This window comes from Ranitomeya variabilis, chromosome 1 (genome assembly GCF_051348905.1).
Source record: "Ranitomeya variabilis isolate aRanVar5 chromosome 1, aRanVar5.hap1, whole genome shotgun sequence".
NCBI classification, from domain to species: Eukaryota; Metazoa; Chordata; class Amphibia; order Anura; family Dendrobatidae; genus Ranitomeya; species Ranitomeya variabilis.
The window spans coordinates 1102612912-1102685000 of NC_135232.1; the positions used below are offsets into that span (position 1 = coordinate 1102612912).

Sequence of the window (72089 nt, forward strand, 5' to 3'; positions counted from 1 at the left end):
TTTGATGGCTTATACAGGTTCTTCTTACAAAATTAGAATACCATCAAAATGCTTAGTTACTTACTGGTAATGGTGTTTTTCGGAGCCCATGACAGCACCACGAGAGAGGAGATCCGTCCTTCAGGGACAGGAACCTAAAGACATGAAAGGACAGCACCTCTCTCCCGCATCAGTTGGATTACATGAGAGGACCTCCCAGGTTAGTAGCAATATATACACATTATTTCATATACAAAATAACTTTCCACACGTGATTATGCTAAGGCAAAAAGAAGTGCTCACCCACACGTGAAGGGGGGAAAATAAGTGTTCTGTCACGGGCTCCGAAAAACACCGTTACCGGTAAGTAACTAAGCATTTATTCGGTCCCCCATGACAGCACCATGAGAGAATTACTGAAAGGTAAGGAAAATAGGGAGGGACCACAGCCGGAAGCACTTTTGTCCCAAAAGTGAGATCGGAGTAGGCACCCATATCAAGCCTATAACGTTTGAAAAACATGGAGGGAGAAGACCATGTAGCCGCTTTACATATCTCCTCAACCAACACCTCCGATCTCTCTGCCCAGGAAGTTGCCACGGCCCATGTGGAGTGAGCTTTCAACCCCTCTAGAACTGCCTTACCACTTGCTGTATAGGCCAAGGAAATTGCTTCCCTAATCCACCTAGCTAAAGTGCTTTTTGAGACTTTAAGCCCCTTCCTAGCTCCCTGAAAGGAGACAAATAAAGAATTATCCTTCTTCCAAGGGTCAGTTATTGAAATACAGTATATCTAAGTAGGCATCCCCTAAAATCTAGTGAATGGAGCCGCTCTTCCTTTTGATTCCCAGGATTGGCACAGAATGAAGGAAGAACTATCAGCCTGTGAAACGTAGAGGCTACCTTTGGTAGATATGAGGGATCTGGCTTCAAAATGAGCCTATCCTCCCGCAACTCGGTATATGGTGGAATTCTGGACAGGGGGTGAATGTCATTAACCCTACAGGCAGACATTAATGCAACAAGAATGGCCGTTTTAAGGGAAAATTTTTTTATTGGGGCTACCTCAATGGGCTCAAAGGTAGACTGTTAACCCTGTTAAAACTAGGTTCATATCCCAAGGCATGAGCCTCTGTCTAAGGATGGGCCTAGACCTCGCCGATGCCCTAATAAATCTAGCCAACCAATAATTGCCTGCCAGATCACATCGTGGATAATCCTATCTCTAGGCCCTTTTGTAGGAAATCCAAAACTTGGCCTATCCTCCAACCCCCACGCCTGAGACTGATAGAAACTTGGTCCAGGTTCTGGCGTATATCTTTGTTGTGGAAGCTTTCCTACTCTTAAGTAAAGTGGCTACTAGGTTATGAGAAAACCCTTTCCCTATCAATAGCGCCCTCTCAAATACACAAGTCCCAGGAATTCCTGCACTTTCAGGGGCTGCAAACGTGACTTTTTGATATTCCCAAGCCACCCCAACCCCTCTAGTGTGGACATTACCCCTTTCAACTGAAAGCAAGGACAAAAAAAACGAACTGCAAGGTCCAATAAACAAAAATAGGCACCAATAAGTGAGTATAATACAAAATTTATTTAAAGACAAAAAAGAGCGAAGCACAGGATGATAACACGGTGATAACAACACAAAGTGTATATATGCCCGTTACACAAGATGACCAAAACAAAAGACCATACAATGCTGACATTAATGGACACGTAGCCTAGATCAAACACTGGATGCAATCAATTCAAAAAGACTAGATGTACATATTAATCCAAAATGGAGTGAATAAATGTATGTATGTATGTGTATATATATATATATATATATATATATATATATATATATATATATATATATATATATTATATATATATATATATATATATATATATATACACACATATACATATACATATACACACACACACATACATATACACAGTACAGACCAGAAGTTTGGACACATCTCATTTAAAGATTTTTCTGTATTTTCATGACTATGAAAATTGTACATTCACACTGAAGGCATCAAAACTATGAATTAACACATGTGGAATTATATACTTAACAAAAAAGTGAGAAACAACTGAAATTATGTCATATTCTAGGTTCTTCAAAGTAGACACCTTTTGCTTTGATGACTGCTTTGCACACTCTTGGCATTTTCTTGATGAGCTTCAAGAGGTAGTCACCGGGAATGGTCTTCCAACAATCTTGAAGGAGTTCCCAGAGATGCTTAGCACTTGTTGGCCCTTTTGCCTTCACTCTGCGGTCCAGCTCACCCCAAACCATCTAGATTGGGTTCAGGTCTGGTGACTGTGGAGGCCAGGTCATCTGGGGTAGCACCCCATCACTCTCCTTCTTGGTCAAATAGCCCTTACACAGCCTGGAGGTGTGTTTGGGATCATTGTCCTGTTAAAAAATAAATGATGGTCCAACAGGATGGAATAGCATGCCGCTGCAAGATGCTGTGGTAGCCATGCTGGTTCAGTATGCCTTCAATTTTGAATAAATCCCCAACAGTGTCACCAGCAAAGCACCCGCACACCATCACACCTCCTCCTCAATGCTTCACGGTGGGAACCAGGCATGCAGAGTCCATCCGTTCACCTTTTCTGGAACCAAAGATCTCAAATTTGGAGTCATCAGATTTCCACTGGTCTAATGTCCATTCCTTGTGTTCTTTAGCCCAAACAAGTCTCTTCTGCTTGTTGCCTGTCCTTAGCAGTGGTTTCCTAGCAGCTATTTTACCATGAAGGTCTCCTCTTAACAGTTGTTGTAGAGATGTGTCTGCTGCTAAAACTCTGTGTGGCATTGACCTGGTCTCTAATCTGAGGTGCTGTTAACCTGCGATTTCTGAGGCTGGTGACTCGGATAAACTTATCCTCAGAAGCAGAGGTGACTCTTGGTATTCCTTTCCTGGGACTTCCTCATGTGAGCCAGTTTCTTTGTAGTGCTTGATGGTTTTTGCAACTGCACTTGGGGACACTTTCAAAGTTTTCCCAATTTTTCGGACAAACTGACCTTAATTTCTTAAAGTAATGATGGCCACTCATTTTCCTTTACTTAGCTGCTTTTTTCTTGCCATAATACAAATTCTAACAGTCTATTCAGTAGGACTATCAGCTGTGTATCCACCAGACTTCTGCACAACACAACTGATGGTCCCAACCCCATTTATAAGGCAAGAAATCCCACTTATTAAACCTGACAGGGCACACCTGTGAAGTGAAAACCATTCCCGGTGACTACCTCTTGAAGCTCATCAAGAGAATGCCAAGAGTGTGCAAAGCAGTCAAAGCAAAAGGTGGCTACTTTGAAGAACTTAGAATATAAGACATATTTTCAGTTGTTTCACACTTTTTGTTAAGTATATAATTCAACATGTGTTAATTCATAGTTTTGATGCTTTCAGTGTGAATGTACAATTTTCAGTCATGAAAATACAGAAAAATTCTTAAATGAGAAGGTGTGTCCAAACTTTTGGTCTGAAAAAAAAAAATATATATATATATATATATATATATATATATATATATATATATATATATATATATATACATACATACACACACAAAAAAATTATATCTATATCTATCTATATCTATATATACACACACACACACGCTAGTGTGCTTACAGGTTGCCAAAGCATGCACATATGAATAAATACATGATCTCACTGTGGATCTGCAGCTTGCAAGAGATAGAATTAAAGGACACCAGATAGGAATTGTAGAGTGGAATGTATGTCTATTTCAAGATATATGCAGTGAGATGTAAGAATGGCAAATACCACAATTGTTTTAGACAGGTACAGGGGCCTTGCAACTCCCATGTATGCAGTAACACCAGTTGCAAAAATAGCAATGAAGTGCATGTGTCGTAAACTTGGTAGAACCACGAGTCACCAAATTGAATGAGATAGAATGATTGTCTCCATATTTCCAATAGTAGACCTGAGCGCTGTGCGAGTAATGATCCTAAAGGAGTGCAAGACAGAGACCAGATCACAAATGTCTGGTTAAACTAGCTATTGCTGTAAGCAGTGATTACCTGTGCGGTCATGGCAGTACAGGCAGACACGCGCCCCGATGTGCATTTCGGTTGAAGTCCTTCGTCAGGGACGGGTCTGCCGGCCGTGCCCTCCGGCACTCCCACCGCCGGCGATATCCCCTTTCAGGCCCGATGTTACCGACCCGCATGACCCCAACTAGGACACCGCTCGCTACCCCAGACACATCTCCCCACAGCTCCAAGAACCTTCCCCCCCTGGCCATGGCAGCCCACTGCATACCCGGGGTCTCAGAGGCACACCCCAGCCTAGTCACCGAGGTGCCCTGGCTGCGTCAAAAGGGGCGTACCCCAGCCACATCACCAGACCACGCCCCAGCTGTGTCACAAGGGCGCACCGGCCGCCGGAGGCACCACCGCCGTGGGCCAGAACCGCGGCACCAGAGCACACACATCATTGCCAGTCCTGGGCATAATTACCCACACTCTGAATCTGGACATCGCTTGCCTGCTACTGCTCACTAGCGTGCAGGCCCCCTGGACACGCTGTGGCACTTCCAGGGCATGGAACGGCCGAGGCAGGGGACCCCCGCTGCCTGAGCCGACCGGCCAGGCCTGGGAATGACTTCTATCTTCTACACAGGTATGTCTGTAGAGGATCACGTGTCAGGGACAGGAAACCAACTGATGCGGGAGAGGTACCGCTCCTTTATGACTGTAGGTTTCCTGTCCCTGAAGGGTGGATCCCCTCTCTCGTGGTGCTGTCATGGGGACCGAATAAAAGTTAATTTCAATTCTTCAATACAAAAAGTGAAACTTATTATGTAGAGTTATTACACAGTGATCTATTTCAAGTGTTTATTTCTGTTAATGTTGAGGATTATGGCTTACAGCCAATGAAAACTCCAAAAAAGTCATTATCTCAGTAAATTATAACTTTATAACAACAGCTTGAAAAATGATTTTAATATCTTTAATGGTGGCCTACTGAAATGTACAGTATCTTCAGTAAATGCACTCAATACTTGGTCAGGCTCCTTTTGCATTAATTACTGGATCAATGCAGTGTGGCACGGAGGCGATCAGCCTGTGGCGCTGCTGAGGTGTTATGGAAGCCCAGGCTACTTAGATAGCAGCCTTCAGCTCGTCTGCATTGTTGGGTCTGGTGTCTCATCTTCCTCTTGATAATTCCACATAGATTCTCTATGGGGCTAAGGTCAGGCGAGTTTGCTGCCAATCAAGCACAGTGATACTGTTGTTTGTAAACCAGGTATTAGTACTTTTGGCAGTGTGGACAGGTGCCAAGTACTTGTGGAGAATAAAATTTCCATCTCCAAAAAGCATGTCGGCACAGGGAAGCATGAAGCGCTCTAAAATTTCCTGGTAGACTGCTACGCTGACTTTGGTCTTGATAAAACACAGTGGACCTACACCAGCAGATGACATGGCTCCACAAACCAACACTGATTGTGGAAACTTCACACTAGACCTCAAGCAGGTTGGATTGTGGCCTCTCCACTCTTCCTCCAGACTCTGGGACCTTGATTTCCAAATGCAAAATTTACTTTCATCTGAAAACAACACCTTGGACCACTAACAACAGTCCGGTTCTTTTCCTCCTTGGCCCAGGTAAGACGCTTCTGGCTTTGTCTATTGGTCATGTGTGGATTGGCAGAAGGAATGTGACACTTGTAGCCCATGTCCTGGATACATCTGTGTGTGTGGTGCCCCTGGAAGCAATGACCCCAGCAGCAGTCCACTCCTTGTGAATCTTCCCCAAATTTTAGAATGACCTTTTCTTAACAATCCTTTCAAAGCTGTGGTTATCCCGGTTGCTTGTGCACCTTTTTTCTACCACACTTTTTCCTTCCACTCAACTTTCCATTAATATGCAATGAACTTTTGTGTCTTACCCTTTTTGTGGAGTGTGTCAATGACTGCCTTCTGGACATCTGTCAAGTCAGCAGTCTTCCCCATGATTGTGGAGCCTACCGAAACAGACTAAGCTTTTTAAATGCTTAGGAAGCCTTTGCAGGTGTTTTTTTGTCAATTATTCTAATATACTGAGATAATGACTTTTGGGTTTTCCTTGGCTGTAAGCCATAATCATCAAGATTAACAGAAATAAACACTTGAACTAGATCACTTTGTAATAACTCTACATATTGAGTTTCACTTTTTGTACTGAAGAACTAAAATAAATTAACTTTTTGATGATATTCTAATTTTGTGAGAAGCACCTGTACTATAGATTGCAATATATAGTGAAAATCACTGTCTCTTATGAAACTCAGGCTGTGACTCGGTTTCACAGGATCACCAAGAAGGCAGGGACCTTCAGAAGGGGGGGGATGATCACATTATGGGGGGGGGCTAATGGGAACTAGGGTTTGTGAGCACTGACAAATGTGAGATTTAAATGCCACTGGCATTTAAATGGTTAACATTAATCGGAGCTCTGCTTTGGACGCCGCTGCTTTATCATCATTGTCCCCATTGGGGCTCATAATTTAGATTCCCTATCAGTATGTCTTTGGAGTGTGGGAGAAAACCTGAGAACTTAGAGGAAACCCACACAAACATGGGCAGAATATGCAAACTCTAATAATGTAGCCATAAAAATATATATTTCTCATTTAAAAGTGAAAATTTAATTGTCAAAATGTATTTGAAGCATCATGTACATAATATATTCAACTGACTTTTTATTTATTTATTTACAATATAATACATCTCTTTGGTCGCTAAAGTTTAGGCAGAAATGGTCAAAGACTTCTATATAATAAATTTATGAAGTTCACTGAAAAGATTCCCACTCACCAGGTACCAATGTCGGGTTCTACCCAACACTGAAGACCACCAGATACCTATTCACATCTCCTGTTCTGAAGTTCATTTGGCACAAAAAAAAATAAAAAACAAAATCAAACTACTTTTTCCATAGTACAAGAACTAGTGATTACTGAAAATATACAAAAAAAGTTCTTATTTCCTTTGGTGCAACAGTTACAGTAAAGTCCTCCATGCTTTTCGCAGACATTCTCTCATCTACATAGAAAAAAAGAATAAAAAAAAAAAAAATACACTGATTAGGAATAATTAGCATATTAAATAAGCAATAAGTATATTAAAAACATATTCACTGCTTTAATATAATAAATCAGCAAAAGGAACTTCATCTTTCAGTTTCACTGCTGCTTCATAGCTATATTAAACAATTCTGAAAAAAAGCTAGGTTTTTTTTGTAAGAAAGTTCTATAACTTTATAACATACTTGTTTTCAAATGTTCGGTTTGCTGTCAGTGAGTGAGAAAACACTCGCTTACATTCACAAGCTGCAAATCAATACATCCCTAGTCAGCTGGATACAACTGTAACCTGTCTGGAAAATGCTCTGTGAGCTTAACAGCTGGATCGCAGACTCAAGCACTGTAGCAAACTCATATTTGGCTCACAGAGCATGGTCTATACTGTACGCAATTGTAGCCAGTCTAGACAATGCTCTGTGAGCTTAACAGCTGGACCACAGACTGATACATTGTAGCAAACTCATTTAGCTCACAGAGCATGGTCTATACGGTACACAATTGTGTCCACTTCACAGCTGACAGCACCCTCTAATTGTGAAGTATTCTTTTCACTGACAGTAAGCAGATTTTAATAATGCTGAGGAATTGAATAAAGTTAACACTAATTGTTGACGGAAACTACATGGGCTTGGTTTCCAATGTCGGTGGAGGAAAAAAAAAAATGTGATCGATGGTAGAGACTAACAGACGGGATTCATAATTCCATGCCAAGCAGAACGGTCATAGATACTAAGATTTGTGCATTATTTACTTTTCAGTGTTTCAGATTGCAAAACACAGAATAGACACAGTCAAGACCCCGATTCAGGAAACCACAAATTAACTAATGCTTACATTACCTTCTAGCTGGGTTTATCTTTTGGATACACACCCAGGGGAATAATAAAAAGTTCTACATTTGCCCAATATATTCTAGATTTTCATCGCTCATGATTGCCAAGATTCCAGCTCGCAGTCAGTTGATGAAGACAAATCCAGAGGCTGAAACCCATGTAGAGCGTAAACGTCCTGTGACATGGGAGTATTTCCTGCAATTTTATTCAGTGCGGTAAATGAACTTCGTTGACAAGCTGTAACGGTGACATCATCACTACTACAGCGCTCATGGCAGTTACAGCCAATCGATAGACTTAGCGGCTCTGCTGATGTAGATGCCGAGTCCAGTGATTGGCTGCAGCAGTCATGTGCGTTACAGTTTTGAGATCACCGCTGCAGCCTGTCAAGACCAGAACAGCGGTGGAAAAAAAAAAATTCTGGATGTCAGGAGAGTAAGTATTTGTTATTTTCTACAGCTGCAACCCTACGGACCAGGATATTTAATCCCAGACAACCCCATTAACCTTGATTTATATAAACCAAAAAGAATCCCTGTAAAGTGATATAATTCAATCATAGGGAATCAAAATGTTAAAGTGCAGCTACAAGGACCCGATCAGATAACTGGAAGGGAGAGAAAACTCTACACCGGCAGCAGCATACGCAATATAGGTCTGATACATGAAAATTCCGCAACCCAAATCATGGGAGAATGGGGGTCATCTGACCCCCTGTTCACAACTCCGAAGTGGAGAAATTCTACATTTAGTGTATATGAGATGTACCTGTTATGTTTGGGTATATCCGTAATTTCAGGAAACAAAATACTTCTATAGTGATAATTAAATTAAGCAATTACTCATATTTCTTCCTTACTGTGTGGCTGACGGGTTAGAACGTACTGCTCTTTGATCTAAGGAAAGAGGGGGCTTCAAAGGAAGATACTAAAGGGTGGAGGAGCGCACTGTTGTGCAGATAGCATGATCCAAGTGTGCAGTATTGGTATTTACATACATGTAGAAGAATAACAATCTACCAATACTATAAAATGATGTTACCATGCGTTTTTAGGCTCCCCATAGAGGCTTGTAGGGGAAGAAAAAAAGAACCAAAAAAGCACAGTTTAAAGAAGCTACTGAACTGTGTCCCCCTGCTGCAGTTTGTTTTTAAAAAGTAAATTAAGCTTTACTCAACCTCCCCAGGTCCAGTAGTCACCGCCTCTGCTCCCGATGCCGGTTTTTGTCTGAAGCTGCTGTTACATTGACAGTACTGCAGCTAATGGATGAGCTCAGTAGCTCGTGCTGTCAACTCTGGCAGTGCCGCTACTGGCAGCGCTGCAGACAATAACAGACACCTGTAGCAGTGACAGAGCCTCTGCGCCCGACCTGGGGAGAGTGAGTAAAGCACACTTTTTTGGGAACAAGCTACAGTTGGAGGGAAAGGATTTTCAGAGAATAAGAGGAAGTTTTCAACAACAAAAATAAATAAATCAGTGGAAAGCATTTACTTCCTAATCAGTCATAACTATTTATGAACCCACCACTGTCTTTTTGCTGTGTGGACTTCCACTTCCACCGCTTCATGGTGGCCAGGTCCCAGGTTCCAGTAAGAGAGCGTTCCTCCACTAACTTCACGGTTCCCAGAGACTGAAGAAGCAGCTAACATAAAGTTAAGAAAAAAAAAAAAATTTAGTATGCGAAGCCCACGCTAACACGGTCATAAATTATCTTGTTTTTTCTAAATTATAATTTATTTTTTTTTTATAAAAATAGTTAAGAAAAACAAATGGTTTGCTTTTTATTCGATTAATAAGCTTTCATTTATTTCTTCAATATCTTTTTTTTTTTACCATGGAATTCCTATGTATTTTAATGCATTCAAGCCTATGCATCTAACAAGTAATATGTTAAAACCGCTTCCATTAGACCCATGGCTATCAGTTAAAACCAATAGTCCAGATTATGGTTTTGAGGGAGATTCCTGCCCTTCTAGCATCACAATGGTGCCTGGATTTCCCCCCTAAACTTTCTTTTAGAATATATATTAAGAGCCTGTTAACTGGAAATGACCCATGCTGCAGACACCTTTTCTGAAGTCATTGTGGTCTGATAAAGCGATGACTATATGAAAGCACGTGAGAACCCGAGGTCAACCTCAGAGGAAAATATTGTGTCTGAAGAGAACGTCCTCCCAGCGATTCATAAAAGCACTAGTAAATCGAAGAAGCCCTTGCGTTATCTGCCTCTAGCAAACTCTAGACTTTTCATTATTATGCCTGCATCTGGGAAAACAACGTGACAAGCAACTGGCCAGCCACTTGTGCCGCTTCCGGGGTAGTTATGGAGCGTTGTCAGATCCAAATAGGCATATCTGTGCTGATGCACTTGAGGAACAAGTATCACTCTATACGGCTTCGTTCACATGCGTATACATAAGCCAAGTGCAATGCTAATGTTAATCAATGAGTCAGGCCGGATCTGCAAGTTTTTCCTCGGCTGTATTCGGACTGACCCACGTTACCCTCAGTGAGACCGGGCGGCCCTGATGAGCGATAACATTACTGAGGTCACCGCTCTTCACAGTCGCCGGGTCTCGGAGAGCAGCGTGAGCCGGGAGTGGCTGCTGCTAAAGCCTATGGAGACTCAGAACGAGGCTCCACAGGCTTTATAAGACAGATTCGGGGAACGTCGTGGGAAGTGCTGGATTATGCCAGACCTGGGTGAAACTTTCTTTTTTAATAAAAAATTAGTGAACAAAGGACAGTGTCTCGTTTTTATTTCCCACTTTTTGTGTTTTTCAGGTTTCCATTCGTGGACTACGTCAGACCTGCATGGGGTTCAATGAACCAGGGAAAGTGTGGGGGGCTGATTTATAAAAAAAAAGTGTTGTTTTTTTACTTTTTATTACCGAGTTAGTAATGCGGGTGTCTGATAGACTCCTCTCTCGATTACTAACACCAGATTTTGATGTCAACAGTGTTTTTTGGACACTTCACAGCTGACGTGAACCCCAAACGCCATTACCCCTATTGCCATCACATTAGGGCAATCAGGAAGAGAGAAGGGAATGTGCCGAAACTGGCGAATCTAATGTGATGCTCCACTTCTGAGGTGGCTGCAGGATGGTGTTTCTAGGCTGGGAAAGGCCCAATAACCAGAGACCTTCCCAGCTTGATAATATCAGCCAACGGCTGTCACCTTTACCTATACTGGTTATCAAAAATAGAGGAGACCCCAAGCCGTTTTTTTCTCATTTATTAGCTTAAACAAGCCTAAAAAAACTTAACAATAAACTCCACTTGAAAGGCACTAAAGGGTGCAATTTTATAATATGTAGGGGTGTGTGAAATTATATATCTGCAGGATATCCATTTATTCTATCCTATTATATATCGAATATCTTTATATCACATATCTATATCTTTATTTCAACTAGCTTTAAGTTACATAAAGTATTATAATATGTAAAAGATTTTCTTAATAATGCGTTGCATATAGATGCTAGAAGAGGAAAAGAAAATCATACACTCGCATAGCACTCACATGACATACGGAATGACATATGCATGACACTCGTCCAACTTTTCGGGATAAACACTGGAGCGATTTTTAATACGCAGATGTGACCGAACCCTTAGGCCGGGTTCACATTGCGTCAATGGCAATGTGCTGACAGCATCCGTTACACAGCGGCACTAATGCTATGTAACGGACGCATTAGCGCACCCATTGACTGCCACTATGTAGCGCAGGTGGAGCATCTGCGCTATTGGTGACGGACCCAGAAACGCAGCAGCCCGCGTCCGAGGGTCCGTCACAGAATGACGGCACATCGCTAACGCATACCGATTATGACATGGGTTAGCGATGTGCCGTCATTCTGTGACGGACCCTCACACGCGGGCTGCAGCGTTTCCGGGTCCATCACCAATAGCGCAGATGCTCCCCCTGCGCTATCGCGATCGCATAACGCGATCTTTAAAAGGCACTAGCGTTGATGTGAACCCTGCCTTAAGGTGATATTCCCATCACATTTACAGGATATCCTTTACTGTGGAAAGTGTGCAGATCAGGAGCCTGGGAACACTGGGTGACAACCGTAGAGCAAGCAGTGACTCAGGTTTTACAAAACCAAAACAGATATAGGTAAGAAACCACTTAAATAAAGAGGATGACCCAAACAGTAACATTTTCTTGTTATATTTCTCAATTATGGGTGGCAGTGGGGGGCTGACCTTTCCCGGAGCCTGCGCACTGCAGGACTTTGCTCTGCCCTCAACAGGGCAGACAGTACGCCTGTGTCGGAGTTGCGGCAGGAAGACAAGAAGAGGACGTCACCCTATGAAGATAGGACGCGCTGGACTGGACCGTGACGCCCATCGGACCGGACCGCAGCGGGACCGCCCCTGGGTGAGTGTAATCTAATCTCTTTTTCTCATCTTTCAGGATACATCGGGGGCTTATCTACAGCATTACAGAATGCATTACAGAATGCTGTAGATAAGCCCCTGATGCTGGTGGGCTTAGCTTATATACGATTTTGGAGATGACAGACTCCCTTTAAATTTTTCAACATCACTGCTTAGGAAATCAAGCATTCATTACACAGTGCCAATAAATACTAATAGGCTGTCTATGTAATGCAGGACAGTGATTTCTGTAGATGATTATCCTGTCTATTAAAGGGCTATGTCCAACTTCATAGACGGGCGTTGTTGGATAGTGCTTGGAAAGACCAGCACTTTTGTAAGTTACTTCTTATTACAATTTGCAGCCATTCTTGAGATATTAACTTTACTTTTCAGCTCATTGACTAGGAGAAAGGCCACCGCTGCTGTATATCTTGCAAGCGATGCTAGCCAGTTTCAAAGCAGCGTTTACAAGCTCAATGGGAAAAAAGCCTGTAAGCACTGCACATGTTATGTTATCTTGCCGCCGCGGTGGTCGGTCTTCCAAGGCAGCAAATTGTAAAAGGAAAAGTGTTAATATCTCAAGAATACCTGAAAAAAAGTAATAGGCAGTAAAATGGATATAGGAATAGCTCCTTATCAGAGTATATGAAAATGTGTTTTATGGTGTGGATCTTTACTGGTGGTGACTAGCAGTTTACAGCTTATGTGGCTCGCTGGGTTCCATCTGTGTAAATATTATAGATCAGTACGAAGTAATATACCATATTATGGCTTCAATTACCATGCAATCAAAGCAGGATTCCCCAACCTGTGAGCCTGCAGATGATGCAACCCAAAAACCCATAGCATGTTTGAACAGCTTGCATCTCTCAGGGCATGCTGGGAGCTGTAGTTTTGAAACAGCTTGACCATAAAAAGCTGGGAAACAAGATTAAAAGGTAGTTAAACCTATGTAGGTTGATGTTCATGCCACTTGTATGACCTAGAAAAACAAGTTTTAATTCTCCTTATGCTACAATTGCAAGTGTCCTATGGGCGGTCCCTTTCAAGTGAAGTATCCTGGGCTTTCTAATTGAATGCGCATTATCCCCTTCCCTCTGCTTTGATGGTTGCAGTGTCTAACCAGGAGTCCGTTACCACTGGTAGCAAAGGAGAGTTATGAAACATTTAGTGCAGAAGAGACCACCTACAGGACCCTTCACATGAAAGGGACCACCCACAGGACCCTTCACATGAAAGGGACCACCCACAAGACCCTTCACATGAAAGGCACCACCCACAGGACCCTTCACATGAAAGGCACCACCCACAGGACCCTTCACATGAAAGGCACCACCCACAGGACCCTTCACATGAAAGGCACCACCCACAGGACCCTTCACATGAAAGGCACCACCCACAGGACCCTTCACATGAAAGGCACCACCCACAGGACCCTTCACATGAAAGGCACCACCCACAGGACCCTTCACATGAAAGGAACCACCCACAGGACCCTTCACATGAAAGGAACCACCCACAGGACCCTTCACATGAAAGGGACCACCCACAGGACACTTCATATGAAAAGGACCACCCATAGGACACTTCATATGAAAAGGACCACCCACAGGACACTTCATATGAAAAAGGACCACCCATAGGACACTTCATATGAAAAGGACCACCCACAGGACACTTACAATTGCAGTAAGGAGGAAATTAAACTTTAATTTCTCATTCTTGCAAGCAGCATGACCATAAAACTAGGTATGCTGTCACCTAGCTAGTGCCATCAGCAGTTTTGAGGAGCCAAAACTCTTTAAAGCATCACTCTACACAAAATAAAACATTGGGTTTGATTTTATCTAAAAGAGAATGTGTTGCTCTTAGTAACCAATCATAGCGCAGGTTATATTTTACCAGAACGGTTTAAGAAATGAAAGCTGAGCTCAGATTGCTTGTTATGGGCATCAAAGACAGTTTTTGTTTTTTTTAAATCGGCCCCATTGTGTTATGCCTGATGCAGGAACCTCAGGGGGCAAAGCATGACTCAGGAAATTCCTTTTTTTATATATATCTTCTTTGAATGTGTGTCATGCACAGCCCCCGAGGACCTACACCAGGCATAATTGTATTAGCTTGGCGTTAGGAGGTTTAGTTCCAGGAAAAATCTGTATAGCCAAGATATTAAGAGGTTTATGGTTAAGGGGGTTGGTCAACTTTGGGGATATTTTTTTCTTGAATTTATTTATTTTGGGCTAAAAATCATTTTAATCATCATATTAACAAATCAAAACCGTTATGACAGCGGATAAGGCTGAAGTTTATTTATGTAACTTGTGCAAAAGAGGAGAAAAAAAACAAACAAAACAACCAACTGAGGCCGGTTTCAAACATTCAACATTCACGGTCCGAGTATGGACAGAGATCTCAGGCCCGGACACTGGTTCCCGGACACTGGTCCCCTGACCTGATCTCAGCAGCATTCTACCGAATACGCCTATGAGGGCGGTACATTCGGCTCAAGAGATGTGTGTAACGGGCTTTAGTCCCTGTACAAGGGCCCTGTGATTTGGGATGTCTTGGTTGGTAAATGTGATGTAGAGCATTTTTTTTCTTTTTATATAAAGCAGTGTCCAGTGGGTGGTCCCTTTCATATGAAGCATCCTGGGTTTTCTGACTTGCTGTGTTCTAACTCCACCATTTACCCAAAAATACAGCAGGGTAGAGGTCTTAAAAATAAACAAAACAAAACAAAAAAACACTGGTGTAAAATGCACCTGATTAAGCAGCGTGTGTGCACCAAAAATATCAAATCTACATACATTTAATGCATTACTTCCTGGAGTAAATTATAATACATTTGTATATAGCCAAATGCAGCCTCGCCCCCTTCTGCCAAGCCTTAATTTTTTACTTTTTGGGCCACAGAGGTGCACAAAATCTAATTAGTTGCAAATTGTGGCATGTACCGTAATTTGTGACTTTCTTTCATCAGAAAACTTCCAAAGTCACATTAAGGGCTCATTCAGTTGAAGCACAAGAAAAAACAGACTGATTATTCTGAACGTACTTTGTTTAGAGTGTGGTCTGAGTGTCATCAGTTTTTTCTTGTACATGAAGGAAAAAAAAAAAAAAAAAAGTTTCTCCACCTTTTCATTTCTGCCTTTCTGGCAGTCCTGGATTTTTTTCATGAACCCATGGAGTTGCCTTGCCAATTTTGATCCAACCCTCGGATCAAAATCGCACGTCTCCATGGATTTTCCACAGACTGCTTTGGGTGCAAAGAAAAAAAAAAGAAAAAAATTCTATAAATATATATATCTCTCATGTTAATGGCCCCATAGCCTATCTATAAATATAATTGTCTAAGGGGTACTTCCGTCTTTCTGTCGGCAACTTCCGTCATGGAAATCCCGCGTCGCTGATTGGTCTCGCCAGCTGCCTGTCATGGCTGCCGCAACCAATCAGCGACGGGCACAGTCCGATTAGTCCCTCCCTACTCCCCTGCAGTCAGCGCCCAGCGCCCGCATACTCCCCTCCAGTCACCGCAAACACGGGGTTAATGCCAGCGGTAACGGACCGCGTTATGGTGCGGGTAATGCACTCCGTTACTGCTGCTATTAACCCTGTGTGTCCCCAACTTTTTACTATTGATGCTGCTATGCGGCATCAATAGTAAAAAGATGTTATGTTAAAAATAATAACAAAAAAACGGCTATTCTCACCTTCCGTCGTCGGACGATGCGCCTGCCGCCATCTTCCTTTCCCAGAGATGCATTGCGAAATTACCCAGAAGACTTTGCGGTCTCGCGAGACCGCTAAGTCTTCTGGGTAATTTTGCAATGCATACTGGGAACGGAAGATGGCGGCAGCCGCGCACGCATCGCCAGAGCTTCCCTAGATCCCGGTGGGTGAGTATATAACTATTTTTTATTTTAATTATTTTTTTGTAACAGGGATATGGTGCCCACACTGCTAAATACTATGAGGGCTGTGCTATATACTGTGTGGGCTGCGTTATATACTACATGGCTGCTAGATACTGCGTGGGCTGTGCTATATACTATGTGGGCAATGTTATATACTACATGGCTGCTATATACTGCGTGGGCTGTGCTACATACTATGTGGGCAATGTTCTATACTGCGTGGCCTGTGCTATATACTGCGTGGCCTGTGCTATATACTGCGTGGCCTGTGCTATATACTGCGTGGCCTGTGCTATATACTGCGTGGCCTGTGCTATATACTGCGTGGCCTGTGCTATATACTGCGTGGCCTGTGCTATATACTGCGTGGCCTGTGCTATATACTGCGTGGCCTGTGCTATATACTGCGTGGCCTGTGCTATATACTGCGTGGCCTGTGCTATATACTGCGTGGCCTGTGCTATATACTGCGTGGCCTGTGCTATATACTGCGTGGCCTGTGCTATATACTGCGTGGCCTGTGCTATATACTGCGTGGCCTGTGCTATATACTGCGTGGCCTGTGCTATATACTGCGTGGCCTGTGCTATATACTGCGTGGCCTGTGCTATATACTGCGTGGCCTGTGCTATATACTGCGTGGCCTGTGCTATATACTGCGTGGCCTGTGCTATATACTGCGTGGCCTGTGCTATATACTGCGTGGCCTGTGCTATATACTGCGTGGCCTGTGCTATATACTGCGTGGCCTGTGCTATATACTGCGTGGCCTGTGCTATATACTGCGTGGCCTGTGCTATATACTGCGTGGCCTGTGCTATATACTGCGTGGCCTGTGCTATATACTGCGTGGCCTGTGCTATATACTGCGTGGCCTGTGCTATATACTGCGTGGCCTGTGCTATATACTGCGTGGCCTGTGCTATATACTATGTGGCTGCTATATACATACATATTGTAGAATACCCGATGCGTTAGAATAGGGCCACCATCTAGTTACAGATAAACACTAATGGCACTCATAAGCGAAAATTGGAGACTAAGAACTCTGTATCAGAGTCAGTCAACGAAAAAGGAGTGTAAAGTTAGACTGGACAGTCTTTTTTGATGCATGCGGCCACCATAGCACAGTGTTGTACTTTACCAAATAGCGGGTGCACTATACACAGAGCAGGCAATGATACTTGGGTACTACAGGTATAAGGAATGGTAAAGATGAGAGGGTGGTGCGTTTATCCTGTGCTGAATATACTCTTAGGAAGGAGATGCCTTGAATTACCTTGATATTTATTGTAGTGGATTTGGAGAGGACGGGGTCTTCATCATCTTCATACAGGTGCTGCATCCTTAAAAGAACACGGCTAAAATCTGCATCACCCCGTGTATTAGCTTGTGGGAAAAAGTGAAAAGGTGGAAATAGTTAAAAAAAAGAAATGAAAAATTATGAAATTAAGCTGTAGATTTTTTATTGGTATCATTTTTGGGTACCTACGCCTTTTTGATCACCTTATATAACATTTTGTTATGAAAACTCTCCCCAGTAGCGATGAGCGAACCTGCTCGGCTAAGGTGTTCTCTTAGCATGCTCAGGTGCTAACCGGATGTCTTCGGCATACTCGAATATTATATTTCGAGTCCCGACGGCTGCATGTTTCGCGTGTGTTAGACAGCGACAACATATGCAAGGATTCCCGATTTGATGGGCATTCCCTGCATGTATTGCGGCGGCTGTCTAACACCCACGAAAAATGCAGCCGCAGGGTCTTTAACATATATTTTTCGAGCACGCTGAAGTCACTCGGTTAGCACATGAGCATGCTCCGATAACACCTTATCCCAGCACGTACGCTCATCACTACTCCCCAGTAATTATATATTTTTTTTCACATAAAATCCCCATTACATATATTTGCTGCATTATTTTAGATTTACTTTAAGTGGGAAAAGGGGAGTAAATTAAACTTTTATAAGTATATATTCTTTACATGTATTAAGAATTAAATTTAAAAAAAAAAAAAAAACTAAACTAAATTTTACATTTTTTTTTTTTTTAAACTGGCAGAGCACCTCACTCAAACTTTCTTACCACTTAGATGCACAGTTGCTATTGTCTGCAGCAGCTAACGTGTTAAACTGCAGCAAGCGGAGCTAGCTCCAATCGCTGCAGTTTCAGGATCTGCAGTGTAAAGAGTGGGCTCATATACTCCCTGAGCGTTTAAGATGCATATTTTAAGTTATATGGTCACAAAGGGGGTTAATCCTCTGCTGTAGAATTTCAGCAGTGTGAGCTTAAAGGGGTTTTACACTTTCGGAAAAACCCTGTCTCCTTGTCTGCAGTTTAAAAACAAAACCAAACAACTTTGCTTTATTCACTCACCCTGGGCTTAGCGAAGAATCTCGGCTGCTGCTCATGGTGTCTGTCATTGCCTGCAGCGCTGACGACAGCGCTGCAGCCAATCAGTGAGCTCAACGGTTTTGCCCAAGATGACAGCACAAGCCACTACACCAACTGATTGGCTGCAGCACTGTCAACATGACATCAGCGCTGCAGACAATAACAGACAAAGGCCAAGACTCTGGGATTGTGAAAAAAGCTCAGGGTTTTTTTTGTTTGTTTGTTTTTTTTAATTTAAAGACAAACTGCAGCCAAGGTTTGCCAACCGTCCAGAAATTTCTGGACAGTCTATATCCAAGGGGTAACATTTCTCCTTGCAGAGAGTGACATGTCAATACTGGCATGCCAAGGTCAGGAGACTTTTAAGCCTTGCAATGCTCTTCTGGGAAATGAAGTATGCAAATTGTCTCTTCAGAGAGTAAGAGGACTGGAACTCTAGCGCCACCTATTGGAAGTAACAACCCTAAAAGTCAATATCGACCCTTTAACGAGCCTGGTCACATGACTTAGGATAAAAACCAAACCAGAATCTGAATTTGCGGACACAGGCACCTTACCGGGGTAACGTTTCTGTTTGCAGAGAGTGACATGTCAAGCCTGGCATGCCAAGGTGAGAAGACTATTAAGTCTTGCAATGGACGGTCCATAAAAATAAAGTACTTTTTATCCCTGTCCATAAAAAAAAAAAAATGATGTGTGTGATTTTTTTGAAGCTTGAGAGACTTGTACAGATTAATATGACTGCATTTATTACCCACTTTCAGTTCACAGGAAATGCAGCGGAGGTCTTCATATAGGATTTATGGTATGTAGACATATCACTTACAATCTTGTTGATTTATTATGGTCAAAACTCGAAAATCCCTTTCAAGTCATTGGTGGTGAAGACAATATATGGTCATAAATAGGTTAATAAAAGGTGCTAATAATACAGGAGGTCTTCCATTCCGAACCCCCCTTTTAGGTAAATGTGAGAGTCACGGCTCTTGAGGTTTGGACGACTGCATAGGAGGAAATGGATGGTGTAAACTTTAATAAGAATGGTCCCCTACCTTTATGTAGGGTGCACATGTGCTCCGTGTGGTTTGAAGAATATTTCCATCCAGGAATACTTAGGATCTGAAGGTGAATATTAGGGGGCAAAGTAACTGGAACATCAGCCTCCATGCGATTTTCAGTTTCTCTGTGCCCTGACCATCAATAATGATTAGAGGAAAGTAAGTTATGACTTTATAATAATATATATATAAAAAAATCTAGATAAATGAGTTAGATTTACATATTGGCACAACATAAACACATTTTTTCACCAGTGTCGTCAGGACCTCCAAGTCTAAATTTAAGAATCCTGATAGTCTTTGCTTCTCAGACCTTGTAGATTTTGTATGTCTACTTCCCATCGTGATTAGACAGCTTTTCAGAAAAATGATTGGGTGACACAAAAGATGAAAAAAAAAATAAAATAAATAAAATTACCTTTTGATGGACTTAACATCACCAATGGTTTATGCTCCAAACACAACCCCAGTCTCTGGTACAAAGAATTGGTGACCTCTTTGGATCCCACCATGAGCCAGATGGTGGGCCTGACTGTAGATGTATCATCCAGTGTAAGGTTGTAGTTCAGATCCCATTCCATGTTGTTCCACAGTCTTCTATGCAACATAATCTAAACACAAAGAAAAGATAAAACTGCTCATCTTCTCCAGTGTGTCCAGTTTGTGTTCTTATTTTTTCCCACTGCTCCCCTTAGTATTCCATTTTTTGTTTGCTGTTTTTTTTGTGTTTTTTTTTTATAGCCAAAGACGCTACTCTTTACACAATGCAAATTTTTGTGGTTTTTACAAGTAAGAGGTGCTTAAAAGGTTAACTGTGCAGAGTGGCCCAATGATACGTACACAGTAAATACAGCTACTCCCACTTGGAAGATGCCCCAAAATTAGAACCCATATCTCTGAAACCTTAATGTCGAATTTACAAAATTAAAACAAAAAAAAGCAGTATTCAGAGAAGCAGGAGGAATAAAATAAGAGCAAAACCTGACTACTTCCTGACTACTTTCCTACATCTCATAGATCTTCCATACCTGACCTATCTATCGCAATTAACGACATCACGCTTTCCCCCATACCGGAAGTCCGCTGCCTCAGAGTAACCCTCGACTCTGCCCTGTCCTTCAAACCGCACATCCAAGCTCTTTCCATCTCCTGTTGCCTCCAGCTCAAAAATATCTCCAGAATCCGTCCTTTTCTCAACCATCACTCTACTAAAATGCTTGTGCATGCCCTCATCATCTCCCGCCTTGACTACTGCAACATCCTTTTCTGTGGCCTCCCTGCTAACACCCTTGCATCTCTCCAGTCCATCAACTCTGCTGCCCGACTAATCCATCTCTCTCCTCGCTACTCCTCTGCTTCCTCCCTCTGTAAATCTCTTCACTGGCTCCCATTCCCTCAGCGTATCCAGTTCAAATGACTAATACTGACCTACAAAGCCATCCATAACCTGTCTCCTCCATATATCTCTGAACAAATATCCCAATATCTTCCCTCAAGTAATCTCCAGTACTCCCAAGACTTCCTTCTCTCCTCCACACTTACTTGCTCCTCACCCAACCGTCTAAGACTTCTCCAGAATATCCCCCATCCTCTGGAATTCTTTGCCCCAACACATCCAACTATCAACCACATTCGGATCCTTCAGACGGAACCTGAAAACCCACCTCTTCAGGAAAGCCTACAGCCTGCACTGACCCCGCTGCCCCTCCTCACCACTACCGAAGCTACCGCCTCACTAACACCGGAGCTGCTGCAACCCCCAACCTACTGTCTCCTTCCCCATAATCCTGTAGAATGTAAGCCCGCAAGGGCAGGGTCCTCGACCCTCTGTATCAGTCTGTAATTGTTAGTTTGCTTACTGTAAGCGATAACTGTAATTTGTATGTAACCCCTTCTCATGTACAGCACCATGAAATCAATGGTGCTATATAAATAGATAATAATAATAATACTTTTGACCTGGTGACAGGTCCTCTAAGCTTTTTTTTTTTAATCATACCTCCACTTGACCTTTATTTTGACTGGAGACTCCATGTGACCGTTCAGCTAGGAGGACGAGTCTGGTCTTCTCATCTTCAATATATGCTGTACGGACCATTGGGTAATAGTTCTAAAAAATAAATAAAAAAAACTTTAAATAGGTTGTGATGTACCTGAAATAACTTTGTCGATCCATCCTGCATTTCAGCATAGTCAGTGAAGAGACATTGATAAGGAACGTTGCTACATCGAGTGCTGGTTGTGTCCTCCATCGTACCCTTGCCACTGTATTACTATCGTATATCTTGAACTCTCTTGCTTGCATCTGGAAGGCATTGTCATCAGTATAAATCCTCTTATTGGTCTGGAGATTGGTCTGTATTCGGATTATGGCTTCACGATTGCGTTCCAAGGGGCCAACTCTGTATTGCTGCTCTATGGGCCGGCACGCCAGTGTATTGTCATAGCCATCGGGGACATGGTAGAGTCTGGAGAATATGGCATAGGTGTAATTCTGCTGGTTCACATCTCTGTAGGGGGAATATTAAAACACTAGTTATATGCACGATCTGTTCAGTAACGATCATGGGCCTAGTGTTAAAGCGTTGCGGCTGCCAAGTTGCCCGTGGAGGTAGGAGGCCCATCCTATTTAATGTAGGGTAAAGACCTCCATACAAATTAGCCCTAAATCAGCTAAACCCGCCGATATCTGTTCTGCCGACATTCTAATATGGGGGATTCCCAACTCTCCCAAAAAGATGATGTCGGGGGAGATGAGGATATGGCACGTCTGACTCCGAACTGCCGATACTTTTATTGTCTAAGATCAGCCAAGGACGTCTGACAGTGGAAACCACAGAAGATACATTAGCACTTGGCAAAGCCTACGCTCCTCTGCATGGGAGAGTCAGGCGTGATAACTGGTGATCAAACCATCGCTTGGCAACTACGTGAAGAATCTGCATTGTTATCAAGAGTGGGAAACTGATCCATGGGTCATAGAAAGAGAGCGGTGGGAAGAGAAACACAGTCGTTCTGTCAAGGATGACAAAACCTGGCCATAAAAATCTATGTGCTTCCTTAGAATTACCCTTGGCATAAGATTTCTGAAAATGAATGATAACCCCAACCAGCTTTGGAAAAAAAAAATAATTGAAGTTTGCATTTAATGCTATTAAGTTTGGCGAACAAATAAAAATGCTTTTTTTTTTTTTTTTTTTTTTTTTATATATACAAATCCTGTTTAATACATAGATGAAAAATAATGGTGCCTCCATCTACCCATCTGTCAAGAGCGTTTACCTGTAAAAATACTGGCGCACTTCTGTCACTAGTTTCCCTGTCACAATCTCCAGTCCCACGGACTTTGATGCAGGAACCGCATTTCCATTAGAGTAAAACATGTAGTTATCAGATATTGGCCCAGCACCAGTATCCCCATTCGCATGGTATTCCAAAAATTCCTGGGTGATCTGAACGGTGTCATTTCTCTCCCTGCAATTAATAATAATACATATTAATTAATTAATACAGAGTGATTCAAAAGTTAGGAGCAACCTGATCATCTGCAAGACACATAAACCCTATGATAATATATATATATATATATATATATATATATATATATATATATATATATATATATATATATATATATATATATATAATGTATCTTATTTTTTTTTCAAGATGGCAGTGGGACATCACCATAAATAGGAGATCGATCAAAAATTAGGTGTCTAAGACTCCATTCACAAAGCTTTATAAGAGATGTCTGGCCTTAGGCTACAAGTCTGCAGTCATCCTATGTGACTGCAGACCTGTGAATCCACACAGCACATGCTGCGAGCAATCAGGATTCCCCGATGCGATTTGAATACATGAATGTGCGTGGCCTCTCTCAATAAAACTGAACGGAACAAAACCAGAAAAGTCTAGTTAAAATGTGGCCGGAAGTATACATTAGCGGAAGTCACACGATTGTCCAGTATAGAAGAACCATTGATGGACTTAAAGTCTTCCTTCAATCTTAATAACTATGTAACTATGTAATTTTCATAAAGCCTACTAGGAAATTGTCAATTAATACAGAGAGTCATCTGTTCAGGGAGTAATCGGTTCAGGATCCTCATCTACTGCCCAGCATCACAAACACCAACCACCAATTTCTACAAGTACTATGTAATTCTTCCCTTCGCCTGTAGTGGCGCTGCAGGGAAAACTAAACACATTTTTAGGTTGGAGCTGGTAGACTTGCTTGAAAGCCATTTGACCAATCAAGAGTCAGTCTTTTTACATTTTTCACAACCTCCTTAAAATTAGGAATATATATAAAACATCTCACCTATCTGTTATGCTCACAAGTAAGTTAGTGTCCAGGTCTATCCATAGAGTGTAGCAGTCGTTGGACACCGGCATTATCCTCTTTTTGGAGTTTTTAGGTTTACCCGATAACTTTCTAGAAAATTTCCCCTGTCGTACCACATTCATGGTTTCCTTCCTGGGCTCAGTATTCTCCATCTTTATAGAATACTGCCTGTAGCCAAGACCCGGCAGGACAACAAGTATATACAAGTCAAAGGCATGTCCGGGATCACTGGAGTTCTGTATCTAGAATTAAAAGAAGAAGCCAAATGGAAGGAATGTAAAAAAAAAATGAGCAGCGATAAAGGAGAAAAGTATTTCAGGATCATTTCCACCATGCATTAGCTACAGACACAAACATTAGAAATGGCCGTCATTTGTGATATAATAGAGAACGTAAGTAGTTCTTACAGATCAGGATGCAAACTATGTCCTATGAGGAACGGTTAAAGGATCTATAAAACTGCAGAAATTTGCATCACCTAATGATGATAGTGAACAAGCCACAACCCCAACAGGTTAATTAAAGGAAACCTGTCACCACTTTTCTGTCCTACCAGCTAAAAATATCATTTTATTCAGTGTCAGCTATGCATTCCCTAAATACTTATGTAACCCCTGACTCCCCATGTATCACCCATAAAAACCTTTTATTTTTCTCCCGCGATATATGCTAATAGGGTCCGTCCAGTTCGATGGGCATGGCTTCGGTTCACTCACTCCACCCCTCTACTAGGCTGCTGCACGCAGTCCTTGACCTGGATGACGCAGATGGTTGAGATAAGAATAAGGGAACTAGCATGTGAATAGTTAACATAGGAGGAGCCACTGTGGGATAAGTTAGAGAACTTCCTGTTTTTAGCTCAGTGTAGCCTGGGAGCTGAACAACCAGGGGTGAACCTACCCACACTGCTGCCTGAGGCGAACTTCAAAACAGCGCCCCCCCAAACACATATTCAGTACAGCCCCCCTATAGGGCTCCCATCTCATATACAGTCACCCCATACATTACATGAGTGATACCTATTGTACATTCTACAATAGGTCATAAATCAGACAGTATAGTCCTCCATACAGTATTCTGGGCACCACAGTGCTCCATACAGAGTAATGAGCCCCATATATTGCTCCATACAGTATTGTGGGCACCGCACAGCGCCCCATACAGAATAACATGCCCCATATATTGCTCTATACAGTATAATGAGCCCCATACAGTATGAGCCCCACATGATGCTCCATACAATATAATGGCCACACAGTGCCCCATACTGTATAATGGCCACACAGTGCCCCATACTGTATAATGACCACACAGTGCCCCATACTGTATAATTATCACACATAATGCTCCATACTGTATAATGGCCACATGATGCTCCATACTGTATAATGGTCACACATGATGCGCCATACAGTATAATTGGCACACATGATGCTCCATACAGTATAATGGGCACACATGATGCTCCATACAGTATAATGGGCACACATGATGCTCCATACAGTATAATGGGCACACATGATGCGCCATACTGTATAATGGTTCCACATGATGCTCCATACTGTATAATGGCCACACATAGTTACTCCTACACACACGGCTGCGCTCCCCTACACCTTGCACTCATGGCTCCACTCCTTACTCACGCAGCTCCGCTCCATACACCTCGCACACACCCAGCTCTGCTCCATACACCTCATACACACCCGGCTCCGCTCCGTACACCTCATACACATTTAAAAAGGAACACGACAAAAGTCAGCATAATACAGATATCCCCAGAAAAAAACGAATACAATAAAGAAAAATATGGCTATGCTAATAAACGTGAGGACTAAATGAACGAACTAGTCGCTAATTATATTAACAAAGAGGAGTGGGTCAGAGACCCAAAATTCACAAATACCAATATATAAAAATAGTCTTTATTAGAAAACATTTATTAAAATGAAAACAGGTAGGGGCATGGCGCCGCATGGCGCACAAAACACACCGCACAGTCATGTATAGTTACCAAGGGCGCACGGAACCGAGAAACCAAACATCCATAATCAAACTACAATTCAGCAGAGAACCATATATTCCCCGTAATGGGTAAGTTAGCATGTAATGTATAGTATAACATGCTACAAAATGGATGCACTATCTCAATGTAAATACCATAATATATAAGGAGTGCTCATTACCTCTAAATAGGATGCAAGACTTCCAGGGTCCGTGCACCCACCCCGAAGCGCGTTTCGGTAACACACCTTCCTCAGGGGGCACCGTAGCATTTTATACTATACATTACATGTTCACTTACCCATTACGGGGAATATATGGTTCTCTGCTGAATTGTAGTTTGATTATGGATGTTTGGTTTCTCGGTTCCGTGCGCCCTTGGTAACTATACATGACTGTGCGGTGTGTTTTGTGCGCCATGCGGCGCCATGCCCCTACCTGTTTTCATTTTAATAAATGTTTTCTAATAAAGACTATTTTTATATATTGGTATTTGTGAATTTTGGGTCGTTTTTGGGTCTCTGACCCACTCCTCTTTACACATGCAGCTCTGCTCCGTACACTGAATACACACCTGGCTCCGCTCCATATACCTCATACACATGCAGCTCAGCTCCGTACACCTCATACACATGCAGCTCTGCTCCGTATACTGAATACACACCTGGCTCCGCTCCATACACCTCATACACATGCAGCTCTGCTCCGTACACCTCATACACACCCGGCTCCGCTCCGTACACCTCATACACATGCAGCTCTGCTCCGTACACTTCATACACACCTGGCTCTGCTCCGTCCACCTCATACGCACCCGGCTCTGCTCCATACACCTCATACACACACGGCTCTGCTCCGTACACCTCATACACACCCGGCTCTGCTCCATACACCTCATACACATGCAGCTCTGCTCCGTACACCTCATACACACATGGCTCCGCTCCATACACCTAGCACACACACACTTACCATGGCAACCAGCACAGCAGAGTCCTGCAATCCATGGAGGTCCCGATCATGTGACCTGACTCCTCCCCTCCTGTGACCTCATCACAGGTCCTGTTTGCACAGAGCAGCCAAGGTGCAGGGATGACCGGCTGGTGGGTTGTGAGCAGGGGCGCGCTAGTGACTGACTGCAAGTGTCAGTGATTATGGAGAGTCGGCACCAGGTGTTCTGACCGCCGCTCTGCCACCCCTGTCTTTCAGTGACGACTGCCGCCTGAAGCAAAGGGCTCAACTTGCCCCATGATAGCGGCACCCTTGTGAACAACTAAGGAGGGCCAGAGTGCCCGGACCGTCCAGACGGGCTTAATGCCCAGGACAACACAGTGGCCACGTAACGCTGCCAAGGGAGAAGCCCAGATATACAGGACCAGCAGCAGTGACAGCGTTTAGTGAGAATTGGAGCTGCAGGAAAAGTCCACAGCAGCAGGCTACAGCAGTGTAGGAACAGAGGCTGAAGGAAAGCGGTCCGGGAAGAGTGCTGGGAGCACATTGTCCAATCTTTCACTTTAGGCCTTTTTGTGATCATTTCATCTTCAACTTGACTAGGGGTGTCAAAACTTTTACATGCCACTGTAAATAATGAAGACTAGGGCCTCTTAGTGGCACAAGCTACATACCTAGGTAACCGGAGACTATGGGACTGCAGAGTGGCCGATAATGTAGACAACATTGTACACTGTAGAATTAAAAATTCCTCCATTCTTGAGAACAAACAGGATTTTTAATAAATAGTAAATTGCAAAGTTGCTTGTTTCTGCAAGCACTTAGGCCGGTTTCACATTAGCGTTTGGAGGAGCTGCGGAGGGCTGCGAACTTCCTCCGTGAAGCCCCGCTGTTATGGTCTGGTGATTAAGGAGCGACATGCGACTAGCTCTGGGCAGGTGGTAACTATACCGACCGCAGTTCCTGATCTTAACACAGACACAAGCAGTAGCCGTGGGATGTTCCTGTCACTCCCTGGACACCTCGTCACAGCCGGAGATCTAGCTACCCCTAAAGGTAGAAGCAGGAAAGCTATCTTGCCTCAGAGAAAATCCCCAAAGGATAGGACAGCCCCCCACAAATATTGACTGTGAGAGGAGAAGGAAATGACATACGTAGTATGAAACAAGATTTAGCAAAGGAGGCCACTACTAGCTAGAAATAATTAGTACAGGACAGAACACTGTGCGGTCAGTAATAAAAACTAGAAAAAGTCCACCGCAGAGAAATGCAAAAATCTCCACACCTGACTAAAGGTGTGGAGGGCAAACTCTGCTGCCCAGAGCTTCCAGCTTAGGCTACGTTCACATTTGCGGCCAGCGCCGCAGCGTCGGGCGCCGCATGCGTCATGCGCCCCTATATTTAACATGGGGGCGCATGGACATGCGGCGCACTTGCGTTTTGCGCCGCATGCGTCGCTGCGGCGCCCGCGTCGGGGCGCAGAGGACGCAGCAAGTTGCATTTTTGCTGCGTCCAAATTCAATGAAAAAAACGACGCATGCGGCGCAAAACGCAGCGTTGTGCATGCGTTTTGCTGCGTTTTTGTTTGCGTTGTGCGCTGCGGCGCCGACGCTGCGGCGCACAACGCAAATGTGAACGTAGCCTTAGCTGACTAGATACATACTGATAAGCTGGACAAATGAGCAAAACATAGAAAGTGCTAAACAACAAAGTCCACAACAAATGAACTGCAAAAAGACAAGCAAGGACTTAGCTTTGCTGAAATGGTCAGAGTGACAGGGAAATCCTCAGAGAGCCATGACTCCAAGCTCAACAATTGACAACTGGCATTGAATTAGGGAAAAGGCCAGACTAATATAGCAGAGCCAGAAAGACGATCAGTGAAAACAGCTGCTGATGCTAAATCCAAGAAGCAGCGATACCACTCAAAACCACAGGAGGGAGCCCAAGAGCAGAACTCACAAAAAAGCTACTTATAACCACCGGAGGGAGCCCAAGAGCGGAATTCACAACACCCCGCCCTCGGCCGCACCTCCGCCGCTAGCTCTGCCTAGTTCTGCATGCGGCCTGCGTACCTATCTTTAACATTAGGTACGCAGGTCGTGCTGCTGTATGCGGATGCTTCTGCATGCGTCGTTTTGACGATGCGGCGACCAGCGTAGGACGCAGCTTGTAGCAATTTCTTTTTTTCTCCGCATCGTCAAAACGAACCATGCGGAAGCATCCGTATACAGAGGCACGACCTGCGTACCTAATGTTAAAGATAGGTACGCAGGTCACATGCATGCTGCATGCAGAAGTAGGTGGAGCTAGCGGCGGAGGTGCGGCCGAGGGCGGGGCTTCACGGAGGAAGTCCGCAGCTCCTCCAAACGCTAGTGTGAAACTAGCCTTAGTAATTTTAAACCACATTAGAACTTTAGACAACCTTTAAATCCAACTTTTTAAACATTTAATCTATTATAATTTGATGCATTTAATAAGTTATGCAGTTTTTATTCTGAAATCCGCTAATAGACCCCATTTAAAAGACATTGAAAACAAGTTTTGAACACGTACCAAATACAGATATGACTTTTTTTTTTAGACACTGCATGTATGAACATAACTAAAAGAGCAATAGTGACTACTATGGCCATCAATAGATTTATTACACCCCTGCCCCCACAAAGGAAAAACTACAATTATTTCAGAATGAACATTTCTACTGAAACACCAGCAGATCTGTAGGCAGGGAGCTGTGGACTGTCAGCCCTAAATGCAGAAGTGTGGCAGTCACAAAAGGAAGTGGATTCATGTGGTAGGAAGGTGGAGGTCATCCCTGACATGATCGGGCCAGTGTACCATCTGTGACGAATCCAGAATAACCCATACTAATAATGGCGTTAACAGAGATTCATAAAGACATGGGGATTCCAGCATAAACGTGGTTATTCAGGATTTAGATACTAATGTCACCATCAAATCAGTAGAGGCCCAACAACCAGCAGTCCCACCGCTCAGTTATTTGCAGAGTCAGGACACCATAGCTCCGTATACTGGATGTTCTCGGGTAATGCAGGTTACCTCTCATTACAATGAATGTGGAGGCGTGAGCTGTGGTGTCCCTGCTCCATACACTGGGTAATTCTGGCAGTCACAGGATTTGCAAACAGCTGATCGGTGAAGGTCTGATACTTTGCATCTCAAGGGTAGATCATTAATATTTAAGTACTGGACAAGCCTTAAAAAGGAAACTTTGATCATAAATGCAGTTTCGATGTACAGTCTGGAACCCCTAAAAACAGCAGTCTGGATGTGTAGTCTGGAGCCCCCAATACACACATGGTCAAAACTGCTGGTACCCCTCGTTTAATGACAGAAAAACCCACAATGGTCACAGAAATAACTTGAATCTGACAAAAGTAATAATACAGTGCCTTGCAAAAGTATTCGGCTCCCTGGAACTTTTCAACCTTTTCCCACATATCATGCTTCAAACATATAGATACAAAATGTAAATTTTTGTTGAAGAATCAACAAGTGGAACACAATTGTGAAGTTGAACGAAATTTATTGGTTATTTTAAATTTTTGTGGAAATTCAAAAACTGAAAAGTGGGGCATGCAATATTATTCGACCCCTTTACTTTCAGTGCAGCAAACTTCCTCCAGAAGTTCATTGTGGATCTCTGAATGATCCAATGTTGTCCTAAATGCCTAATGATGATAATTATAATCCACCTGTGTGTAATCAAGTCTCCGTATAAATGCACCTGTTCTGTGATAGTCTCACGGTTCTGTTTGCAGCACAGAGAGCATCATGAAGACCAAGGAACACAACAGGCAGGTCCGTGATACTGTTGATTTCCAAAACTTTAAACATCCCAAGGAGCACTGTGCAAGCGATCATATTGAAATGGAAGGAGAATCATACCACTGCAAATCTACCAAGACCCGGCCGTCCCTCTAAACTTTCATCTCAAACAAGGAGAAGACTGATCAGAGATGCAGCCAAGAGGCCCATGATCACTCTGGATGATCTGCAGAGATCTACAGCTGAGGTGGGACAGTCTGTCCATAGGACAACAATCAGTCGTACACTGCACAAATCTGGCCTTTATGGAAGAGAGGCTAGAAGAAAACCATTTCTCAAAGATATCCATAAAAAGTGTAATTTAAAGTTTGCAACAAGCCACCTGGGAGACACACCAAACATGTGGAAGAAGGTGCTCTGGTCAGATGAAACCAAAATCGAACTTTTTGGCAACAATGCCAAGCGATATGTTTGGCATAAAGGCAACACAGCTCATCACCCTGACCACACCATCCCCCCTGTCAAACATGGTGGTGGCAGCATCATGGTTTGGGCCTGCTTTTCTTCAGCAGTTACAGCGAAGATGGTTAATACTGATTGGAAGATAGATGGAGCCAAATACAGGACCATTCTTGAAGAAAACTTGGAGTCTGCAAAAGACTTGAAACTGGGACAATGATTCCAAACAAAGCAAAATCTAATTTTCAGTTTTTGAATTTCCACAAAAATTTAAAATAACCAATAAAATTTCCTTCAACTTCACAATTGTGTTCCACTTGTTGTTGATTCTTTACCAAAAAATTACATTTGGTATCTTTGTGCTTGAAGCATGATATGTGGGAAAAGGTTTAAAGGTACCTACATACTCACCTTCGCGTCCCCCTGTGCTTTCACTTTACGGCCGGCGCTCAGTCAGTGCAGGAAGCGGACGGCGGGGGACGCGCAGGTGAGTATGTACTGTTTGTTATTTTACATTTTACAATGGTAACCAGGGTAAACATCGGGTTACTAAGCGCAGCCCTGCATGCGCGGTCGGAAAAAGCGGACCGTCATGAGCAAAAAACGTTACATGTAACGTTTTTTTCTCCCGACGGTCCGCTACCGACGTTTGGCAATGCGTCGCAAATGCGTCGCTAATGTTAGTCTATGACGAAAAAACGTATCCAGCAAGAACTTTTGCTGGATGCGTATTTTCGGCAAAACGACGCATTTGCGACGTATTGCAGTTAACGCTAGTGTGAAAGTAGCCTTAGGCCCCATACACACGTTCAGGAATTGATGCAGAAAATTCCTGTGAAAGTCCTGACATTTCTGCCGGATTTCCGCATGAAAACCGCATGCGTTTTTTAGCGCGTTTTTGACGCGGTTTTTCCCAAACATTTCCCAATGCATTAGACAGTGGGAAAACCGCGAAAAACCGCAAAATTAATGAGCATGTCCGGTTTTTTACCGCAATGCGTTTTTCATGCGGAAAAACGCACATCATGTGCACAGAAATTGCGGATTTCATTAAAAATGATAGGATGCTTAATGTATGCAGATTATTTGCGGTTTTATAGCGTTTTTATAGCGCAAAAACGCTAAAAAACCGCAAATAATCTGCACTGTGTGAACATAGCCTTACAATTTTAAAATTGTGCATGTGCTGGGGTGTAACCAGTTAGCCATCTACTACTATATTTTATGATAGAATACTCCACATGCACACGGGTTCTCCTTTTGTGATTGCCATCAACAACTTCCTCCAACCATCCCTGCAGTAGCAGCCTGGAGCGCCCCCTATAGGAGCAGCCTGGAGGTGTAGTTCCCAGTATAGGAGCAGCCTGGAGGTGTAGTTCCCAGTATAGGCGCAGCCTGGAGGTGTGTAGTTCCCAGTATGGGAGCAGCCTGGAGGTGTGTAGTTCCCAGTATGGGAGCAGCCTGGAGCTGTGTAGTTCCCAGTATAGGAGCAGCCTGGAAGTGTGTAGTTCCCAGTATGGGAGCAGCCTGGAGGTGTGTAGTTCCCAGTATGGGAGCAGCCTGGAGCTGTGTAGTTCCCAGTATAGGAGCAGCCTGGAAGTGTGTAGTTCCCAGTATAGGAGCAGCCTGGAGGTGTGTAGTTCCCAGTATAGGAGCAGCCTGGAGGTGTGTAGTTCCCAGTATAGGAGCAGCCTGGAGGTGTGTAGTTCCCAGTATAGGAGCAGCCTGGAGGTGTGTAGTTCCCAGTATAGGAGCAGCCTGGAGGTGTGTAGTTCCCAGTATAGGAGCAGCCTGGAGGTGTGTAGTTCCCAGTATAATAGCAGCCTGGAGCGCCCCCTATAGGAGCAGTCTGGAGGTGTAGTTCCCAGTATAGGAGCAGCCTGGAGCACCCCCTATAGGACCAGCCTGGAGGCGTAGTTCCCAGTATAGGAGCAGCCTGGAGCGCCCCCTATAGGAGCAGCCTGGAGGCGTAGTTCCCAGTATAGAAGCAGCCTGGAGGTGGAGTTCCCAGTATAGGAGCAGCCTGGAGGTGTGTAGTTCCCAGTATAATAGCAGCCTGGAGCGCCCCCCTATAGGAGCAGTCTGGAGGTGTAGTTCCCAGTATAGGAGCAGCCTGGAGCACCCCCTATAGGACCAGCCTGGAGGCGTAGTTCCCAGTATAGGAGCAGCCTGGAGCGCCCCCTATAGGAGCAGCCTGGAGGCGTAGTTCCCAGTATAGAAGCAGCCTGGAGGCGTAGTTCCCAGTATAGGAGCAGCCTGGAGCGCCCCCTATAGGAGCAGCCTGGAGGTGTAGTTACCAGTATAGGAGCAGCCTGGAGCGCCCTCTATAGGAGCAGCCTGGAGGCGTAGTTCCCAGTATAGGAGCAGCCTGGAGCGCAACCTATAGGAGCAGCCTGGAGGTGTAGTTCCCAGTATAGGAGCAGCTTGGAGGTGTAGTTCCCAGTATGGGAGCAGCTTGGAGCGCCCCCTATAGGAGCAGCCTGGAGGCGTAGTTCCCAGTATAGGAGCAGCCTAGAACGCCCCCTATAGGAGCAGCCTGCAGGTGTAGTTCCCAGTATAGGAGCAGCCTGGAGGTGTAGTTCCCAGTATAGGAGCAGCTTGGAGCGCCCCCTATAGGAGCAGCCTGGAGGCGTAGTTCCCAGTATAGGAGCAGCCTGGAGCGCCCCCTATAGGAGCAGCCTGGAGGCGTAGTTCCCAGTACAGGAGCAGCCTGGAAAGCCCCCTATAGGAGCAGCTTGCAGGTGTAGTTCCCAGTATAGGAGCAGCCTCGAGGTGTAGTTCCCAGTATAGGAGCAGCCTGGAGCGCCCCTATAGGAGCAGCCTGCAGGTGTAGTTCCCAGCATTAGAGCAGCCTGGAGCGCCCCCTATAGGAGCAGCCTGGAGGCGTAGATCCCAGTATAGGAGCAGCCTGGAGCGCCCCCTATAGGAGCAGCCTGGAGCGCCCCCTATAGGAGCAGCCTGGAGGCGTAGTTCCCAGTATAGGAGCAGCTTGGAGCGCCCCCTATAGGAGCAGCCTGGAGGCGTAGTTCCCAGTATAGGAGCAGCCTGGAGCGCAACCTATAGGAGCAGCCTGGAGGCGTAGTTCCCAGTATAGGAGAAGCCTGGAGCGCAACCTATAGGAGCAGCCTGGAGGCGTAGTTCCCAGTATAGGAGCAGCTTGGAGCGCCCCCTATAGGAGCAGCCTGGAGGCGTAGTTCCCAGTATAGGAGCAGCTTGGAGCGCCCCCTATAGGAGCAGCCTGGAGGTGTAGTTCCCAGTATAGGAGCAGCCTAGAGCGCCCCCTATAGGAGCAGCCTGGAGGCGTAGTTCCCAGTATAGGAGAAGCCTGGAGCGCATCCTATAGGAGCAGCCTGGAGGCGTAGTTCCCAGTATAGGAGCAGCTTGGAGCGCCCCCTATAGGAGCAGCCTGGAGGTGTAGTTCCCAGTATAGGAGCAGCCTAGAGCGCCCCCTATAGGAGCAGCCTGGAGGCGTAGTTCCCAGTATAGGAGCAGCTTGGAGCGCCCCCTATAGGAGCAGCCTGGAGGCGTAGTTCCCAGTATAGGAGCAGCCTGCAGGTGTAGTTCCCAGTATAAGAGCAGTCCGGCTGTTACATATCTAATTACTCTGTATATGAAGGATCCGTACCTGTGCTGGCACAATTTGGCCAAGCTCATCATACACTTCAGAGACCGAGGTATTGAGTGCCATGCTAATATACGTGGTGACATTCCATGCCACTGGGTTATACACAGTAATATATATGAGACCTGTAGGACACAAAAGAACATATTTTATAAATTCTATTTTTTTCTGCATTTTTTACATTTTTTCCTAAAAGGCAACGGAGTGAATATTGTATGTCTTCATCATTCTCCAGATACTTTGCATCAGATAGTACCAGACAAGCAGTATATACACACTATATACGGATTCTGCCTACATGACATGAGCATGAAGACTTCCATCACTGTAGGACAAGGCCTTGTCCTCTCGCTACAACTCATCTGTCATGTAGCAGCATTGCTAAAATAAATTTGTATACAAAGAGAATTAAAATACCTTTTGAAGTTTCAGTTTTCTCATAACCGAATTGGTCTGTAATGATGGCTTTCATCAATTTTCGGACACCAGTTACTCCTTGATGTAAATGAGCCATATACATGTCTCCGACCTTTGGAGACTCTGTACCGCTGATACCATCATGATGTTGGACCTTTAAAAGCAGAGCGGAAATATTATAATCAACTTATAAATATACATATCACTGACGAAACAAGGTCAAAATAAAAATAAAAGGGGCACTCTCCACTAGGCATTAAAAAGGTCTAGATTGCAGTTCCACACGGGGAACGTTGAGACAAACTTGGCTAACAGAAGTTTTGCGTGAAGATCAAGCTTCCTCGGAGCCACGACAGCTTACATCACTGCCAACTTATAAAATAAAATATTACAGCTTATGACACGACCTCCTTATATAATATAAAGGGAGGTAGCGATGTGAGTTGTGATGGGCGAACCCATGGATGTTCGGCTTACGCTGGACTTAGAAAAAAAAAAAAATTTGTTTCGGGTTCCAAAACGGTACCCAAAGTCAAACCCAAACCTCGACACCATTCATATGAATGGGAGGCCCGAACATCCATGGTTTTTTACATCAGCACTGCAGACAATAAAAGGCATTGAGGGCCGTGTCAGAGATTCAGTTTCGGACCCCAGTGAATCAAGCACAGTTTGTTATTTTACAATAAACTTTGCCTGAAGACAGACAGTTTCTGAAACTGGAAACTCCCTTTAAAGAGTATGTGCACACACTTATAAACCCAAATATCAGTTTTACCTCGGACACGGCCCATCGGAGAGCTTGCAGTTGCTCCAGCGCCCACATTTTGCACACTGGTCCAGATGGATGTTTCATCAGATACTGAGTAAATGCAGACTCCCCCGCATAGAGCAGCGAGCTGGCCCTGCGCGCGATGCCTTTAAGGACATTTCGGGATGCAAAAAATCCTGTCCAAGCTTCAAATATATCTAGAAGTTGAAACAATCATGTTGTCATATTACGATATCTACATTTAATATGCACTGAGCTAAAAACTGTAAGTGATATCAGCGAGACTTCTACCAACATCTACAGCGAGGGGAGAACAAGGTCGCACCATACACCGCAGATGGTTAGGCAATCTCGCCGAAAAAAAAAAAAAAGGGTCACCTGACAGTCATCTAATCACGACCTAATAAGTAAAGCTAAAACTTTTCCAACATACCTGAAGAATAAGGAAGGAAATCCTGGCTGCCTCGTACCTCCCAGGACATATTCCGATTGTATAGACTTGTGAAGTATTCGCTAAGCGTACAATACTGCACGCTCATTTCAAACTCTCGGTCACTATTTATATAATCCAGCAGTAAATCCATGTTGTTAAACTGGACAGAAGAGTTGAAGAACTGCTTGTCGCACCCCTGCAACAGCAATCAAGAAAATAAGAAAATAAAAAAAGACAAAGACCATAGTTTGGGGGTATAAATGTAACCGCAGATCAGCAAATTACTAGTGTTCTACGCTGCAGACAATAAACTTGTTTCTAGAAGTCTTGTCACATGCCCAGCTGGCGATATATATCCGAATTTAAAGCACTGGTGCGATGGAAGAAAATCTTATTGCTATTATTATATGGTCACTCTGATTTCAATAAACTTAAAGGGGATATCCGGGACTTTGTGAAAAAGAAATAAAATGTGCATAAGCACTTACAGGCAGGTAGTTGCTACTTCCCTGCCTGTTTTGTCAGCGCCGCTCTTCCCAAGCACAAAGGGAGTCACAGACCGCTCTTGCCGGCGATTCAGCTGCCTCTATAGACGTCATGTCGACAGAGCGGCGGCTTCTTTTCCACACTGCTCTGTCAACAGGTCATGACTTGTGATGTCATTATGATTGACAGTCTGCTCCCCAGTTAGGCAGCGGGAATTGGGCTGTCAATCAGAATGTCGTCAGACATCCTGCCCTGTCAACGGAAAGGAATTCGCTGCTCTGTCGATGTGACACCAGCAGAAGCAGCTGAATTGCCGGCATGAGCGGTCTTTGACACCCTATGTGCCGGCGAAGAACAATGCCGGACAAAACAGGAAGGGAGTTGCTAAATGTTTATTATTATTAATTTATTTATATGTCACCATTGAATCCATGGTGCTGTACATGAGAAAGGGTTACATACACATTACAGATATCACTTACAGTAAAACAAACTAACAATGACAGACTGATACAGAGGGGCGAGGACATGCTACAGGATTATAGGGAAGGAGACAAAAGGTTGAGGGTTGCAGGAGCACCGATGTTGGTGAGGCGGTAGCTTCAGTAGTGATGAGGAGGCAGCGGGGTCAGTGCAGGCTGTAGGCTTTCCTGAAGAGATGGGTTTTCAGGTTCCGTCTGAAGGATCCGAATGTGGCTGATAGTCGGACATGTTGGGGCAAAGAATTCCAGAGGATGGGGGATATTCGGGAGAAGTCTTGGAGGCGGTTGGATGAAGAGCGAATTAGCATGGAGGAGAGAAGGTGGTCTTGGAAGGACCAGAGATTACGTGAGGGAAGATATTGGGAGATTAGTTCAGAGATATATGGAGGAGACAGGTTATGGATGGCTTTGTAGGTCAGTATTAGTAATTTGAACTGGATACGCTGAGGGAATGGGAGCCAGTGAAGAGATTTACAGAGGGAGGAAGCGGAGGAGTAGCGAGGAGAGAGATGGATTAGTCGGGCAGCAGAGTTAATGATGGACTGGAGAGGTGCAAGGGTGTTAGCAGGGAGGCCACAGAAAAGGATGTTGCAGTAGTCAAGGCGGGAGGTGATGAGGGCATGCACAAGCATTTTAGAAGAGTGACTGTTGAGGAAAGGACGGATTCTGGAGATATTTTTGAGCTGGAGGCGACAGGAGGTGGACAGAGCTTGAATGTGCGGTTTGAAGGACAGGGCAGAGACAAAGGTTACTCCGAGGCAGCAGACTTCCGGTACGGGGGAAAGCATGATGTTGTTAATTGCGATAGATAGGTCAGGTAAGGAAGATCTTTGGGATGGAAGAAAGATGATGAGTTCAGATTTGTCCACATTGAATTTGAGGAAGCGAGAGGAGAAGGAGGATATGGCTGATAGACACTCCGGGATTCTGGACAGCAGAGTGGTGATGTCTGGGCCACAAAGGTAGATCTGAGTGTCATCAGCATAAAGGTGGTACTTGAAACCATGAGACTTTATGAGTTGTCCCAGGCCAAGTGTATAGATTGAGAACAGTAGGGGTCCTAGAACAGAGCCTTGGGGGACTCGAACAGAGAGAGGGTGGGTGAGGAGGTAGTGTGGGAGTGGGAGACGCGGAATGTGCGGTTGGAAAGGTACGAGGAGATCCATGATAGGTCAAGGTCTTTGATGCCAAAGGAGGAGAGGATCTGTGGTAGGAGGTAAAACTGTATCGAAAGCAGAGGACAGGTCTAGAAGGAGGAGTACAGAGTATTGTCCGTTAGCTTTGGCTGTAAGTAGGTCATTAGTGATTTTGGTCAGGGCTATCTCAGTTGAGTGATGGGGGCGGAAACCAGATTGTAGATTGTCAAAGAGCAAGCTGGATGAGAGGTGGGAGGAAAGTTCAGCGTGGACGTGCTGCTCCAGGAGTTTGGAAGCAAATGAGAGCAGTGATATTGGGCGATAGCTGGACATAGCTGTTGGATCAAGGGTTGGCTTTTTAAGGATAGGCGTGATTTTGGCATGTTTGAAGGCAGAAGGGAAGGTGCCAGAAGTTAGTGATAGGTTGAAGAGTTGGGTTAGGGATGGGATAAGTGTTTAGGCACAAAGTCCCGGATAACCCCTTTAAAGGGAACCTGACAGCTGATACATGCTGCCCGATCCACAGGCAGCATGTATCAGACACTGACTGTATTATCTTAGCCATGTACACACTGCGGCAATTCCGAGAAAAACACACACATTAAAAGTTGCCGCTTCTCCCGACCATCTTGATTGAGAGGTCTCTCCCTGTGTGTTTGTATAGGGTGAGATCTGTCAGTCACTGGCCGTGGGTGGGGAGAAGAAACCAGGGTTCTACCTTTCCAAGTCTCCCGTATGGCTCGGTCCCTGGCGGCTTTTAAAAAATGTTTTATTGAAAACGCCACAGTTTTTCAATGTCAAACACAGCAAGCTGAAATCATACGGTCAGTGTCTGAAACATGCTGCCTGTGGATCAGCTGTCAGGTTCTCTTTAATACTCGCTTGATGAGCAATGCAGTGACAAACAAGGACTTTAATTTACCCAAATGACGTTTTCAGCCCCCCAAAAAATCACTATAAAACGAACTGTCGTCCACTAGGTGTTTTCCTGCTGTCCATTGCCTATTGTCACATGTAATCCATCTCCAACAGCAGAGACACTGAGACGGATTACAATGAGTGGAGGTGGGACTTTCTTTGTGCTCCTGCTCTCCTGTCTGCAAACTGCATATTGGCATAACAGAGAGGGGAGATTTTAGTATAGGGCAGGCAAGTCACTGGATAATTCCAGGAGCAAAACATGCTGGCAGAAAGGAAAAGGAAGTTCTGGCACCTGTAGTGCTGGCAGAATGCTAATGAAGAGTAACTGCTCACTTACATAGAGTAGATGACAAGTTAATGAGCATGATGATTGCGATAATTCCTGGACGTATTCGGCATGTATGTACATGAAAAGATATGTAGGGGGTGAAGGCCGCAAGACCACGCTTCTCGATATGTGTTTTATATCAAAACACATTCAGCTTTATCCTTTACTTGTCCTTCATCCATTCTGGATTGCTGCATTCTCTCAATAGGCGAGGGGATACAGATCAGGCATTGATGTTGTACCCTATGGATTGTCTATACAGTTCTACGGTCAGAATGCCCCTTAATGTTTGCTGATCTACTCATATTTTACCTTTGCAGCTTCCTTTATTGCACGGGAGTCTTAGAACTCTATCAATACAGTACATTTGCCATAACATCTAATATGAAGCATAAAACACTATGAAGGAAATGAAGAGGACAGAAGTTGCATTTACCCATGGCCACAAGACATCATTGCTTCTGAACCAGGCAGCTCGGGTCTTTATGTTCTTCATCATGGCTTCTGCGTACTGCTGAATGTTCTCACTTGTAACTGGCAGACTCATGTTGGGATAAATCCCATCCGTTGGTGGATCAGGAAACAGCGCAACGCCATTCCAGTAAAATCCGGATCTAGTGGAGAGAGGAACCATAGGTAACAACGTGAGGATTCACCTCCCATAGACTTGACCATAGGTAGTCCTCCATATGTCACCTCTTCCACTGGGACAACATGGGGGTGGGCTGAGGAGTTGGGGCATCTCCACTATTACTGATGGGAAACCCCTCTCCATAACATCCTTTGTATGTTGAGATATTGCTTCTGCCAATTCATGCACAGATTACAAGCTCCTATTGATTAATCTACTGTCCCAACCTGAACAGAGAAGTTATTTACTTTGTAAAAATGAGGTCACGTGATTTTTAACTTAAATAATTTGTCTGAATGCAAAACACCAAGGTTACTTACCGGTAGCCGTTTTTTCCAGAACCCATGACGGCACACCTGAGAGAGAGGGGATCCGCCCTGTCAGGACAGGAAACCCTGCTGAAAATAAAAGAGCGGTACCTCTCTGTCGCTTCAGCTGGTTTTCAGAGCATGAGAGGCCCCCTGGATAGTACAAAACACCCAAAACTATAGTGCACACCGAGGGGATGATAAAGGGGGGGGGGGGTTGGGGAATATACAGGTGCCGTCATGGGTTCCGGGAAAACCGGCTACCGGTAACTAACCTTGGTGTTTTCCCTTCCCCCATGACGGCACACCTGAGAGACTTTTGTAGAATGAAACCTTAGGGAGGGACCACCCCAGCCGGTAGTGTTTGAAAAAAGTTGAGGGTGAGGACCAGGTAGCGGCCATGCAAATTTGGTCAATCGATACCTCAGCCTTTTCTGCCCAGGAGGTAGCCACGGCTCTGGTGGAGTGAGCGTTGATGCCATCAGGAACCGGAGTGCCACTCGCAGAGTAGGATAGACTAATGGCCTCCCTGATCCATCTAGCAATGATACTTTTAGCTACCCCGCACCCTTTTTTACTATCCTGAAATGCTACAAATAGGGTTTGGTCTTTCCTCCACTGACTAGTCATGGTCATGTATTGTAACATAGATCTTCTTACATCTAACATATGGAACTTTTGTTCCCCAGGATTTTTAGGATTATTACAAAACGATGGTAAAGTAATCTCCTGACTCCTACGGAATTTTGGGACCACCTTGGGGAGATACGCCGGGTCTGGTCTTAGAATTTTCCTGAGTATAAGGAGGGCATATCGACAGGTCCTGTAAATCACCTACCCTACGGGCCGATGTTAAGGCTACCAGTAGAACTGTTTTCAGGGTGAGTAATTTAGGTGACAACTCCTGCAAAGGCTCAAAAGGGTCTTTGGTTAAGGCTTCTAAGACTAAATTTAGATCCCAGGGAGGGATTTTTGGGATAATAACCGGCCTATACCTGCCACAGGATTTTATGAATCGTGAAACCCACCTATTTGCTGCTAGGTTGCAGTTCTATAGGGCCCCAAAGGCTGAAACTTGAACCTTAAGGGTGCTAGTTGCAAACCTGAGTTGCAACCCTGCCTGCAGGAACTCTAGGATGGGTCCCACTGGAGCTACATCCCCCACCGGTTCACCCAGGAAGTCAAGAATTATTTCCATGTCCTACCGTAGATTCTAGATATTATAGGCTTTCTGCTTTTCAGTAGGGTGGAGACTAAAGGTACCGTCACACTAAACGATTTACCAACGATCAAGACCAGCGATACGACCTGGCCGTGATCGTTGGCAAGTCGTTGTGTGGTCGCTGGGGAGCTGTCACACAGACAGCTCTCCAGCGACCAACGATGCCGAAGTCCCCGGGTAACCAGGGTAAACATCGGGTTACTAAGCGCAGGGCCGTGCTTAGTAACCCGATGTTTACCCTGGTTACAATTGTAAATGTAAAAAAAACAAACAGTACATACTCACATTCCGGTGTCTGTCACACGTCCCTCGCCGTCTGCTTCCCGCACTGACTGAGTGCCGGCCGTAAAGCACAGCACAGCGGTGACGTCACCGCTGTGCTCTGCTTTTACTTTACGGCCGGCACTCACAGTCAGTGCGGGAAGCGGACGGCAGGGAACGTGTGACAGACATCAGAAGGTGAGTATGTACTGTTTGTTTTTTTACTTTTACAATGGTAACCAGGGTAAATATCGGGTTACTAAGCTTGGCCCTGCGCTTAGTAACCCGATATTTACCCTGGTTACCATTGTAAAACATCGCTGGCATCGTTGCTTTTGCTGTCAAACACAACGATACACGACGATCTGACGACCAAATAAAGTTCTAAACTTTCAGCAATGACCAGCGATATCACAGCAGGATCCTGATCGCTGCTGCGTGTTAAACACAACGATATCGCTATCCAGGACGCTGCAACGACACGGATCGCTATCGTTATCGCTGCAAAGTCGCTTAGTGTGAAGGTACCTTAACCCTGGTGAGAATCCCTGGTGACTCAGTAGCCCTCTCAAATTCCAGGCTGCCAGATGGATGCCCTTCACCTGAGAGTGGTCACTGGTCCTTGGGTTAACAGGTCCGGAACTTCTGGCAGAATCCATGGGTCTGTTAATGATATCTGCCTTAGAAGGGAGAACCATGACCTTCTTGGCCAGAATGGAGCTATTAGTATTATTTTTGCTCGGTCTTCTCTGATCTTCTGGACTACTGTTGGAATCATCACTATCGGGGGGAATGCGTTGGCCAGAGAGAACCTCCATGGTATTAGCAGGGCATCTACTGCAAAAGGATTTTCTCTTTGGTTTAAGGAGCAGAATTTGACATTTTTTTTGTGTGAGGTGGCAAATAAGTCTATTTCTGGTGTACCCCAGGCTTGTATTATTTGTTGGAACACCTGGGGGTTTAAGGACCATTTCCCCTGTCTCAGACCTCTGCGACTCAGGAAGTCTGCCTGTGTGTTTTCTACACCCCTTATGTGTAGTGCTGTGAGGGATGACAGGTGTTGTTCTGCCAACTGGAAAAGTACATTTGACACCTCCATGAGGCCCCGGGACTCATCCCCCTTAGAAATTGATATAAGCTACCAGTGCTTGATTGTCCATCATGATTAGAGTATGGCGGCCCTGGAGCTAGGGAAGAAAATGTTTCAAGGCCTTTTCCACTGCCCATAGTTCTTTTTCGTTTGAGCCATGATTCCTTTCTTGCAAGGACCAGGTTCCTTGTACTGAATGAGACCTCAGATGAGACTCCCCAACCTATACCGCTTGCGTCAGTCGTGATGATGTCTTCGACTGGTTTCTGTCACTGGACCCCCATTATGAGATGTTCCTTCACAGTCCACCAAATTAGGCAATCTTACGCCCCGAGAAAGACATAGATTTCCTTCCAAATGCCCTCTTAACAGTTTCTGAGCTGACAGAACTTCGCACTGCAGTTGTCTCAGGTGAAATTGTGCCCATCCTATAGCCGGAATGCATGACGTTAATGAGCCTAGTAGGGACATTGCTTTTCTTAGGGTCATTGCTGGCTGATGAATTGGTGTACTGGTCAGGTTCATTATTTTGGCCACTTTGTTCTCCGGAAGGAGGCATAGCTGACGCTCGGGGTCCAGTATTAATCCTAGGAAGGACTGCACTTTTACTGGTACTAATCTTGATTTGGGGGTATTTATTATCCATCCCAGCTCTATTAGAGTTGATGTTACAACTGTTACTTGATGGGAGCAATGGGTCTCTGTCCTCCCTACCACAAGGAAGAAGTCGTCCAGGTATGGGACAATCACATCCTGGAATCGGAGGTATGACATTACCTCTACCATCACCTTGGTGAACACCCTGGAAGCTATAGACAGGCCGAATGGAAGGGCTGAATATGGGCAGCACGGTGGCTTAGTGGTTAGCACTGCAGCCTTGCAGCGCTGGAGTCCTGGGTTCAAATCCCACCAACCATCTGCAAAGAGTTTGTATGTGTTTGCGTGGGTTTGCTGCAGGCACTCCGGTTTCCTCCCACATTCCAAAGACATAGTGATAGGGAATTTAGATTGTGAGCCCCATTGGGGACAGCGATGATAATGTCTGTAAAGCGCTGCGGAATATGTTAGCGCTATATAAAAGATTATTATTATTATTTTACTTGGTTTTGTATGTATGATAGTCCTGATGTATTGGGATATGATAATATGCATCTTTTAAGTCTATTACTGTCATGAAGCAGTGTGGGAACAGAAGTTTTGTGGTCGGGTTAATAGACTCCATCTTGAAGGAGTAGTTCTCTACTGATTGATTGAGATTTCTTAGATTGACTATGGTTCTCCAGGAGCCATCTGGTTTTTGTATCAAAAAGAGGGGGGAGTAAAACCCCTTTCCTTCCTCCCGAGCCGGGACTTCCTGCAACACATTTTTGTGAACAAGTCCGAAGACTTTTGTCTCCAGAGCAGATTGCTCCTGCTGGGACTTCTTCCAGGGAGTTATTGCAAAATTCTGCCTGGGTGGACAGATGAATTTTATCTTTAGACCGTCTTTGATAATATTTAAAACCCAGGCACTGGGGGAGATGTTTATCCAGGCCGGAAAGAAGAGGGAGAGCCTTTCTCCAACCTCTGGTGTAATGTCATTGGGGGGATTTTTTTGCTGATGTAGAGGGTCCTTTGAACATATAGCCTGATCCCTTTTATCTTTAGAGTCCCAATTTCTCCTATCTCCTGGGGGACGACCTCTGTTAAATTTTCATCTCCGAAAGAAAGGTTTTTGGGATCTCTAGAGAAACTTGGAAAGGCTTTCTTTTTATCTGCTGCATGTTCCAAGATCTCTTCTAGCTTTTTGCCAAAGAGGAATTGACCGTCGCATGGGATGGAGCACAGTTTATGTTTAGACGGCAAATCCCCCGGACAACCTTTAAGCCATAGGGCTCTCCTTGCCACATTGGACAAGCCCGCTGCTCTAGCTGTTAATCTTGCAGAATCCGCAGAGGAATCTGCCTAAAAAGCTGCTGCTCCTTGCACTAAGGATATGTTCGCAAGGATATCATTTCTAGGAACTTTATCCCTTAGCTGATCTTCTATCTGCTGTAGCCAGACCATGAGAGCACGAGCCGTACATGTCCCAACTATTGCTGGTTTCAGGCCCCTAGCTGAAGCTTCCCAGATGTGTCTCAAAAAAAACTATCTGCTTTTTTGTCAAGCGGGTCTTTTAGGACACCTGAATCTTCTAATGGAGGGGACGATTTTTTCAAAGATTTGGCCACTGCACCGTCAATTTTAGGGATTTTTTTCCCAGGATTCGGAGTCTTTTTCCTCAAAAGGATATCTCCTTTTTGATGAAGAAGGCAAGGTACCCATTTTCTCGGGTTTTCTCCATTCTTTTTCGATCAATGCTTTGATTTTTGCATTGACCGGAAACGTACGTTTCCTTTTTGTTTCTAACCCGCCAAACATGACATCCTCAAGTGACCTAGGTGTCTTCTCCTCTTTAAGACCCATTGCAGACCTGACTGCTTTAACTAGTTTTTCTACATCCTCAGTTGGAAAACATGGTCGACCCCCTGTATCACTGAGGAGGAATCTGAGGACTGGATAGAGGTGGAGGAGTTAGAGGGAGACCGGGATGATTTATGACCCTCCTGTCTCTGAGAGGCATCCGAATCCGTAGACACCTTGCGGCTTTTCCTCCTTGTTTTTTTAAGGGCCAGTTTTAAGGAGTCTTTTATCTCTGCCTGTATTATGGCTTTAAGGGCTAGTGGCAAAATTAGGGGTCTCTTCCTGTATGGTTTTATGAATGCAGTTAGCGCAGAGATCCTTCTGCCACTGAACTGCAAGCGGAACTTTACAAAGGACACATTCTCGGTTCTTTGTTTTGCTGCTAGATTTCCTCGACCCCTAGTGATCAAACAGAAAAAATGGACCCTGTTACCATAAGGGTGACATTCATGTAGATCACTCACCACCGCCGACAGTCAAGGGTACCGGTTTCGGAGACTGGACAGATGCACGTGTAGCGTCCCTTCTGGACGCCGAAGAGTCTTGCCGAACAGGACGACTGCTGCTCCTACCACTTGAGCGGCTGCTTATCCTGGTATGCTGGTGGCTCGGCAAGGCACCTGGCGAGAGCTCCTAATGATGCTGCTGCGACGGCGGCTGCTACTGCTCCTGTTGCCCCACTTCCATGATGAAGTTTTTGGGAATGAGTGCGTCTTCTGTGGTCATCCCCCTTTTATGGGGGATCCACTGCACTTCCCACCTCCTCTGGTGCCCACTGGTGGTCCGTCCCCTCCTCTGCCGCGTCACTGGAGTCTTTATCCACCGGCCGGTGTTTTCTTCATGGGCGCCGCCATCTTGGATCCGGCACCCGCCCCCGACGTCACGCAGGCACGCCCATTCCCAGTGTGCCTTGCGCGTGACATCAGACGAGCGACCCGGAAGCGGCCACATGGACGCCAGCAGAGAGAAGGGTGGCGTGGCAGCCACGGAAGGAGCCCGGACATCCGACCGTGCTGCAAAGCCGCCCGCTCGGACGCAAAGCCCCGGAGGACCCGCGGACGGCGCTTCCAGTACCCGAGGACCGACGCACAGGCGCTGCCTGTTCTTCCACACCGAGACGGGTAATGCGTAAGTAGAAAAAAAGTAGAAAAATCTTCCACTGTTTTCAGCATGAGGGTCTTTGTCAGGACAGGAAACCCAACCGAAGCGACAGAGAGGTACCGCCCTTTTATTTTCAGTAGGGTTTCCTGTCCTGAATGGGCGGATCCCCTCTCTCTCAGGTGTGCCGTCATGGGGGAAGGGAAAATATTGTTGCAGTTTTTTTAGGCACGGAAAGATTAAAGTAATAAAAGAAACCATACTCGCTTTCCAGTGACCCTGTGGATCAGACTTCAGCCACGCCGGCGGTCTGCCCTGTTTGGAAGTCATAGTACCACTGCAGTCTGTGATCGTCTGCAACAGTCAGTTGACTAAGAGAGTGAATCAGAATCAGTCATCTGAGCGTTGTACTCTGTAATTGGTTGCGACTTCAAGAGTCGGCACAGACCTCCTGAATGGCCTGCGCTGGATCCACGGGGAGTGATGGAAGGAGAGTATGCCTCCACTTACTATTTTTAATCAACCCATGCCTAATAAAAACTAATTTTATGGTGGGCATCCTGCGGAGACGTGTCAGATAGGGCTCTTGTACTGGGAGCTCCATTGATCTCTAGAATGACACTACACCAGGCACAATGCTCACCTCAGCCTAAAGCATCTCTCGATTCCACTGGTTAGATGATAAAAGTTAAATGGGTGAATATCAGACCACTGCCATTCCCCCCAGGCACTGGGCCACAGTCACCTCAGCTACAAGACACCGTTTAGGCGAAGGGCAATGGATCGGAGGTTGAGCATTGGCACTGCCACTCAGCTATGTTTACCCATGCCACAGAGTCTGAATAGAGTGGCAGAGGGTACACTGGATGCTTGCAGCATGGCAGGTTCTGCGGAGGGACCGAGGTGGCCATTGGTCTTACAGATCTCCAGTGTGCTGGGTATCAGGGGGCACAGATTCCCCCCCCCCCCCCCCCCATTTCTTTCTACTACTGTACCTGTTGGTAAATGGCAGGTAAGAAGGGGTACAGTATCTAAACTGGTCCATGACATGTGTAAAGATCTCCTGCTTCTCAGATAAGGAGCGAGACCCTCTCCAAACAAACTGCAGATTCTACAAAGAGAAAAGAAAGAGATATCCTCAGAGTAAACCATACTGCGTACATCCGGAAACTCACGGCTTGTGGTGAGGACTCATTCCTGGCAATTACAACAAACAACTAATGAATCTCTTGTTTTCTTTAGGAGAAACAATACTAGTTCAAAAGGAAAATCTGGCCCATCGCCCGGGAACCCCAGCAGAGACTCGCATAGGGGGACGTAATGCTACATCCGAAAGATGGAGGATAAAAGGGTAGAATCCTCTCCAGCCACCGCATACACTTACACACATGTAAAATATATAATGTGCAACATAGCCATATTATAGTATGTCATTTATACCAGACTACACATTATGTGCATAATATTACAGTATATAATTTATACCTGACACATAATGTACAAAGTAACAGTATTACCCTATATCATTTATAACAGCTGCAGCTGAAAAGATCAATAAATGATGGATGATATTAAAATACACAAGAATACTAGAGACTAGGTATGTATCCTACATTTAAAAAATATTGTGCCGTTTCAGCTGAGAAGTTACAGAGTCAGGGTGTATTCACACTGCTTTATATTCAATGCGCTTCATGACTATACCCAGGATGTATATAAATATATTGTTTGATTCATGTAATCAAGGGGTATATTTAAACTTACAAAAGGTAAAGCATATTGCTACAGTATTCCATTGCTTTATGATGGTGGGAGTCTGAATTCTGGGAAGCCCACCCACTCTAAAAATGAAAAGGTTGAAATCTGATGTAGAGTTGTAAGTCTTTATAAGTTTTCCTTACACAGCTGTGCACCTGCCAAGGAGCTACAGACAGCATTATTCGCTTGAATGGGGAAGAGAAAATGAAGAGGGATGCACTGCTACCCCATTGCTGCACCCTCTCAATGAGTTTACAAAAACATATTCTGGGATTTCTATTTTCGCAGTTCATTTCTATTTGAGATGGCTTTCATAGAAATATTGACGTAATACCATATAATATACCAATATTATACCAATACACTCATACCTTGGAATCCTGCATGGCAGATTTACTGTCATAATCAATGCGGGAAATAAGATGGGCATTAAATCCAGACATGGCAAATATGGTAGGTGAGACGGCAGATGCTCCAAAGGGATCCACATGCCAAGAAAACTGAGGTCTTACTCCAAATGTTTCATACAAAAAGCCGTGGCCCTCTGCATAGAGACAGACGTATAGTATTATACAGTGTGTATTAGTATCTAATCATCTCTACAATACCTGGATGTTGGAATTGTGGACACTTATTAGGCAACTTGTATTTTTGATTATTAATCTTATTAAACAACTCCAGTGCTGTAGGTGAATCCAAAAGTCTAAAAAACCCTGAAGCCTCAATATTTAAGTAAATAAAAAGCCGGATTACTCACCGGTAGTGCTCTTTTAGTGAGTCCACGACAGCACCCCACTGGAGAGAGGGATCCGCCCCGCAGGAACAGGAAACCTACAGAGAAATAAAAGGGGCGGTCCGCCTCTCCTCCTCAGTTTAATTTCAGAGTACCCGGAGGACCGCCAGTATTAGGCAAATACTATTTATTTCATCTTTCAAACTTATTTGCTTATAATTAAAATAATTTTTACTCAATAGTATGTATTATATTAATCTAGGGAGGGATGTAAGAGGGTGCTGTCGTGGACTCACTAAAAGAGCATTACCGGTGAGTAATCCGGCTTTTTACTCTTCGCCACGACAGCACCCCACTAGAGATCTTTCAGAGACCATCACCTAGGGAGGGGACCACTGTGCTGAGGACAGTCCTGCCAAAGTCTAGGTCAGAAGTTGACGATAGGTCTAGCCTATAGTGGTTATAGAATGTAGAAGGATTTGACCAAGTTGCCGCCTTACATATAGTTTCAATTGGGACGTCTCCCCTCTCTGCCCAGGAGGATGCCATCACTCTGGTGGAGTGTGCTGTTATGCCTTCCGGAGGGTTTTCTTTCCTCGCGGAATAAGCCAGTCTGATAGACTCTCTGATCCACCGGGATAAGGTGCTTTTTGTTACTCCATGACCCTTCTTGTGACCCTGGAAGGAAATAAACAGAGCCCTACTCTGTCGCCAGCTGCTGGTCCTTTCAATATATTTTAACACTACTCTTTTAACGTCAAGAGTGTGATATTTCTGTTCTTCAGGAGAGGAGGGATTACTGAAGAAAGTGGGCAAGATTATTTCTTGTGACCTATGGAATTTTTTTGCTACTTTGGGAAGGTAGGACGGGTCTGGTTTAAGAATTAAACTTATCCTGAAAGGTTAACAAAAAAGGTGGATCTATAGAGAGTGCTTGGATGTCACTGATTCTCCTAGCTGAAGTCAGTGCTACCAAGAGGGCCGTTTTTAGTGATAGACATTTAATGGGTATTCAGTCTATTGGCTCGAAAGGAGAGGCAGTTAGAGCTTGTAAAACTAAATTTAAATCCCAGGGTGGAATCCTAGGTATGTTAACTGGATTTATTCTCTCGCAGGCTGTAATAAATCTGGATACCCATCTATCCCCCGCAATGTTATGGCCATAGAGGGCTCCTAATGCTGAAACATGAACTTTTAAGGTGTTTACAGTTAACCCTAGTTCTCTCCCTTTTTGAAGAAATTCCAGGATAGATTGTATCGGAATTTCTGATATGTTGGTAGATGTATGGAATTGTAAAAATTTCTTCCATACTCTCGTATAAATTTTCGTGGTGGAGGGTTTTCTACTTTGGAGAAGTGTATCAATCAAACCCCCCGAGAATCCTCTCGATCTTAGCATCTGCCTCTCAAATTCCAGGCCGTCAGGTGGAGATTGTCCACCTGAGGGTGGAAAAACGGACCCTGGAAGAGAAGGTTGGGTGTTGAGGGGAGGACCCAATGATCTGAGACCGACATGGTCTGTAGCCATGAGAACCATGGTCTCTTGGGCCAGAATGGAGCTATCAGAATAATTCTCGCTCCTTCTTCTCTGATTTTGCGTATGACTTGAGTTAGCAATATGATCGGAGGAAACGCGTACGCCAGACTGAACTGCCAAGGGGCTTGGAGAGCGTCCAGAATGTCCGGATGATCCGCTGGAGATAAGGAGGCAAATCTCCGGACTTTTCTGTTTCTTCTTGTGGCGAAGAGATCTATCTGAGGACGGCCCCAAAGAGATATTATGTCCAGAAAAATTTGCTGGTTTAGGCACCACTCTCCTTGTCTCAAGATGTGTCGACTCAAAAAGTCCGCCTGCTGATTGTTTGCTCCTCTTATGTGCAGTGCAGTAAGGGATGTTAGGTGACTTTCTGCTAGATTTAAGATTTCTGTAGCAGAAGACATCAGAGTCTCTGATCGCGTGCCTCCTTGCTTGTTTAGATACGCCACCGTGGTTGTGTTGTCGGACAGGACTCTGACATCTTTCCCCCGAAGCTGTGGGAGGAAATGATATAAGGCGTATTTTACAGCATTTAGTTCTTTAACATTAGAGGAGCTGCAGCTTTCCTCCATGTTCCATGACCCTTGGCAATAATCATTCCCCATATGAGCGCCCCATCCATGAGGACTGGCGTCAGTGGTTATGGTATGAGATGGCGTTATTACCCATGGAACCCCACTCAAATGGTTTGAGTCTAGCCACCACTCTAAGGAAGATAACCTTATCTCAGGAGGTTTTATTTTTGCATTTAGGTGACCAAATAACCGTCTATCCTCTTGTAAAATTTGATGTTGTAGTGTTCAAGTATGGTGTTGAGCCCACCTTACTGCAGGTATACAAGAGATAAGAGACCCTAATAACGACATGGCTTGTCTTAGGGATATCCGTGGATTATTTATTGCGGCTAGGACTTTGTGTCTGATCAGTAGAATCTTTACCTGTGGCAGGAGACACTTTTGAGATATGGAGTCTAAATGGAACCCCAAGAACGCCTGACGGGAAAGCGGAGTGAGTCTGGATTTGTCGGTATTGATTATCCAGCCCAGGTCCTGTAGAGAGGAAATTGCGTGAGCTAAACGATCAGTGCATTGAGTAACTAAATTTCCTATTACCAAAAAGTCATCCAGATAGGGCACAATCAAGGTTTCCTTCTGGCGAAGGTAGGCCATCACCTCTAGCATAATCTTGGTGAAGATCCTCGGCGCTGTTGGGAGGCCGAAAGGGCAGGGCCGCATATTGGAAATGACGAACCTCGTTGTTGATTTTTACTGCCACCCTGAGGAATTTTTGGCACCTGTCATGAATAGGGAGATGATAGTAAGCATCTTTTAGATCAATGCCCCCCATCATACAGTTTGGGAAGAGGAGCTTTATGGTGGACCTAATGGATTCCATTTTAAAATGTATAGTTTTCAATAAATGAATTGAGTTTTTTAAGGTTTATGATTGTCCTGAAAGAACCGTCGGGCTTAGAAATTAGGAATAGGGGGGAGTAGAATCCCCTACCCTCCTGTCCCACCGGCACTTGGACTAGGACCTGTTTTGATACTAGGGTTTGAATTTCAAGCTCTAGCGCCTGTTGCTGTATAGGCGAGCTGAGGGATGTTATAATATAAGACTCGTGGGGAACACGAGAGAATTTTAGTTTAATTCCATCTCGGATGATATTTAAAACCCACGAGCTAGATGTTATTTTTTCCCATTGAGTGGTGAAAAACTTCAGTCTGCCCCCAACTGGTATATCCTCAGTATTTGTTGTCTTTTGGGGGGTTGGGTCTTCTAAACATGGTACCTCTCTGCTTGTCGTCCTTAGCGGTCCATGTTGTAGACCTATCCGTTTGCCTTCTTTTGCCAAACGGTCTCCTTTTAAAGGCTCTCCTATAAAAGGGAATAGAAGAGTCAGGAAAAGCTTTTTTCCTGTCTTTTGCTTTTTTTAGTATGTCGTCTAGAGCTTTGCCAAAGAGGAACTCACCCTCACATGGGATGGCGCATATCTTAGATTTTGATTGCGCATCGCCTTTCCAGCTTTTCATCCATAATGCACGCCTTGCGTTGTTTACAAGACCTGCAGATCTTGCCGCTAACCGAAGGGAGTCCGCGGATGCGTCTGCCATAAAGGCTGCTGCGCCTCGTATCAAGGGGATAGCTGCCCGTAATTTTTCTCTTGAGATCTTATTCTCAATTTGTTGGTCCAATTGATCGATCCATATGAGCATCGATCTGGCTGTGCAAGTGCTTGCTACTGCCGGCTTAAATATTCCTGTAGTCGCCTCCCAGGATCTTTTTAGGGAGGACTCGGCTTTGCGATCCAGAGGGTCAGAGAGCAGTCCCGCATCTTCTACAGGTAAGGTTGACTGCTTCGAGGTAGAGGCTACAGCTGCGTCAACCTTAGGGACTTTTGTCCATGTAAGAAGCTCCTCGTCACTAAACGGATATTTTCGTTTTGACGCTGAGGGTAGAAAGCTTCTCTGATCCTGCGCTTTTCCCACTCCCTTTTTATTAATGCTTTTACCGCCGGTATGACCGGAAAACATCTCCTTTTTCTTTCTGCCAAACCCGCAAACATTGTGTCTTGCGTGGTTTGTGCACCTTTTGCCTCTTCACACCCCATAGTGTCTCGTATCGATTTCACTAAATTGTCCACACTTTCCACCGGGAAACAAGAACGTCCCTCAATTTCAGACGATGAAGACGATGATGACGATAGGGAGGCGTCTGAACATACAGCCTGGTCACTATCTGAATCCGACGAGGGTGTCGGTATTCTGGGTTTGGTTTTATGAGGTTTCTCTTGGGACATAGCCCTTAATTCCTCCCTGATAATGGTACGCAAGTCCGTAACGGACATTGCCGCTCCCTGTGTGGTTTCAGTTATGCAGTCCTTGCAGAGTTTTTTGGGGTATGAGTCAGGTAGGGGCTGGCTACATAAGGCGCATTTCCTATGTTTTGTTTTTTGTCGCTTTTTAACCTGACCCGAGGTGTGCTGACGAGAGAAGGAGGAAGAGAGAGAGAGGGGAAATAGCATTAGCTTAATAGGTAGAGTCACTCACACTCACCCAGTGAAGCTGATAATACCGGATCAGAAGCCCGAGATTCTGTCCTGGATCTATCCACCGAGCCGCTCTTATGACCGGTGTCTGAAGATCCTTTGCTGGGACGCTCCTTGGCGGGGGGTACTTGGTCCGTTTCAGGGTCCATGGCACCTGGGGATGACATCTTGCATCGCCAAATAATGGTGCTCGTTCGATTTATATAGGGCGTTTGAGCGTCTTTTTTTTTACCGGCATTGCGCATGCGCGAAGGCCGCGCATCCCCCCCGCCGCTGGCCGCAGCTTGGATGCTCCGGAAAGTTTAGTCTATACATCCGGGTGAATCATTGGTGGTGGTCGGCGCATGCGCAGTCCGGGATTTTTGCCCTGGACTTACTTCCGGAACGCCGTCCTCACCTGATCAGCGAGGACTCCGGCGCTTGCTTCAGCCACCCATTTCGGAAATGATGCCCGGCGGCCTCACCCGGACCAGGTCATCATCCGGGCTTCTGTCAGATGAGGAGGGAGCCGTCAAACGGATCTCCCCCGACGCTGCCTCTGGACTGCAGCCCCTGCCGTTCCTAAAGATACCGCACAGGCGGCGTGCATGCCCAGATATTTTTCTCTTCATAGCAATCCTGTCGTTCCCGCAGGAACAGGAAACCTAAACTGAGGAGGAGAGGCGGACCGCCCCTTTTATTTCTCTGTAGGTTTCCTGTTCCTGCGGGGCGGATCCCTCTCTCCAGTGGGGTGCTGTCGTGGCGAAGAGTAAAAGTTACTTTTCGGCTTTCTTAGGAGAATATCTCTATGCGCAGAATTATAAGGTTGTGCATTGTAACAAAGGAAATGTGAATTAGGCCACTGAATTAGGAGCAGATACCTGTTAGTTGTAAGATCTGATCATCTACTGCAGTAACGGCTTCATCGTGCATGACTTGTCCACCGATAACGAACTCTAATCGTCCCTCCTGTACCAACTGATGCACCTGTGACCACCAGAACAAATATGAGGATGGGCTGCAGAATGGCAATAGTTGTACTGATTTGAGCACATTCTTTTTTTGGTGTTTTGGGGCATTATCCAGCCATACCCACTAGATGATAGTGTAGGTTGACTGGAATTGACACCAAGCACCTCATTTCAAGGATGAGGACCTGTAGGGTGTCAGACATTGTCATATCATAGACTTGTATTGTCACTTTTCATCTGTGCCACAGAAAAAAAAAAAAAAAAACAGACACGTCTCCGTGATTTTAGCACAAACACACGGTCCATGAAAAAACCTACTGTACATGTAAATAGCAACATAGGACATTTACGCCATGATAACCTATCTGTGAAAAGCACAAAACGAACATGAATGTGCAACATATTCATCTAAATAAGACCTTAGTCAGAGCAGTGAGGATGGATTTGTTTTTTACTCAGATCTCCATGATGTGTAGAGAGGAGGAAAGTATCTACAGTTTCACGGAGGGCACAGAAAACAGACTACAGACAAGGAGGAAACCACACAAAGAAAATAAGTGCAGGATGGAAATTCTGCTGTTATAAGAAAGCAAGTGAAGAAAGCAGCACCCGGTTTACACACAGATCCCACATCCAGTCTACATTATTGAGATGGTAAAATCAGAAACTTGGATCAGTCTGCAAACTGCACATCAGGGGGTGTGAAAATTAACAAAAGGAAGATTACAGATGGAAACATGGGAGCTTCATGAAAGATTTGCTATGGAAGGTATGTAAATCCATTTCCATCTATTTTCCCCAGGTACGAGTTTGGAAAAAGGAGAGAAAAAAAAAAAAAAACAACCATAGGTGAGTGCAGTAGACACAGTCTTTGGTGCTAGTTTTATCCCTTGGATTACCTGCTGCTTTTGCACTTCTCCTGCCACCATATCCCACCATAAGCGGAAAAATTCCTGCTCGACCACAATGAACTTGCGATACTTGGCCTTCATCAGTTCTTCCACTACTGTTGTGTAGACATTGGCGGCATAGGCATGCATGCTCTCCTGAGAATACAACGTTCTGTATTTTATTAAAACAAGAATATATGAAATACAAGAAAACCTGAACAGACAAAGGTTCATAAGTTAACTCAGTGGTAGACATCTGCTATAGGGGAGTATGTAATGGGTTAAAAAAAAAAAAAAAGTTTGTCTGCTACTGAGCAACCCCTTCTTAATAGCTTTCCTGTTAAAGGGGTTGTCTGGTGAAAACAAGGTGTCACATACGTGCGTGATAGGTGATAGATGAAGGGGGTCCATCTCCTAAGGACTATAGCTATTCGGATAAGGAGTTATCCATAGCTATTTGCTCATCTCTAATGGTGAGGAATCCATCACGCCTCAACAGGGAAAAGAGTACCGAGCTGAAAACAACATTTCCAACATTCAGATCCCTAACAATCAGTAAGTTACGACCCAACCCAGAAGATCACTTATCACCAGGCAACCCCTCTTAAGAAAACAAAAACATACAGTGCCCAGCATAAATGAGTACACCCTCTTTGAACAGTAAGATTTATAGTATATTTATATCCCGGACTGGTGTCGTGGAATTATACACTAGTGAAGCCTGCACCCAGATATCAATGTCACGTGGCCGCCAGGGGGACAGTGCCAATATATGAGGACCGGCACTAATCCCTCAGGGTAAATACCTATTTTTTTGTATTATCGGATTAAACGCTCATTCTCTGAAAAAAATAAAAATAAAAAAACAATCCATTTTTATAGGATAAGGCATAATAATGTGCTGATCACTGAGGGGTCAAACCGCTGAGAACCCAAGATCATCACCATTCTAAATAGCATTTCTGTGGATTCAGTAAGCCAAACTTCTGGCTCCTCAATTTCCCTGACTCCCCAGCACTGATCACTACTGAGCATGTACATACAGTGCAGCACAGATTCATCTCCACATCACTGATCACTACTGAGCATGTACATACAGTGCAGCACAGATTCATCTCCACAGCACTGATCACTACTGAGCATGTACATACAGTGCAGCACAGATTCATCTCCACAGCACTGATCACTACTGAGCATGTACATACAGTGCAGCACAGATTCATCTCCACAGCACTGATCACTACTGAGCATGTACATAAAGTGCAGCACAGACTCATCTCCACAGCACTGATCACTACTGAGCATGCATACAGTGCAGCACAGATTCATCTCCACAGCACTGATCACTACTGAGCATGTACATACAGTGCAGCACAGATTCATCTCCACAGCACTGATCACTACTGAGCATGTACATACAGTGCAGCACAGATTCATCTCCACAGCACTGATCACTACTGAGCATGTACATACAGTGCAGCACAGATTCATCTCCACAGCACTGATCACTACTGAGCATGTACATACAGTGCAGCACAGATTCATCTCCACAGCACTGATCACTAATGAGCATGTACATAAAGTGCAGCACAGACTCATCTTCACAGCACTGATCACTACTGAGCCTGTACATACAGTGCAGCACAGATTCATCTCCACAGCACTGGTCACTACTGAGCCTGTACATACAGTGCAGCACAGATTCATCTCCACAGCACTGGTCACTACTGAGCCTGTACATACAGTGCAGCACAGATTCATCTCCACAGCACTGGTCATTACTGAGCATGTACATACAGTGCAGCACAGATTCATCTCCACAGCACTGGTCACTACTGAGCATGTACATACAGTGCAGCACAGATTCATTTTCACAGCACTGGTCATTACTGAGCATGTACATACAGTGCAGCACAGATTCATCTCCACAGCACTGGTCACCACTGAGCATACTGAGCATGTACATAAAGTGCAGCACAGATTCATCTCCACAGCACTGGTCATTACTGAGCATGTACATACTGTGCAGCACAGATTCATCACCACAGCACTCGTCACTACTGACCATGTACATAAAGTGCAGCACAGATTCATCTCCACAGCACTCGTCACTACTGAGCATGTACATACAGTGCAGCACAGATTCATCTCCACAGCACTGGTCATTACTGAGCATGTACATACAGTGCAGCACAGATTCATCTCCACAGCACTGGTCACCACTGAGCCTGTACATACAGTGCAGCACAGATTCATCTCCACAGCACTGGTCATTACTGAGCATGTACATACAGTGCAGCACAGATTCATCTCCACAGCACTGGTCACCACTGAGCATACTGAGCATGTACATAAAGTGCAGCACAGATTCATCTCCACAGCACTGGTCACCACTGAGCATGTACATACAGTGCAGCACAGATTCATCTCCACAGCACTGGTCACTACTGAGCCTGTACATACAGTGCAGCACAGATTCATTTTCACAGCACTGGTCATTACTGAGCAAGTACATACAGTGCAGCACAGATTCATCTCCACAGCACTGGTCACTACTGAGCACGTGCATACAGTGCAGCACAGATTCATCTCCACAGCACTGGTCACTACTGAGCACGTACATACAGTGCAGCACAGATTCATCTCCACAGTAGTGGTCACCACTGAGCATGTACATAAAATGCAGCACAGATTCATCTCCACTAAAAGCGGAGATCCTTAGATCAGGAACAGAACAGACATTTATAGGGCATTTCAGAACTTTCCCCAATTATGAAAACATTTACAGCACATCCTGCATTGTACTACTGTACCCAATTTACTATATATTAGCAGTCAGAGACTGTCCAATTCCAGCAAAATGGACACTGACTGAGACTCCACAACCCTGCTAAATAGCAAGAATATGTGCACACTCAACCTCCACTCCATTCATTGCCAATGGGATAGCTGGAAATAGCCAAGTATAGAGCTCAGATTTCTCCAGCAGTCCCATTGACAATGAGTGGAGTGGAGGTTGAAGTAAATTTTATTTGCAGAAACTACACCAAATAGCTAATTTAAGTTGCGTGCGTCCTTAGTGCAGTTAGAGTGTTTATTTGTTTGCGTGCCTTTTTATTGCATATTTTCTCTTGTGGATTTTATCTCTTTCTAGTAAATCATGTTTTAAGTAATCCAACTTTTGTTTCGGAAACTTCCCTTTTGCTGACTTATCCGGCTTTGATAAAACTTTACTGCCAGCGTCCTGCATGGATTACATGCGTTTTAGTATATTTCCACTGCGCAAATAGAATCATAACATCGGTGCGTTTTTCTCATTTGCAGATTTTACGCATCTCATTCAAGTCTATGAGGAAAATTCGCCAATAAAACTCATTTTATTACAAAATAAAAATTGACGTGTTGCAAATTTCAAAAACGCATTGCAGCATAAAAAAAAAAAAAAATTAGAAAACAGCACAGTGAGCATGAGATGAATACAAATCCTATCTACTTTGCTGGATCTGTAATTTACTGTGGTTTTGGGTCACAGAAAAACACAGCGGAAAAAGTGCATCAAATAATCATTACGGAAACTTAGCCTAAGGGCTGCAGACAGGCGGCCGTATTTCTCGTGCGAGGATCGGACTGCACTGCACGGACTGGCCCGTCACCTCTCCTAATCTAAGCACGACATATTTCTATGCAGATGTCACACAGGTCAGGAGGGTCGATGGTCTGTCTGAGCATTGCGATGCGGACCTTGCATGAGGAATACGGCCATCTGTCTGCCTCAAAAAAGGGGTTGTTCAGGACTGTTACAATAATGACCTATCCTATAGGTCACACCAGAGTATACGCTCTCATGCAAGAGAATAAGGTCGATCATGCGAATGACACTTTGATCAGTCCATTCTGTGAAAACTGAACTGCACTCAGATGCCATCCGAATGCAGTCTGACGTTTCCAACAGACTCATTGACTTGCATGGTTGAGTGCCATCCAAATATTGAATCAAACTCTGGCGTGAAGCGACCTTTTGCTTGGACCTGCTGTGTCCGAGGAAAGAAAAAAATTAAAGTCGGATGTACACGACCACATATTAACTAACACTGGTCCCAATGCAATCCAATGTTCTGTGGAAAATACGGATTCGTGCATGAGCCCTTATGATAGGTCATCAATACCTGATCAATGGGGGTGCGCGCCCAGAGCCGCACAGCACAGCGCCGTCATCTCTACGGTGGCTGCACCGCCCGCGATCAGAACACTGTGCTCTGCAGCTCCGCACTTAGGGCTGCAGCAACAGTTTATCGACAGGGCTACCCCCCACCAATAAGATGACCTATCTCAAAGATTAATGTCCTGGACAACCCCTTTAATCTTGTACAACTCCCAGCAGGCATTGCTGCTACATATACTGCAGGGAATGGGAGACTGGAACAACAGCATGTAAAGTGTGGAGAAAGTGAAAGCAGCATCTCCATGGGTCATGTGATCTAAGCTGTGTCAGCTGACTCCCCCATTAATAACACTATAGAAATATCACTATAGAAATAGCCACAGACTGTGGTGGCGGTACCTGCACTGTGTACACCCAGCCGACGTCCATGTGACTGTGGGGGATGACAAACACCTGAATTTGTTTTGCAGAGGTGACATCTCCACTCAGGGAGAGGACCAGGAGCAGCAGCGGCAGCATCCTACCGACAGAACCCGGATACTGCGCGGCAACACTGTATCACACAGGTGTAAATAGATTCTACGGCAAGCCGGAGGAGGCAAAGTAGCTCAAACGCGTTTCCCTCGAAGTTAGGAGCTTTTCTGTATGAGGCTGGACATAGGGATCACAGAGCTCACCAAGAAGAGTCCTGACCAAACCTGGGAATGGGCAGGATGGTCATATATCAGGTGCAGAACAAGTGTGGAATGGGGGACAGAGAATAAGTAAAGCACTTCACTGCAAAATAGTCCTAGGAAAGGTATAATTCATATACATGTTAGGCAGCCATAAAAAAAATGGGTTATGCCAAGTTCTCATGATGAGGTTTTGGCGTTGGGTTTTTTCTCTCTGCAGCGTCTTACACTTCCAGCAAAGCGCATGGGATTTACAGAATTCTCATATCTACTTTATTTTTTTTTATTTTTTTTTAACAAAGCAGAAACAGTCAATTTCTAAATAAGTATTTAATTTGCTGATTTTTCCCATAGGCTTGAATGAGATAAGGAGAATACGATACAAAATCTGCTGCAGAAACGCACTAAAAACGCGCTGTATCAATAAAAGCAAAGTAACAGAAAGTTTCCAATATAAAGCAGTTTTATTTAAAACGTGACATACCAAGTGCGTGCCGAGAGTGATTTCAGAATTCGGATCACGCGCACCCATTCAAGTCTATGGGTGGTGTGAAGCATCGGACTGCACTCAGATGCACAGACTGAGTGCAGTCCGATTTAGGCTTTGTTCACACAAGGCATTTTTGCAGTGTTTTTTTCTGCAGCAAAACTGATCTCTTGGCGGTAAAGAAGCTGTGGCAAAAATGCACTGTTTTTGATGGTTTTTTTTTGCTGCGGTCTTTTTGCGTCTTTTTTTTCTATGTTTTTGTCATGCTGTATTTGTCTCTTGTGCATGCTGATAAAATTTAGTGGAAAAAAATCTAATTGTATTTAATCAGGTTTTGGCACAAAAAAAATGCTGTAAAACCTGATACGTGCATTGTTTGGTGAGGATTTTTAGCGTTTGTTTCACCACGCATTACTTCCAATAGGTGAAAAACGCTGAAAAAACACTGAAAAAAGTGACGTGCCCCATTGTGCAAAAAATCATGCAAAGCACAAGATACTGAGGACTAAAAAAACCAAGCTGTGTGCATGAGAGTTCTGAAATCTCTTACCGAGTTTGCTGGTACTGTAAAACGTAGCTGAAAATTTTCATTAAAAAAAGCTGCAAAAACGCCCTGTGTGAACATTGGCTTATGCGCACGAAGACAAGGGAGAAGATGGAGAAATTAAGTTCTCCTTCTTCGCACTTGTGATACAATTCCTTCATGCGAGAGCATCGGATCTCAGTACACTGACGCTCGGATCAGAGTTTGTCATCTCCATAATTGATCCGATTTTCTGCCAATCATCGATCGTGTGAGCGAGCCCTTAATGTTATCACCACATGTCCAGTCAGGAGATAATAATGACCGTTCTCCTGGATAAGCCGTCAATGTGAGATCAGTGGGGGTCTGACACTCTGCACCCCCACCAATCACTCATTAGATTTTATGGCAGCAGACAGAGGTGAACCCCAGAAAGGCTCCTAGTCCAGCACTCAGCAGCCAGAACATATTCAGAGAGTTTACCCCCTGTAAGTGCCATAACAAAAAAATATCTGATCACTGGGGGTGCTGAGCGTCAGACCCCCACAAATTTCATATTTTTGATTTTTCTTGTATAGGGGTCATCAATATTTCCTGACTGGCCAACCCCTTGTACTTGGGTTCTGTTCACACGGACTGTCAGGCAGGGCTAGATGACCACCATTAATGGTAATCATTAGCGATCGGCGGCTGTTCATTAGCCTGTGTATACCGTGTGACTATGAGTGATCTGTTATAAATGCACTGTGAGGATTCTCCGGTGACGGCGGTGATACCGACCACAAGTGTTCGATATATGCAGACTCCCGCCACAATCTGGCTAAACATGTCAATGCAAGAGAATTTGGCACAGTCTTTCTCTTCTAGTTGGAATGTGGCAGAAAGTATGCAAATCGTATAGTTGTGGTCACATGACCGCTCGGTTTCACCGCCGGCACTGGAGAATCCTCACAGTGCACACCGTGCACGATATGAGGATTCTCAAGTCTACAAACATAGAGTAACTGCAGACTGTCGTGATAAACCTGGACAACCCCTTTAAGAATGCTTGTTGGTGATTACATTGCACTTCCCGTGCAGCTTTATTCCTTCAGGTCCCCACCCCTATCGCATACAGATGCTGTTTACAGCGTCAACAATATATCGGGGCTAACGTGATCTTTGTTGGGGCTGATATGATTTCTGGACAATCAGTCCCTATAGAAATCAGATCTTCTTAACCAAATAAGCTCCTGGTGCAAAACTGGCTGGCGGTGCAGCTCCGGCCATCGCTGGCACGGAGAACAGATGATTGGCTTGGGTGTCGGGTGTCGCACCCCCATCGATCAGACATTGATTACCTATCCTAAAGCTATAGTCATGTACATATCATGATGACCCCACAAATAGTCCTGCACATGACATGATGACCCCACATATAGTCCTGCACATGACATAATGACCCCACATATAGTCCTGCACATGACATGATGACCGCACATATAGTCCTGCACATGACCATGATGACCCCACATATAGTCCTGCACATGACATAATGACCCCACATATAGTCCTGCACATGACATGATGACCGCACATATAGTCCTGCACATGACATGATGACCCCACATATAGTCCTGCACATGACATAATGACCCCACATATAGTCCTGCACATGACATGATGACCGCACATATAGTCCTGCACATGACCATGATGACCCCACATATAGTCCTGCACATGACATAATGACCCCACATATAGTCCTGCACATGACATGATGACCGCACATATAGTCCTGCACATGACCATGATGACCCCACATATAGTCCTGCACATGACATAATGACCCCACATATAGTCCTGCACATGACATGATGACCGCACATATAGTCCTGCACATGACATGATGACCCCACATATAGTCCTGCACATGACATAATGACCCCACATATAGTCCTGCACATGACATGATGACCGCACATATAGTCCTGCACATGACCATGATGACCCCACATATAGTCCTGCACATGATATGATGACCCCACATATAGTCCTGCACATGACATGATGACCCCACAAATAGTCCTGCACATGACATGATGACCCCACATATAGTCCTGCACATGACATGATGACCCCACATATAGTCCTGCACATGACATGATGACCCCACATATAGTCCTGCACATGACATAATGGCCCCACGTATAGTCCTGCACATGACATGATGACCCTACATATAGTCCTGCACATGACATAATGGCCCCACGTATAGTCCTGCACATGACATGATGACCCCACATATAGTCCTGCACATGACCATGATGACCCCACATATAGTCCTGCACATGACATGATGGCCCCACGTATAGTCCTGCACATGACATGATGGCCCCACGTATAGTCCTGCACATGACATGATGGCCCCACGTATAGTCCTGCACATGACATGATGACCCCACGTATAGTCCTGCACATGACATGATGGCCCCACGTATAGTCCTGCACATGACATGATGGCCCCACGTATAGTCCTGCACATGACATGATGACCCCACGTATAGTCCTGCACATGACATGATGGCCCCACGTATAGTCCTGCACATGGCATGATGACCCCACATATAGTCCTGCACATGACATGATGGCCCCACGTATAGTCCTGCACATGACATGATGACCCCACGTATAGTCCTGCACATGACATGATGACTCCACGTATAGTCCTGCACATGACATGATGACTCCACGTATAGTCCTGCACATGACATGATGACCCCACGTATAGTCCTGCACGTGACATGATGACCCCACGTATAGTCCTGCACATGACATGATGGCCCCACGTATAGTCATGGCTGAAAGTTTTGAACCCTTAAAAATTCTTCCAGTAAATGAAGTATTTCTCGCAGAAAATAATTACAATTACACATGTTTTGTTATACTATGTTTATTTTCTTTGTGTGTATTGGAACAACACAAAAAAAAACTGAAAAAAAAGCAAATTGGACATAATTTCATACAAAACCCCAAGAATGGGCCGGACAAACTAACTGTAATCAATCACTTCCTACAGCCATCAATAAGCTTCTTACACCTCTCACCTGGAATTTTGGAGCACTCTTCTTTGCAAACTGCTCCAGGTCTCCTATAAGTGAAGGCGCCTTCTCCCAAAAGAAATGTTAAGATCTCTCCACAGGTGTTCAATGGAATTTACAGTACAGACCAAAAGTTTGGACACAGCTTCTCATTTAAAGATTTTCCTGTATTTTCATGACTATGAAAATTGTACAGTCACACTGAAGGCATCAAAGCTATGAATTAACACATGTGGAATTATACACTCACTGGCCACTTTATTAGGTACACCTGTCCAACTTCTTGTTAACACTTAATTTCTAATCAGCCAATCACATGGCGGCAACTCAGTGCATTTAGGCATGTAGACATGGTCAAGACAATCTCCTGCAGTTCAAACCGAGCATCAGTATGGGGAAGAAAGGTGATTTGAGTGCCTTTGAACGTGGCATGGTTGTTGGTGCCAGAAGGGCTGGTCTGAGTATTTCAGAAACTGCTGATCTACTGGGATTTTCACGCACAACCATCTCTAGGGTTTACAGAGAATGGTCCGAAAAAGAAAAAAAATCCAGTGAGCGGCAGTTCTGTGGGCGGAAATGCCTTGTTGATGCCAGAGGTCAGAGGAGAATGGGCAGACTGGTTCGAGCTGATAGAAAGGCAACAGTGACTCAAATCGCCACCCGTTACAACCAAGGTAGGCCTAAGAGCATCTCTGAACGCACAGTGCGTCGAACTTTGAGGCAGATGGGCTACAGCAGCAGAAGACCACACCGGGTACCACTCCTTTCAGCTAAGAACAGGAAACTGAGGCTACAATTTGTACAAGCTCATCGAAATTGGACAGTAGAAGATTGGAAAAACGTTGCTTGGTCTGATGAGTCTCGATTTCTGCTGCGACATTCGGATGGTAGGGTCAGAATTTGGCGTAAACAACATGAAAGCATGGATCCATCCTGCCTTGTATGGAGCATCTTTGGGATGTGCAGCCGACAAATCTGCGGCAACTGTGTGATGCCATCATGTCAATATGGACCAAAATCTCTGAGGAATGCTTCCAGCACCTTGTTGAATCTATGCCACGAAGAATTGAGGCAGTTCTGAAGGCAAAAGGGGGTCCAACCCGTTACTAGCATGGTGTACCTAATAAAGTGGCCGGTGAGTGTATACTTAACAAAAAAGTGTGAAACAACTGAAGTTATGTCTTATATTCTAGGTTCTTCAAAGTAGCCACCTTTTGCTTTGATGACTGCTTTGCACACTATACAGTATATGGGGCCATCATATGAAGTGCAGGACTATATGTGGGCATGTTTGATGATTTGAACATTATACTGACTCATTTGCATTGGCCATTTAGGAAAATCAGAGAAAATTAGCATTTGCATAATAGTTTGGATCGTGGTGTATATACCATATGTCACGATCCCTTCGCCGCGGCCAGCAGTTTGTCACAAAATCCCCAGGGATTCCTGACCACTGCCACCAATATGTCACGGATTGGGGTGACTTTAGACCAACAGACGGCTATCACATGTGCAGGGGGCTTATCTTAGTTATCCCTCCACTGCCACAATGTGATAAAAAAAAACACACGCAAGGCTAGTGACCTCTTAGTTTACAGCAGGGGCTTATTTTAGGTATCCCACTGCTCTTCCATATACCATGAACTGCAGGGATTTGTGTATATCCCGCTTACAGTTCCCCTTAAACCTTGCAGCTCTCTGGCGCCCCCCTTACTTTCAGGTCAGATTAGGTACTGCACCTAGGGTAATTGGTCGCCAGAAAGGCTGCCTGCTATGTACTGGCTATTGGGCACGCTGCAGCGACGCGATAAACTACTCCCACTCAGGCAGGAACAATAATTATCAATGCCGCAGTCGCTGCAAAGTCGCCCAAAGGCCTGCACACGGTAGTGCCGCCACCAGCTTCAATTAAACGGGTCCGAAGCTAACCCAAAACAGTAGCGTAAATTCCCTTCAAGAGACAGGGTACGTTTAGAGCATGGAGAATGAACTAGTATGAAATATTATACTCATAAAGTTTATGCAGTGTTTATAAAAAGTTCTATAAAGAGGTTACAATAGGAGACAATTGCAATTATGTACAAGGTAATTATAACATAAAGAGGATTAAAGGAGAAAAGATAACACTCACATGTTCTTAGTTCATATCAGTTCAGGCAAAAACCATGCTGGTGGGCGGAGCTCCCAAAAATCCCAATGCATGAGGTACAGCTCTTCAGATCAGACTCACATGTTCTTCCAGCAACAGACTGACTGCTGGAGTCTGGCCAAAACAGTTATAGCTCAGCTTGGTGACTTCACCAGAAAGGGCTGGCTATCCCAGACCCTCCTACCTTTTCAGTTTTACTAACTGTGCATTAACTATATCTGATGCCCGTAACTTCGCTACCGAACATGTCATCATCATACTCCACCCAGCATTCATCTCGTATTATCGCTAGCATTCTAGGGAGATCAAATATGTCCTATTTGGGATGTATATTTACAGAGAAATCCCTACTTCATTACCAGATGGAGTTAGAAACTCGTCTTTAGAGTGATGGATAGCTCCACCGAGGGGAAGTAAGAATATACTGTATATTGTCGTGTTCTTAACTTAAATGGTTTGCCTAATATCTTACAAAAACCAAACAAAGAACTTTCATGGATTCTAGAAGTTTCTAGTCCAGCTATAGCTGGACAAGAGCTTACACGGCAGGAAATGCCGATCGTAAATACCTTGGCTCTCATAAAACCCCCACACTCTCTGAGAAGGAAAGCTAAATCCTGAAGTAATGGGAAGGGGGGGTTTTGAGCCCAGTGTCTGCCATGTGTTCTTGGGGACCATGGTCAGAAGTGCAAAAATCCCTCAGCTGGTGCTAACAGGCAGGGAAACTAAACTTATATTTCATACCATATCGTGACACCATAATACATCACATCTGTATCAACTCCTGGTCCCTTCCTCTTCATTTTTTATGTGCCTTTTCCTTCCCTCATCGCCATTATCTACCCCAGCCCCTCTTCTTTTTATCTTGGTTTCGGTTGTCCCCATTTTTTTAAATTACTGTACTGAGGTCTCTTCTGTCATTATTTTCATTAATGTTCAGTAATATAATTTACATAAAGTACTTAAGTTGTATACCAAATCTTAAATTTATAGATTTTAAATTTTTCGATTGATAAAACACAATCAAATATTTGAAACAGAAATTATCGTTTATATTTTCAGAGAATATGGGAAAACTAACCCACGGTGTACTCCTGAATGATAACATTTCTGTCTGACCTCCTCTGTCTGAATGGTGACTAAACCTTCTTTTGGTGAACACATCCAGGTTGCTGCGTGCAGCGTTTCCTCTCTGAGATGACACATCGTGAATTTGGAGCATTATTAAAAACAAAAAACAATTAACATTCATAAAAGGGGATCGCGGTCGACCTTGTTATTAGTGACAGTCAAGTGGCATACTGCCTCCAGTGTGCAGGGATAATAGACTCAAATTATCTCTTTTATCCGCTGGCGGCAGATAAGAAGTGATTGTCTGGAAAAACAGCTGTAGCGGGAGAGAGAACGCCACCATGAGCACTACAGCAAATGCAGAAATGAACAATTCTTTGAAAGTGGATTACACTGAGAAACCATGCATGTTTGCAAAAAGCGTCCCTGCTTATCAGTATAAGGCCATGTTCCCAAGTAGCATTAATGCTGTGAGTTTTTTTGCGTGCAGAAATTCTGCAGCATTTAACAGTTTAGTTAAAGCAGATGTCATTTCATGAATTGTGCATTTTTTTAGTGCATTTATTTTCCTATAGGTTTCTATGGGGAGCCTAAGAAAAAAAAAACAATGCAAAAAAATATAGTTGCGGTTCTAAGTGCAGAATGCTCCTTCAGATCTGCACCAAAACCGTATCAAAAAGGAGAAAACGCAGCAAAAAGCACAACAATTGGAGTACAATGATATTATGCATTTTGGTGGGGACACCTATAGAAAATAAGTAGCTAAAAAATACAGTGTTTTTTTGCAAGTGGGAACATGGCCTAAGGATAACCTAATTCTGCATAATAGCAGCAGTCTTGGCTGTAGGCAGTATCCTGTTACCCTTACCACCACACTTTAACTTGGGAAGGTGACCTGATCAAACCCACTGTCACAGGTTTACCACAACAGAGAGGAGTCAGAAGACCGCAGCGTCTGATTTTTCCTACTCCTTCACTGATTAGAAGCACTTCATCTTCTTATTAAATGGTGTAAATTTCTTTTGGTAGTGCAGGGGTTAATCTGCTCAGTTGAGAGCTCCTGGAGCATTAAGGCTCTCAGCTGTGCACTGTTAGCCACTCCCATCTCCTATATAATTTGGGCCCTGGCTAGCACTCATTGTCAGAGCTAGCTTATGCTGCATGCCTCGAGGTTGTTGTTGGTTATTGTAGGAGAAGGCGTTTGGTGGGTTTTGTGTGATAATTCCTTTTCTTATCCTACTTTGGTTTAACTCCATCCTCATGTCCTCAGTGCATTTCTCTGTTAAATATTTGTTTGGTATTTTTCTTTACCGCTGTTCGTATTACTTTGTTAGTCTGGTTTGTCTATTATGGTACACTACTGCTCTACTCTACCCTGGATGGGGCAAGGGTACAGACTGAGGGGTAGATTCAGGAGCTAAGGCAAGGTACATGGCCCCACCATCTTCACCATCAGAAGTAATCCAGGGAACGGGACAAGCTGGGGCGCCCCTAGCGTTAGGGATAGGGAAGGAGCCCCTGGTCCTGAGACATCCGGCAACAGGGTCATGATATTAGCTTTGACAGGATACAAAAATGGTTTCAATCACTGCTCTGACAGATCAACTGCAGCAGCTCAGCCTGAAAGTGGCTGATCTACACACTGTCGTTTTGCAGTACCATAACACATCAGCTTTGGGGACCATGATTCTCAGGCAACCATTAGTGGAGCCCAAGATCACTTGGCCTGACAGGTTCTCTGGAGGGCTTGACAAATTTGTTGTTTTCAGGGACGCTTGTAAACTTTACTTCAGGTTACATCCTTGTTCCTCAGGAACTGAGGAGCAACAGGTGGGGATAATAATCTCGCTCCTTCAGGGTGACCCCTAAGCATGGGCATTTTCTCTCCCATCTAACTCACAGTTGCTCCAGACGGTGGAGGATTTTTGCTGGTGCTAGGTCATATATACGACGACCCCGACAGCGTCTCTCTGCCGTCAACTTCAGCAGGGAGACTGAGTGGCGGAGGAGTATTGGAGTAATGACCCTGTGCTCCGTAGCCAGTTCTATGAAGTGCTATCAGTAAGGGTGAAGAATGCTTTAGCCCTGTATGAGACTCCAGTTTCCTTTGAGGCGGCCATGTTTCTGGCTATCCGGGTAGATCGCTGTCTTCATCAGAGACATAAAGGGACACCCCAATGTGCAGGAGATCCTGGGCCAAGGGAAACCTGGTCTGACCCATCTGAGGAACCCATGCAGTTGGATGGGGCAACTCATTCTGGAATGCCATCTGTTGTTCAGAGCAAAGGGGGAGTATGTTTTTACTGTGGTAGAAAGGGCCATTTTGTGAACACGTGTCCTTCCCTATCTCACTGTAAACAGCCGCCGGAAAACTAAGGAGCCAGGGTTAAGAGGAAGTTAGCAACCCGTGTGTACATATCTCCTCTATGGGTGACACAATTTTTTCTGCCTGCTGAAATCCATCTATGCAAAAATAAGGTGGTTCTTTCTGCCTTTCTGGACAGTGTGGGGTAGGGTTTAACTTGATCGATGCTAGGTTCGTACAGGTCCAGGGCCTCAAACCACATCCACTGTTCAGGCCTATACCCATAATCACCATCAACTCTGCACCATTGAGACAGGGGTATTTTACTCAAACCATCCAGGGGTTACATCTACAGGTAGGGGCCATTCAATCAGAAGGTATTGACTGTTATGGGCTAGAGGGTCTGCCCTCTCCTGTGGTTCTTGGACTTCCTTGGATCACTCTGCACAACCCTGTGGTAGATTGGCAGACTCAGGAGGTGGTAAAGTGCTGCGGGTTTTTCTTTGTAAATAAGAAAGGCTGGGGTTTACGCCCCTGCCTAGATTTCGGCGAACTCAATCAGATCATCGTCTGGGATCCGGATCCGTTCCTTCTAATCCCGGACCTCTTTAATCAGATTGTAAGAGCAAAATGGTTTTCTAATCTGGATCTCATGGGAGGAATATAATCTCATTCGTATTAAAGAGGGGGATGAGTGGAAAACAGCTTTCAATAAGCCTGAGGGACACCATGAGAACCTTGTGATGCCATTTGGGTTGACAAATGATCCGCAGTCTTTCAGCAGCTTGTAAATTACATTTTTAGTCACCTGGTAGTAAATTTGTGGTAATCTATTTTGATGAAATATTAATTTATTCACCTTACCTTGAGGTACATGTCAGGCAGGTTTTACAGATATTCAGAGACAAGAAATGATTTGTCAAACCAGAGAAATGTATGTTCTCGGTTGAGGAGACCCCGTTTCTGGGATATGTGTTATCGCCCACGTGTTTTCGCATGAATCCAGCAAAAGTCTGAGCGGTACTTGATTGGGATCATCCTGAAGATTTGAAGGCATTACAAAGGTTTTTAGGTTTCGACAATTACTACCGTAAGTTCATCAAAAACTTTTTGGTAGAGGCCAAACCTCTGACGGATATGACCAGGAAAGGGACAGACTTTTCCGAGTGGTTCAGTCCGGCCAGGGAGGCATTCAATACCTTGATGTTTTGCATCTGCGCCGATTCTCATACAACCTGAAGTCACTCAGCCTTTTATTGTAAAAGTTGATGTGTCTGAAGTGAGGGTGGGGGCTGTAATGTCGCAGGGTTTGTCTCCAGGTTAATGACATCCATGTGCATACTTTTCTAAAAAACTGTCATCTGTGGAGAGAAATTATGACATCGATAACAGGGCAATCCAGTAAGACTTTGAAGAATGGCGTCATTTTCTGGAAGGGGGCAGTTCATCTGGTTATGATAATCAGGGATCATAAGAATCTCGTATATCTAGAGTCTGCAAAACATCTAACGACTCTACAGCCAAGATGGTCATTGTTCTTCACCAGGTTTAACTTTTTTGTTACGTATAGGCCAGGGAATAAGAACATTAAGGCGGATGCCTTATCTCATTGTTTTCTGGGGGGTGGAAATAATTGTGAACCGGTTCCTATAGTACAAAAAGGGGTGGTTATGGCATCTATATGCTCCGATCTTGAAAAAGACAACACGCCATATATGGGGAGGCTGAGGGCTGATATTATTAGTCTGGGAGGGTGCCAATATCCATGTCCCATTCCATTAAGCTCAGCCCGAAGCTGTCTGTTTAGCCTTTGCTGGTTATTAAAAATATGGGGTA

At 44.6% G+C, this 72089-nt stretch overlaps 1 protein-coding gene across 1 annotated transcript; it reads right to left on the minus strand.

Annotated features, from left to right (window-relative positions):
- Positions 1–6627: 6627 nt before the first annotated feature.
- MAN2B2 (mannosidase alpha class 2B member 2) lies at positions 6628–60655 on the minus strand. Its single transcript, XM_077280110.1, has 19 exons — positions 60361–60655; positions 55809–55955; positions 54820–54925; positions 49012–49184; positions 47878–47993; positions 40267–40444; positions 36478–36673; positions 36051–36241; positions 35273–35426; positions 34859–34980; positions 24004–24269; positions 22962–23153; positions 21937–22189; positions 21679–21789; positions 20098–20290; positions 19674–19811; positions 17506–17615; positions 9442–9559; positions 6628–7044 (listed from the first exon to the last, which is right to left on the minus strand). The coding sequence occupies exons 1-19, from the start codon at positions 60478–60480 to the stop codon at positions 6956–6958; spliced, it is 2973 nt and encodes a 990-aa protein (XP_077136225.1). The 5' UTR covers positions 60481–60655; the 3' UTR covers positions 6628–6955.
- Between the last annotated feature and the right edge of the window lie 11434 nt (positions 60656–72089).

What these genes read in the sequence shown, in the direction of transcription:
- MAN2B2 (XM_077280110.1), bottom strand. Translation starts at nt 60,480, where the DNA reads ATGCTGCCGCTGCTGCTCCTGGTCCTCTCCCTGAGTGGAGATGTCACC. An exon ending in TACCTGCCATTTACCAACAG is followed by an intron (nt 40,445 to 47,877) that starts GTACAGTAGTAG and finishes TCTCTCCACTAG; the next exon opens with ATCCGGATTTTACTGGAATG. An exon ending in ATGATGTCTTGTGGCCATGG is followed by an intron (nt 36,674 to 40,266) that starts GTAAATGCAACT and finishes TTGCTGTTGCAG; the next exon opens with GGGTGCGACAAGCAGTTCTT.